At 42.7% G+C, this 72089-nt stretch overlaps 1 protein-coding gene across 1 annotated transcript; it reads right to left on the reverse strand.

Annotated features, from left to right (window-relative positions):
• Positions 1–11627: 11627 nt before the first annotated feature.
• LOC148041048 (peptidyl-prolyl cis-trans isomerase FKBP15-1-like) lies at positions 11628–33580 on the reverse strand. Its single transcript, XM_087676017.1, has 6 exons — positions 33440–33580; positions 33266–33324; positions 32973–33035; positions 31788–31878; positions 31610–31714; positions 11628–12236 (listed from the first exon to the last, which is right to left on the reverse strand). The coding sequence occupies exons 1-6, from the start codon at positions 33492–33494 to the stop codon at positions 12154–12156; spliced, it is 456 nt and encodes a 151-aa protein (XP_087532143.1). The 5' UTR covers positions 33495–33580; the 3' UTR covers positions 11628–12153.
• Between the last annotated feature and the right edge of the window lie 38509 nt (positions 33581–72089).

The following is a 72089-nucleotide window of genomic DNA, read 5'->3' on the forward strand; positions in this document are numbered from 1 at the left end:
ATATTATATATGAATAAAGAATGGGCGGTCACAGTATACATGGGTAGGCCCAGAGGCCTTTTACCCCAACAATGCCATCAACCAAGCCAAAAATATTGAATTGGAGACCTTAGAAGGGAAAGGAATTGGCCACTTTAATAGAAGTCAAATTAGCAAATACTACACCCTAGGACATAAAAAGCATGAACAACCTATAAAGGCAATAGAGGTTCTAGACAATATCAATACTCTATGGAACTGTCACACATGCACCCAACAAAACAAGGGTGATCCAAGGCAACAGAAGTGACTAACAATAGCATTGGCATAGATGAAAAGCAAATTGTTCCACTTGCCTATTTTAGAATTAGGTTGACAACTACTAAAGAAGCTAGTGTTTGGTGACCTCATGGATAGAAGCTTTGATCCTTTCCCTATTGATTCTAAAATCACTTCAGCTAACCATCACTTATACTGATTGACACAAGACTCCATCCCTATGGAGGCAAGGCCTACTCCATGCTAGGAAAATGCAAACTCATGGTGGTGATAGAGATAGAAGGTGTTCAGGTTGTCTTACATTTTTTCGATAAAAGAATATGTTGGGCATGAAATTCTACTCAGTTGTTTATTCAAACACCAAGCATGATGCGATGTTGATTGCATCAAAAAATATATTCATTAGGACTCATGGAATACAAAGTGATCTCCATCTTTATTGCATGGAAACTAGGTAAAGAATGAACGTAACATGATAAACTAATGCTACTATCTACAACACCTTTCCCTATCGATTCTTGGATCAATTAGGCCAACCATCACTTATACTAAGTGACACAAGTTTCCATCCCTACGAAGGGAAGGCCTACTCCATGATAGGAAAGTGCAAATTCATGGTGATGGTAGAGACAAAAGGTGTTCTAGGTATCTTCTATGTTTTGCTAAACAAAGAAGATGTTGGACATGAAATTCTATTGGTTGGTTGTTCAAATATCAAACATGATGCAATGTTGATTACATAAAAAACTATATTCACTTGGGACTCTTGGGAACCAAAGTGATCTCTGCCTTCAACATAGGGGAACTTGGCAAATTATAAATGCAACTCAATAAGCCAACTTTTCGATTTGTACTTAGCAAAAAGAAGAAAGCTCTACTACAACAATTATTAAAGGCTCAAGAAAAGAAGCTACAACCAGTGTGCAACAAGGAGCTCAACACATCACTTATAGCATAAACTAATCTCTAGTGGTGACAAAAGAAATAAATGGAGGATGCAACAAAGCTAACCAAAATGCACACAAAGATTAGAAAATACAACAAGGTTCATCAAGTGCTATACACAATGCTTAGGTGGCTGCCCAATCCTTACTTAGGGCACAAGGTTATTATGAATGAAATTGTCAAATCTAGATTCCCAAACACATCAATCATGTTGTAAGGCCTCCCTAGCATCAACTCATAAACCCCAATGTGGGAAGCCAATCAAACATGTAATTTGTGCCAAAAATTCTAGAAAATTGGCAAAGAAATCTCAATGTAGAAGAAAATCTAAGTGTTTAGACCAAATGAAACCCCAAAGTATGCCACAAAAATATCTCAACATTGGAAGTACGAGGGAAAATAGCTTTTGGCTATTCTGGAAGCATAACAACAACACCATACATGTGTTACCAAGCCTCTAAACATGCCCATGAATCCACCCCAAAAATAGCTAAAACTAACCCTATTGCATCAAAAATAGGAGAACCCCAATTATAACCAAAAAGTGCATTAGGAAAAGTTTGCAAAATCCAAATTGAACAATAGGAATGCCGCATGACACAACAATATCCAATGAGTGTGAAAATGACATGCCCACTTTCTAGTCTAAAGCTAGAAATAACCTGCATGTCCATTTATCAAGTGGTGATGGAATTGGCTAACTCACCTACCAATAGTTGAGTGCGTTACCTAAGTAATCTCACCTACCAATTGTTGATTGCTTTGCCTAGCTAGATACCACATTTGAGATGCTAACTACAGCTTTTCTCAAAAAAATACTAAGCATTAAGAATAGTCCTAAAGAACCAATTTGCACACAAAGTGGACATTGCTACCAATTGTAGTCAACATACTAAACAATAGTGCTCTATCAAAACTCTGTGACACAATCCTTCTCATTACAATAAAGAGCCTTGTGTATTGAAAATATAGGAAGAGAAGTATGACAAGGAAAGGAAGGCAATAATGGTGGCAAGTAATTGGCATGAAAAGGGGAAAATAAACAATGATGGGTTGCTATTCAATGCCATCTAAGATGAAGACTTAAAATTGTTGCTCAATTTTTCCATACCATGTTCACATACATTAGACCCAACTCATTAGCCAACAAATTCCAAAAGGGCCTCATGGAGGATATCATATCAAATAGCATAATAAAGCAAAATCTAAACAATTTTTGGCTCAAGAATGTAAGTTAGAATCCATCATAAGGGCTCAAAACATCCTTTGAAGGCCAATGAAAAGTTGTTGCATGGATCCTTATTGCACTTAACCACACTACAACTAGGTTATGGAGGAAAGAAATGAAACTTAGCCATAACTAAAAATACATGCAACTAAATTGAAACATAGAGATGTATTAAATGAAAAACATGTTTATGATTGGAGAAGATATTATGGATGAGCTCTTGTTGAGCTGGAAGTAGCAAGACTGATGCACTAGCTAGCTCTCATGATCTATTATATATGTGTTACAACTTTGGTACAAAGTAAGGATCTACAAGCTCTTTTATAGCCCATTACAAGTTGTAAGGCAAGTTACGTAGTGACATCGTAGATGGCTTTGTATATTATTCTCCCTTAGCTAAGAGTAGATTCTCGTGAGCCTATTGGAAGGGTTGCTTTCCAATAAATGTTTCTCACAAGCACCAAAGAAAAGGCAAATGTGATTCTAAATGGTGCCGGTCCAACTTGGATCATAATCACCACCTTGGGTGCATCAAGTGCTGAAATTTTCACTATTGGGAATCTAGCATGAATGTAACTTAATCTAGCTAAAGGAGGAACAACCTCAAGGGATACAACTACCCATGAAAATCATGAAACGAAGCAAGGCACCACAGAGAAACAAAAAAGATAGAGAGAATATGAAATAGATAGCACAATAGAAGTGGCAAAGGGGGGAGTAAGAAAGGGGAATAAGGAAAGGACACATCGTAGCAGGAAAGGTTCAATCTCAATCCTTAGATATTCTTAGAAGGAGATGCAGTGATAATAAGGTGATGCTCTCTTGAAGGAGTGGGAAGTTCTAATTGTAGCAATGTGAGAATTGTACCAGGAGGACATATGCAAGAGGTACAATGATATAATGGGAAGAGTGAAAGAAGAATTAGAGAAAAGATCAAAGACTCTAAGGGGAAGGAAAATATGAAAGAACCCTCATAAATGCAACATATGATGGCTGCCATCTAGATCTTGTAAGCAAAATTGTTAGAGCTTAATAAGATGAAACCCACGAAGGAGATCACATTTAGAGAAGAAAGGCAATGATGATCAAAGTCAACAATTGGGTCACACTAACACAAAAGTCTAGTGATTTTTGTAGGAGAAAGACAACCCCACTAAAGCAGTTGTGTATGGAGAGCTTCAAATGAACAACACACAAGGAATAAAGGACATGTAGAAACTTGAAGGTAAGTTTAATGAAACCATGGAAGATTATGAGGAATCCTTGCAGCTTACTAATTAGCAACAATGAGGCATAAAAGTCTAACTAAAAGACAAGGAAAAGGATATGGACAATAAGAATAAGAAGCTAGAAAAAGTGAGAGCTCAAATTCATGGCCTACAGGAAGCACCGGCATAAAGGACATGGAGAACGAGAACAAGGAGCTAGTAGCAATGAGAGCTCAAATTCATCACCTAAAAGAGGCACCAACTTAAAGAGAGGAAGCGAAAGTGCAATTAGTTGATTGTCAAGTACAAATGGAACAAGAAAGATAAAAGGTAACAATCCTAATGAGGGAGCTTGTAGACAATCCATAACCTTATACTTAGCAACAAGAAGCTACCTTTACTAGACTATAGGCTATGTATCGAGACCTATAATGGGCCTGACACTAGCTCTAAGGCTCTAGCGAGGCCTCTACTACACACCCAAACCACCTCTACTAGACTATAGGCTATGTATTGAGACCTACAATGGGCCTGACACTAGCTCTAAGGCTCTAGTAAGGCCTCTACTACACACCCAAACCACCCCACATGGCCTTGCAGCCAAGAGCATCTAAGGTGTATTTTGTCCCAACCTCTAATACACAACTTTGTGTTTGTATGGATTGTAATCCAACGGATAACCCTTCCCACACTCCTCAAAGGGAGTCCTTACACATATCGGTGTTATACACCATGTAAGCACAAACAAAGGAAGCGCCCCTCGATTGATTACCACGGCTCCACTACAGCTCTCAAACACCTCGGGGATTGGCCCCAAGATGCACCGTAAACACATAAAGCACATTCAATATATAATCCACTCTTTCAATCAATCGATCCATGAGATAATAAATAATCCCCATGAATACTCCCCAAGGAACAAACCACTAACCCTACAACTTAGGGTACCTCACACTCAACGTAGGTCATTGTTCATGAAAACAATTATTGTGCATCCAGATACCATGCTTTGTGTGCAATGCAATTGTGTATGATTTATAGTGCTCAAACAATTTCCTTATTGGCAACTAGCATTGTGAAGGTGCAAAAACAATTCTTTTCATGCCTTGCTTCTAACCTGAGATTGTTGCGTTGCTTAGGGCCAACACCGAGCATGCTCCTGCTACTACTAGACCCTCTTAATTTTAAACCACACGTATCCTATATGCCATGCATCAAAAATCAATGTATTATTAGCAGTAAATACCCCCTTCTCCCTATCGCTTAAGATTGTGCACTAAGTGATAGGTTTAGGGCGTATTTTTTAAATATTTTTCCTTCATAAAAGCAATAAAACCCCACTTTAACATAGAGATGGGGTTGAACTGAACCTCGTACCTCAACCTTACCATACATTCAAAATGACAATACTTTTCTCTATTTTTGGATGTAAAAATATTTTTTTTCTCATTTTTCCAATTTTTTACTATTTATTTATCGATAATTATTGATATTTTTATTTATCAATTTAGACTAATTGATCTTACCGAGAATAATTTTCCTATCACATTCCATCCCATATGAACACTATAGGCATAACAAAACCCCAAAAACACATCATTTTCCTTAAAACTGCAATGTTGCAGGTTTTACGTGTTTATAAAGAAATTATTAGATAATTGCTTTTCTTGATTTCTCTAATATTTTTTATAAATCAAAGAATTGACAACCAAATGCAATCATTTTCATAAGACAATAAAATCTATCGCTTGCTCATAAAACCGCGCCTTATGTTGTACAAATCTGGTAATTGGAGGCCTACTAACACTTTCGAACAACCGTTCATGATCGTTCCAACCTCGATCTACGATCCAGCATCATCACACGATCAAAATCTTTCATCTCAGTCTACCCCCTTCTCTCATAGAATCGAGCATGGGAACACACAACAAGAGGAGAGAGGAGAGAGGAGAGAGAAAGACTAAAAACTGATCTTTCCTTAGAATGCATCATTTTTTCTCATTCTTGCGATGATAGATGGTGAAGAAAATCGAGATCTCATGGCCCGGAGTATTCCTCCTAGTTCCCTCTCTCCAAAAAGCTACCAAATTGGGAAATGAGGGGGCGCTGATAAAAACAACGACCCCTTCCTCCCCCCTCACGATCAAAGTTTTCTATTTTTAGCCTTTAATTAGGCTATTAAGCCTTTAAACCAAAAAAAAACTAGTTCAAGTTTGGAGTTTTCACACTGTCGTCGAGAAGTGGATTTTTGCCAAAAACAAAGGCCCAAATGAACTCCGATTCGCAAACAGACTAGAGGGCCGGCTTCGCGGCATTGAAATCTATCAAGCTGGCCTCAATCACATAGCTGCTTTATAATGCAAAACCTCGCAAGAATTAAATGCGGGGTCAAACGGACCCCGATCAATAAACCAAGACTTACATTGTGTTCTCAGGCATCGAACTCTTTAGGAAAACTCCAGCTCCTCGATCCATAACCATTTCATTTTGCATGAAAAATTAGTCTTTTTTGCCTCTTGTGCCACCTTTTTGCTTCAAAAATGGGTCCCTAAATCCAACTCTCATTGGTGATCACGGAATAGGGTGACGCAGCCCATCGAATCCCACGAACTGATTTGCACAAACAACAACCATAAAAAGCATCAAGCTACCACAAAACAGAATACTCAATCAAAGCACAAGAACAGCTCTCACCCTATCCCTTGACATCAAAATCAAGGCATGAAAATCCTCAAGGGATAGGCCCAGCATAATCTAACAGAAATCTAGGCCAAGTCGCTAACCAATTGCTCCAACACAAACTAGCTAAAAGAACCGCCAAAGAAGTCATCATAGGTGGTGGTCTGAACTACCTACCTAACTTAGGACAATTGGACCAGAAACTCCTACCAAGAGAGGACTCTTATAGTCTGGTCATCGTATATTTTCTTTTAACATACTTTCCTTTCAAAGTTTCTATACTTGAGCTTGTAAAAATGAGGGAGCTTAGTGTAGTGAGCCAAGGAGAACAAGGCATCGGCCTTAGGTCCTAACTCAGTACCCAAGAACCTATCAAGCTCTCCCAAGGCGATACTTCAATTTGTTTCCTCCTCCGCTCACTTTTGTTTTTTCTCCAACCTTCCTTAGTATTTCTTTATTTTGGCTAGTTGCTACCCCTAGGAAGATAAGGCATCAGCCTCGGGTCTACTCATCCCCAAGAACCTACCAGGCCTTCGCAAGGCAATAATCAACTGCTCTTAGGATTTTTTCTTCCTTTTCTTTTATGTTTTAGGGGTTAGAACCCCTTTTTACACACCTCTGTATTTGTATATTGTAAGTATAATCATACTTGTCTCTTTTTTTTTCAGTAGGCTTCTCTAATTTCCTCACACTAGCATAGACTCTTAGAATAGCTGCCTAGCAGGCTAACAAAACAGGGTCACTAGGACTGCCTTCTAAAAACAGGTCTTACGATGCTTGTGTCTTGACAGGAGGTAGACAACTACTCGAACCTCCCCCAGATATACCTAACCTAACCCTAGGACTTCATACCTTGATTGCAAGTCGACAATAAAAGAACATTTCTCCCCCAAGTGCATAAACACATATAGCATTAAAAAAAAGTACTCATAAAGGAAGAAAATCACCTGGACTTGGCCATAAGAAGCTTCTGTGCAGCAAGAGGCTCCCTCCAGGTTCCGTAAAATTTGTATAGCACGGCACTAAAACAAAACCCATTAACCGCACCCGCACAAAATAGACACATGGCCCTCTTAGCCTGACAAAATGTGACATTTCACTATAGAATGACTGGCCCTTTTGGCCTAACAAAATAAATGATACTACGACAAAAGAAATGGCCCTCTTGGCCTAAAAACCACGAATCATTTTGCTCTAGCCAAATATGGTCTACTTGGCATGTAAATATGGTCTACTTGGCATGTAAATATGGTCTACTTGGCATGTAAATTGTGTCTTATCAAACTAACCAAGCTAAACCAAAGTGGCATAAGGTGTGACGGCTAGCCTCATACCACATATGCATGCCAGCTCACTATAATTCCATCATTGAGTTTTAATCATGGATTTTTTGTATATCCACAAGTCCAAGCCTTTCCACTGATATAATATCAAGATGGGCTATTCCTTTTTGTGTGTTATTAGCTCAACAAATGACCTTATTGGGCTCGAGTGTCTTATCATTGAAATAGACTGGTCATTCCAAATTTCCAAAGGCCTCTCCTATAGAGAGATCCATGGATTTTGACTCATTTGACCCTTCCCTATTTGGATTTTTGAATGCCTCATTACTACCCAAACTAGGTAGGGCTTCAATCCTAGGCCCATCCCATCGATGCATCCCAGAGTGGTGCATATTGTTAGATGTATCATTATGGCCTCTAGTCTCATCCACTTGGGAATTACCATGGTATATCCACCTAGAATTCTCGGCCTCGCATCTAGTACACCATCCACACTTTTAGAGATTTTGGGCCTCCAAACCCATCTCCTTTTAGTCATTGCATGGCTCGATTGGAGGCCACTACTCCTATTTTTATATTCTTTCATGATGACCGATCTATCTTGGCTCACTTACTGTCTATCACTTTCTTTGAATCGAATCCTTTTACTAGATTCAACTCTAGGTGGATCTTTACCATGATAAACTCTAGGTTCCCTGTCACCTTGGCTCTCAATAGTTGAGACAACCTCCACACGATAGCATATATCAGCTATGTTTTCGGGTGTCATCTCATTGCCATGATATTGTTTCAAACTTAAACCATTGAGGGGTTGCTTAACCATTATGCTTCCCCCATTAGGTCTACACTAATTTCCATCTAGTTCATGGCTTTGGGACATAGGATTGGCTACACTAGGCGGCCAGGGTTCCTAGACTTAATATCTTTATATAGTTAATGCCAGGCTTCCCAGTGTACTTGTCATTTGCACCTCTAAAATGACTAACATTCAACAAATGTTGCCAATCCTTATGGATTTCAAGGGTGCAGGGAAAACTCCAACAGCTCTCCCAACACTTCTGAACATATCACTCATAATCGTCGGCTAACATTCGCCTCCTTCAATGACTTAGGGTTTATCATCCTAACTTGGAATTGCGTATTGATTTTGAAGCCGCTAACAAAGAGTTCACCAAGCACATCTTATGGTAGTTGACAAACTTTCCTTGGCCAAAGCTTTGAAATGTCATCAAAGGCTCTCGTGTACTCTTTGACGACGGAGGTATATAACTCTTGCCAAATTTGTATAATCCCTTCATATGAGCAATAAAAACCCACTTTAACATAGAGATGGGAGAGAACTGAGGCTAAACCTCATGCCTCAACCTTACCATACATTCAAAAACTCAAATGTTATTTTTTTCTGTTTTTCAAATGCAAAAATCTTTTTTATTTATTTATTTTATTTTTTACTATTTATTTATTGATAATTACTGATACTTTTTATTTACTAATTTAGACTAATTGATATTACTAAGAATTTTTTTTCTATCACATTCCATCCCATATGAACACTATACACACAACAAAACCCCAAAAACACATGATTTCTCTTAAAACTGCAATGTTGCGAGTTTTGCATGTTTATAAAGAAATTATTAAATAGCAGATTTTTCCTGATTTCTCTAACATTGCTGATAAATCAAAGCATTGACAACCAAATGCAACCATTTTCATGCTAAAATATTTTTATTTTCAAATATTGGCCTTATACTAGAAATTTCGCAAACAAAATGTTTATTTTTCATGGAGACGAGAAAGAAAGGAAACCGATGGTTCATACAAACCACCATGGACACTGACAATGAGAATAAGAATGTTTTTTAATGGACCAATAATAACAATTTGGATTGGACCCACAATTTTTCTTTAGTCACATCTACAAGCAACCATATCTAGCCATAAGCATATAGTACCTTAAATATTTCATTTACATTTTATAGTCAGTTCAAGTCAAAATCATTACATGATCCTTAACTTAAATAATAGCACAACCTTATATATAAAAGGTGGATATATATAAGCTACTCTCTCCGCCTCTTATTCATCATATTCATCAAATATGAACACACTACTTCTATTGGAGAGAAAGATTACAACACTATGTTGGCTATCCTCAACTTGTACAATTGCAAAACTCTTAAGCCTTGGTATATAGGTTATGTTTCTCAAGTTTGTTCTCTTTGAGTCCTTTTGTATTCTTAATACTCATTTTTGTGCATTATGTTTACATCAAATCTATCAACAACTTCCCTTTTCTTCTATCGTTATACACCTTTTTAATAGATATGTCCTATGAAACCAACCTCCCTTGACAAGGGTGGAGATGATATATCCGATATGACATGGACATTCAATTAGCCATACCAACCTGATACAAAGAGTTGGACCATTAAGATCCAAAAAATTGACAATGGGATCATGTCTGAGGGTATCACCCCCTTACTTGACCTAATAGAAGAAGCATTAGGCATAGGATGAAAAAGAGAAAAATATAACAGCTAGAAACCAAGTGAAGCAAGCCAAAGTCACTCCACATTGCTTGTTAATTAGTGCCATTTTGGATATAAGGGCATGCACATCAATGCTTGGCTCTTCAACATCATGTTTGCATACATCAAGCTAAACGATTATGCTAATAAAATCACCACATGATTTATGGAAGATCTAATAAGACTAGTGGTAGTAATGTAAAACATAAATGACCTATGGAACAAACTTAATGCTAAATAAGAGCACAAAGAGTTCTTAACAAGGGCCATTATGAAACATAACACCTATAAAGAACAATAGCAAACTCAATGGTTAAGATATAAGCAATTCATCATGTCCAAGTAGAAGATATAATAGAGCATGCACAAAGAGTAACGAAGGTGACAATGGAGCTATACCAAATGACTTTGGTTATGGAACTGACCGGCACAACATTGCAAGATCAATGTTTAATGAATACGCAAGGAAAAAAGTACGTGTTTGATGATAACATTTCGAAAAGTCAAACATCTTCCACCTTTTAAAAAAAGTATTGCTTCATGTATTTTTCCACTATGTTCTTAGGCAATCAATATACCCTCTCTTTCCAATTTAATGTTATGATTAATCTTGCTTTTCAACCATGTTTATAATTTGAAATGATTCTGTCTTAAGCTTTTCAATTCTTCACAAATTGCACACTTCTGTCAATTGAAAAATATTGAATCTTTCGCCATTGTCATGTGAGCATAATGGCAACAGAACATTAACAAAAATCTCTTCAGCCTATGTCGTGTGAACTTAAGGCCAACGAAAAGGATACTTTTGGATCTTATCCACCCCAAAGGCACATCCCAACCATCAACTTCCACTGCCCCCATCTGAACCCAACCTAACCTTTTTTGTACAATTTTACTAGTAATGGACTATATTGAACCCTGTGGCATAACATTTATTATTATCCAATTCATTGGTTTCCTCAAGTTAGATACAAGTGCATATTCACATTCAAGTTGTGGATATGTGAGCATAGAAAAATGTCCTAGATAATATTTTTTATTTTTTGTATGTATAATATATCAATGCATTTATATCTACATCATATTCATTTGGACAAGCTCATACAATGTGAGTACATGCATGCATGCATAGCAATAAAAAACAATTTAAAGATATTTGTGCATACATACATAACTATGCCATCTTTTGTTAGAGAAGCTCAAAGGCATCTCTTACGTCTGATAGGATGGTGAAGGGATGTACATATTTGTATTAATACAGTCGATTCTGCATTGAAAAAAATAAAAATAAAAAAACATATACATGTAGACAGTCAACTAGAGGGAGAAGTATCATATTAAAGAAATCATAAAAAGAGGTGCATAACGCCATGATTACTTCATACAAATTGAGGTTTTGAAATTACTGCTTTTTTTCAAAATACCTTGCTTAGAGGGAAAACTGAGAAACCTTAAGAACAAATGCTATGGCCTAGGCCAAAATATTAAGACCTAGTTAAAGCAAAGAAGGTAAAAGAGAGAACTCTCGTTTTTTTGCTGGTGGTGGGTCTTTTCTTTTGTTTGTTGGTTTGGTTTTGTGCCATGTTTGAACCCTCGCATAAATTTATCCAAATTATCAGAGCATCTCTAAATACTTTTCACATTGACGTGTACAAACAAAATTCAGATAACTACAATGCCATATTGTATGCAATAGAATCTAAGATCTTTCCAATAATCTATTTGCTTTTTAGTTGATTCAATAAATGGCGTTGCAGTATCCCCCTTCTTAACTGCAGCTAAGTTTGCAACTCCAAGGAAGACGCTCGTGGGCCATGATGATCAGCATGGATGCAGGACAGTTTGAAGTGAAACTGTGAATGTTCTATGCTTACCCAGATATGCTAATAGCAGCATAAGATGATCAGACATCATAACATCAGGAAGGCCAGAACAAAACACCTGATTTGTCCCATAGCAGTGGTTCCATTTGACACACAGCCAACCATTTTCAGCAGAAGTGCTGTCTGAATCCCAGCTGTCTAGAGTTCAGTCTCCATGGTTTCACCAACTTGTTTTCCATTAACAGCAACCAATTCCGTATCAAAGATAAGAGTTGCACCACCTGCTTTTGAACATTTCACAAACACATCATGATTAAATGGCCTTGATAAAGAAACAAGCTACTTATAACGAGTACACAATGCACATATTGGCTCATATAACCATCTCTTAGGCGAAGGTCTGTAAGTAGCTCACACAGTTTCTAGATCACATTCAGTCAGTCTAAGGACAAGATTAACAAGATGCTCTGCCACCACTCAATTGACCTAAGCCTCAACCACTTTGTCATCCTCTTAAAGACATGCCTAATGTCATATGCACTCACACAATAAAAAACAAAATCATTTTATATTTTTCAATAGAAAATAAAATGCAAGAACCCCAAGATGAACAACTGGGGCAAAAGCAAAAAAGATAATGCCCTTAATTTGTGCACCCACCTATAATTATCAAACAAGTTATATCATATAACCCTTGGGGTGCTTGAGGGTACACTCTGCTGGCCCTTGTACGTAAAACAGAACACAGTACCTTAAGTGTGTTGATAATCTCTTCCGAAAATATTGAAGTACTGTGATGTGAAAATTCAATTTTGATTAAGTAAAATGCTGCAACCACAATAAATCCACACAAAACAAGCACAGAAGCTCCACAACAGCCAAGAGGCAGTAGATAGCAGAGTTCTGTTTGACAATGGCCTGAAGCACACCACACAGCATAAATCTTGATCCATAGATGAGCCACACTAGATTGAACAAGGATCTATAATCCTTACACAAAAAATGCAACCTGGGCACATAACAGAGCCACTGCAGCAGTAGTCATCCTGGAAAGAGGAACAGCCACATATACCGTAAACAGCACACAGGAACATAGATGCACTAGCCATGGCACTGGGAAATCGCGCCCACATGCTTGCAAGCCCAAGCACCAACAACTAGGCTATCATTCAGGGCTGTAGATGTCTTCTATATATATATAGCAGCATATGACCCTTGGAGATGGTGCCAAACTGCACTAATGAACATTTCAAATCCCACTAAAGGTCCATTCTGTACAAGAACTTTCCTGCTAGTCTGCTACATGATCAGATTTCACTTTGAACAGCATTGTCCTCTTAAAAGATCACATGCTAATCTTTCGCTTATCTAATTCATCTTAGCATAGTCAGTTGAGCATCGAAGAATAAAATAAAATAAAAGGGGAACTGAAACTTCTCAAACAAGTAGTGTGGCTATCCTCTGCTTGCATCTGTAGCCAAACAGGATAAGCTAACTCAAAATAATGATACTTTCACCTTACATGATCATCTAGGCTCTTTATGCAATCAGTGTGAAGATATGCTAGGGTTTGCACTGAGGAAACACCGCATGTATGACCAAGACTAAAAACACAAAGACTCAGAAATGACAAGGAAAACTCAAACCCTAAACGCAAAATGCAAAACGTGAAACTCGACACTCAGAACACAAAGAGAAGGACCTTTAAAAGTGCCCCCCAGTCATCCGGAACAAGAAAAAAAAAAAAAAAACGCTCCGTCGCCCATCACCGCTGACCTGCCATCGCGCTCCCGCAACCCCCGTCTCTCCCGTTGACTCGCCACAGCGCCCCCCGCAACCCAACCGCTTTGCCCGCCTGTCCCCTGTGCCTCTCCCCCCCGCCAGACTGTCACGCCATCGAGCTGCTTCCCACAGCACTGCCCCACGCCAGTCACCCTCCCCCCTCCGGTCCTGGCTCCGCCAGTAAAACCTCTTCACACCAAGCTCTCTCCGTCTGGTTCCGATCTGAAGCCCAAACCACCCCCCCCCCCCCCCAAATCCTGTACTCACCCCCAATCAAACACCCAACCTGACGTTCTCTGTTGTCCCCCCCATTCTGACCCCTCTGCACTTCCCAAATCTGACACCCAGCCCCCCCCACTCCCGCGCTGTCCCCCCGTCCCTTTCAACCGGCAGCTCCACGCCCCTTACCCGCGCGACTTCAGTCTGGAAACATCCTTTGTGGCACCCGGTGCCTCCATCACCATTAGAAAACAGAAAACCCCCCCCCCCCCCCCCGGTTGTTCCCTCCATTTGCAGCAACACTTCCTCCTCCTCCGGCAGTTCAAGAGTGTGATCAGCACGTTTCTCAGTAGAGACGCGCAATGGAAACCGCTTGTCAGACGCCGGCACATTCTGCAAGTGTCCCCCCAGTCAAACACCTTGCGCGTCGTCCTCTCCAAGGAACAGCTCTTAGCAGTCCATGCCACAAAGCTGGAGCTAAAAGAAACCGCAATCTTCGATCAGGTCATAGGACACTCCCCATCCAGGGCTCAGCTTCGGGATTGGCTTCACTCCACATTGCGCATTGGCACGGCGCAGATCGTGGAGGCGGTTCTCATGGGGCAAGGGATCTTCATGGTACGTCTCACCTCAGCAAATGCAGCCCGTGAGCTAGTAGCTAGTTCACCCTATGCTTCCACAAAGGGGGCCATCTACATGGTTTGCTGGTACAGTGGCTTCACAGTGGAGGCATTCGCGCTCCACAATAGGTTCCTCAGACATCCGGTCACCCTACTCTTCCCTAGACTAGTGGTAGAGTATCACCACCTAGTGGAGGACTTCGAACGGCTCTTCGGCACTATCCTTACCGCCTCCTTCGTGGATGCAGTGACAGCAACAGGAGTCCCGAAGGTATGGGTGGCAGTGAAAGAGACAAAGAATATACCACAATTTCTGGAGATTGAGGGAGGTGGACGCTCCTTAAGGCAGCAACTTATTGTGACCGGGCAGCCAGGGCAATGCCTGCGTTGTCATGAGTTTGGGCATCAAGCAACAGACTGTACGCGATTTGGAGCTAGCTGGCTTTGCCGACAAGCCCACAGGTGGATGCTAACGGCTTCACACGGGTGCAGAGATGACAGAGCAAGAGACGGCAAGGGGGGCCACAGCCACCCCCTCAAACACAGCCATGGCAGCAGGGGACAAAGGTTGAGCGTCCTTCTGTTAGAGATCAGATCAGATCAGGGCAGCAGGACAGGCCTGGTGCAGTCGGACTGCACAGTCAGCAGTCAGCAAGAAGTCGGCTGCATTTAATGCAGCCGACTGGACATTTCTGGCGCCCTCTTTTGCCCGGTTTTTCAGCTATTTATACCCGACACTTTCAGCAGTCTGGTACACTTCTCTGCTCGCAGATTACAGACCGGTGACACGCGCAGATTCCGTCTCTGTTCGCAGATTTCAGACAGCAGACAGTGCAGACTGCAGCGGACTTCGAGGTGGACAGCATGTTGCATCGTCGAGGTGGAGACACGCAGTCCAGCGCACTGCGCCCGTGTATATATCTGCATATCTTTGTATTCAGCATTCTTTATACAGCAGATCTTCATCGTCCACTGTCTCTCTCTCTCTCTTCTTTCTCTGTGTTCTCTCTCTCTCAGTCCTACGCTTCCGCACCACTGCACTCTAACATGGTATCAGAGCAGTGTTTGAGGGCTGACTGAGCGCAAAATCAACCTGAAGAGGAGTTTCCATCGCGACACAAATTTGCGTTTTTTGCGTTTAAGGGCAGACAGGAGGGCTGCGCCTTGGAACAAGGCTGAAACGAGTGTGGGCGCACAGGAAAGGAGTACAGGTGGTGGATTTGCTGCTGTTTACTGCTGTTTGACACGGAGGAAGTTTGAGTTTTCAGCCTACAAGTGCAGGTTTTGCTTTTTCATCGCCTCCGCCGGGTGAAGAAGGTCGCAGAAGAGCCTTAGCAGGCTGAGTTTTCCCAGTCAGAGGGGGCTGCTTTTGCGTTTGTGAAGGCATTGCAAGTGAAGATGTCTACAGAGATTAACTTGGAGTTCCAGTCGATTATGGACCGGAAGGTGCCTGTGTTACCGGCTCTTCCTGCTGATCAGAAGCTCGACGGCGACAACTACCGCATTTGGCGCGTCATGATGTTGGCCATCCTTGAGTCCTAAGATTTGGCGGAGCTGGTACAGGAGATTGACCGGCCCTCAATAAGAGATGAGTCCAAACTCTCTTCCGATACTCGTGCGGAGTTGGCCAAGGCCCAGTCTCATTGGGACAAACTAAATGCCAGGATTCGATCCTTTCTCTTTCTATCATGCACTACAGCCGTGATCGCTCACATCGAGCACTTGACGGTGGCTTGGGAGATATGGCTGGAGCTTGATCAGATGTACAATCGGATGACCCTAATGAAGCGGGTTTCTTTGGAGGTACAGATGCGGACCTTGTCCGTAAATAAGTCTTCTTCGCTACGGGAGCACATTAACAAGCTAAGGCAGCTACAGATGCAGGTTCAGAATGCGGGGAAGCCGATTTTCTCCGAGTTGCCGCCACGATTCGGTATATTTTACTCTGCCCTTATTGCTTCGGGGCGAGAGTCTACTCTTCGGTGGGAAGAGTTGGTTCCTATGGTCTTGGACCAAGAGGAACAGTTAAAGGGATAGAATGCTTCCAAGTCGGAGGCGCTGACAGGTCAAGCCTCTCAGAAGAAGGGGAAGGACCAAAAGAAGAAGAAGGGGGATAACAAGTCCAAAAAGGACAAGGAGAAGGGCAAGGACAAAGACTCCACATGCCATATTTGTGGAAAGACTGGCCATTGGAAGAAGGATTGCCCTGACAAAGACACGAAGGACACCAAGAAGAAGGACACCAAGGATTCTGGAGCGGTGGCTGCACCCTCATCAGCTGCATTTCTTCATCTAGCTGTCATTGAGGACGCTTCACCGAATGCTTCTGATGCTGCGATGACGGCTCCCCAGGCTCGAGAGTGGATTGTTGATAGTGGTGCCTCACGGCACATGACTCCTTCATCAGATGGTGTTGCCCAGTTGTGACCCTCGCGTGGGCAGATTCTCATTGGAGACAGCTCTTTAGTATCTATTGCAGGTCGGGGTAAGATGCAGCTTATTCCCGATGGACGAGGTGGTACCCATACCTCAGAGGTTTTGCATGTACTAAGATTAGGGTATCATCTCCTTTCAGTTCATAAGATTTGCTCCCTTGGTCTTCTGGTGGAGTTTGATAGTACTACGGTGCGAGTCCTTGATCGTGGATCGAGAAAGGTTCTCTCATCCGGATATGAGGAGAACGGCATTTACAAACTGAAGTCTTCCACCGCCCTCTCTACTCTTCTTCTTAGCTCTCAATCACAGTCAGAGTTATGGCATGCTCGGTTTGGTCACCTGAACTATGACTATCTTTGGAGGGCGTCACATGGACAGCTTGTTCGAGGGTTGCCGGATATAGTGGTGAGCCAACAGCCATGTGTCTCCTGCATACGGGGGAAGCAGCATAGGGATGCCATTCCCCACACAGCTTCGCGGCGGTCTACTTCACCGATGGAGCTAGTATCTACGGATCTATGTGGCCCTATGAGGAATGAGTCCTTGCGTGGGAGCTCGTACTTCATGCTGATCGTGGATGACTACAGCAAGATGACATGGGCCTACTTTTTGGCACTAAAGTCAAAAGCTTTCTCGCACTTCAAGGATTGGCTTCTCTTTGAGGAGAACCGATTGGGCCGGAAGTTGAAGACCTTGCGATCCGACAAGGGAGGTGAATTTGTTTCTAATGAGTTTGCTCGGTTTTGTGCAGATAGAGGAATTCACCAGGAGTTTGCCAATACCAACACTCCTCAAGAAAATGGCATTCTTGAACGGAAGAACCGCAGTGTGATCGAGATGGCGCGCACCATGATGGAGCACCGACAGACCCCTCAGGTTCTGTGGGCCGAGGCTGTGGCTACTGCAGTCCACATCCTTAATCAATCCCCTACTTCGGCCGTGGAAGGGATGACCCCATTTGAGGATTATTTTGGGACCAAGCCAGATGTTTCTTACTTTCGGGTCTTTGGGTGTGATGCCTATGTTCACATTCCCAAGGCTCACCGTGATAAATTTGAAGCAGCTTCCCGAAAACAGGTATTTGTTGGCTACAGCTCCCAGTCCCAAGGCTACTGACTATATGATCCCGTCAAGCGGGATGTGTACACTAGCCGTGATGTGCGGTTTGTGGAGGTTCCGGCTACTTCAACGGGTGAGGAGCATCCCGTTCTTGGAGATCCAGGGGAGAGTTGGGCTCCTTCTACAGTTCCACTGGAGCCCGTGCCTTTTGATTATGATTCTGTTTCTGACACAGAGTCTACTGTTCCACCGGACACCTCTGAGGAGTTACCACCGGTGGATATTCCAGAGTCTTCTGTTGATGGAGAAAGACGAGGGGAGGTTCGGCCTCCTCCTCGCTGGGCCCGTGACACACTCCGTGATTCAAGGATCGAGGGGGTTCCTGAGGAGTGGGGACCGCAGGATGGTCCGCGGCGGTCACGGAGGCACCAAGCACATTCTACGGAGCTTGTTTGCTCCAACTATTGTTTGATGACCCGTGTTATGCAGGATCGAGAGCCCACCTCCGTGAAGGAGGCTTTACAGTCCGCACCATGGAAGAAGGCTATGGAAGCCGAGTTGGAGGCTATTGAGAGGAATGGCACTTGGTCACTCGTGCCTCGCCCCCGAAGAAGAAGGTGATTGGAGTCAAGTGGGTCTTCAAGACCAAATACCTTAGCGACGGTTCTTTGGATAAGCACAAGGCCCGCCTTGTTGCCAAAGGTTTTGCACAGGGCCCAAGGATTGACTGTCATGACACTTTTGCCCCCACAGCTCGTATGGCGACCATTAGAGTTGTTCTTGCTTTGGCTGGCCATAGGAGATGGCCTGTTTATCAGCTGGATGTGAAGTCGGCCTTCCTTAATGGTGACTTGAAGGAGGAGATCTATGTTGAGCAGCCTCCTGGCTTTGGATCTTCAGATGGGAAAGTCTACAGGTTGAAGAAGGCCTTGTATGGCCTCAAGTAGACTCCGCGTGCGTGGAACGAGAAGATTGATTCATTCCTCCAATCTCAGTTGGGCTATCGGCGGTCCAAGGCCGATCCGCAACTATATGTATACACTTTCGAGGATGGTTGTGTGCTGTTTGTCTTATATGTTGATGATTTGATTGTCACAGGTGATGATGCACAGCAGGTCCAGGAGACGAAGTCAGCTTTACATGGGACGTTCGAGATGACGGACTTGGGTCTACTCCATTTCTTTTTGGGCCATGAGATTTATCAGTCTCAGAGGGGGATCTTTATCTCTCAACAGAGATATGTACAGGAGCTCTTGGTGTCTTTTGAGATGGAGGATTGTCGGGCCCTCTCTACTCCTATGGATCCAAACTGGAAGGCCACTTCCCATTCAGCTTCTCCTTTGGTGGATGCGTCCCGCTATCGACAGTTGATTGGGTCTTTGATTTGGCTTCTCAACACCAGGGTTGATCTATGTTTTGCTGTTGGGCTCTTGGCAGGGTTCATGAGTGAACCTACGACGGTGCATTGGCAGGCTGCTCAGAGGATACTTCGGTATTTGAGGGGGACGTCTGATTTAGGGATTCATTACCCCGCAGGGACAGATGGGTCAGATCTTGTACTTGCAGGTTGGAGCGACTCGGATTAGGCCGGTGATGTGGACCACAGGCGGTCTACTACAGGTTACTGTTTTACCTTGGGTGCAGGTGTTATTTCATGGAGTAGCAAGAGGCAGCCCACGGTAGCCCTTTCGTCTACTGAGGCGGAGTATCGGGCCGCGTCTTCCACCACATGCGAGGCTGTGTGGCTTCGGAGATTATTGGAGGAGCTTGGGTGCCCCCAGACTCGTCCTACTTTGCTGTGATGTGACAATGAGAGTTGCATTGCCTTGGCAAGGAACCCTGTTTTTCATCCCCGGACGAAGCACATAGAGATCCAGTACCACTTCATCCGAGAAAAGCTTCTGGATGAGACCATCACTGTGGAGTACTGCATGACGGAGGACAATCTTGCGGATTTGTTTACGAAGGCGCTTCCACAGGCTCTACTTCAGCGACATTCCAGATCCCTCAAGCTTCTGCCCTGCCTAGGCTCTGAGAGGGGGTGTTAGAGATCAGATCAGATCAGATCAGGGCAGCAGGACAGGCCTGGTCCAGTCGGACTGCACAGTCGGACTACCACGCGGCAGTCCGACCTGCAGCAGGCAGTAATGCAGCCGACTGGGCATTTCTGGCGCCCTCTTTTGCCCGGTTTTTCAGCTATTTATACCCGACACTTTTAGCAGTCTGGTACACTTCTCTGCTCACAGATTACAGACCGGTGACACGCGCAGATTCCGTCTCTGTTCGCAGATTTCAGACAGCAGACAGTGCAGACTGCAGCGGACTTCGAGGTGGACAGCATGTTGCATCGTCGAGGTGGAGACACGCAGTCCAGCGCACTGCGCCCGTGTATATATCTGCATATCTTTGTATTCAGCATTCTTTATACAGCAGATCTTCATCGTCCACTGTCTCTTTCTCTCTCTTCTTTCTCTGTGTTCTCTCTCTCTCTCAGTCCTACGCTTCCGCACCGCTGCACTCTGACACCTTCCCCCCCCCCCCTCCTCGCCCCACCCGGAAGGACCACAGTTCTACACATCTACCCCCCATAGAGGCGTCACAAGCCACCTCCCCAAGGGCCCACATCCCCCCCCCCCCTCTCCCCATGGTCCCCCCCCCGACCCAATCCACATCCCCCCCTTCCAGAGCTACTGCCCCCCCCACACCCACTGGGTGCCCTCGACCACCCCACCACCCCTCGATTCCCCCCCTCCCCACCATCACCCTCGCCGACCATCCCCCCCTGATCCCCACCCAGTACAGGTGACCCCCCATAGGAGGGGAGGAGCCCCATACGCTGACATCCTCCACTCACTGATAATCGAGCACCCCTTCCTCCCCCCACATAGCCATCACCTCATCCGTCCATGCCGCCCGTTACACTTTCCTGAGACAGGTCCAGCTACTACCACAGGAGTTTTTTCGCAGTGGGCGTTGGTCTTACCTAAGAGTTACAGAGCGCGAGGAGTTCCCACTACCCCTAGAGGTGGGAATCTTAGTGGTGCGCAAGTCAAGGAGCGGCAAGGTCCATTTACTGGCACCACACCGGATAGACCAAACTATGCCTTCTTCCTTCAAACCTCTCACATAGGAGACTGGGCGACGACACAGATAGAGGAGGAGGTGAAGAGCCAGGTGGCAGACCAATCTCCTAGTGGATGGGAGAAGGTGGATTGGTACTTTTCTCCCAACAGTTGCCAGGTTGCATGATGGACATTAACTGGTGGGCTGGGGCCAAGGTCCCACATCTGAGCATTATCTTTAGAGCCCCTCCACAGTGGAGAGCTCCGATGGATGTGATCGAGTGGTCCTTGGCTCAAGTAGCTCGCTTCTACCAGTGTATAGGGTCTCACCCCTCAGCCTGACTGATAGATGCCCCGATGGTACCACCAGGCACATCCATCACCCCCATGGTCCACCGGAGGGCTACCATGGGGGAATGGAGTTCACCATCCAGGCCCGCAGCGAAGCGTATCCGCATGCCTCATAGCTCCTCTTCTTCATCAGCAGCTTCCACACCGAACAGATATTTGTGCGTATCCGCATGCCTCATAGCTCCTCTTCTTCATCAGCAGCTTCCACACCGAACAGATATTTGTTCGGTCAATTACAAGTTTCCCCATGAGTCTACATCTTGTATCCTGGAATGTGAATAGCCTCTACTATAGTGGAGCACGTGGTCCCAAGAAGTTGATTGTCTGATAGGAGCTGCAGCCTGCCCTTGCTGAACGGATCGACATCTTACTTCTACAGGAGCACAAGCTCAATCCCACCCAGGCCTAGCGGGTAGGGAAGGTACTCCCGAGCAGTTCACACACTTACTGGGAGCACGCCATCGGTGCCCACAGCACGAGTGGAGGCGTATACACCTCGATTGGCTTGAGCCTCACCGCTTGTGTACGAGACCACGGGACGATCGTGGCATGAAGGGTTCTATGGATCAAATTCGATATTGGGGACTCGTGCCTTGGAGTCCTCAATATCTATGCCTCTACTGAGGTTAGGGCACGCAACAGGTTCTGGGTGGAGATCGCAGCACGACTCCCAGAGGTGGACTCCTGGATTGTTGGAGGAGACTTCAACTACCTGGAGACCTTAGAGGACCAGCAGGGCAGAGGCAAAAACTAGCAAGGCATGGCGAGGGAGGAGCAAAAGGCATGGGAGGACTTCTTACTGGCAGTAGGAGCACATGATGCTTGGAGAGACCCAGCTTTCCACAGGAGCGAGAGGTCACTGGACAGGTTCTATGCGGGAGTGGGGATCCTCTCGCAGAGGCCAAGTAGGGTAGTTAGCAGGCACCACTTTGAACCCGATCACTGCCCGGTTCTCTTGTCACTCGACCCCCCAGCATCTGCCCTAGACACACAATCCTGTCACATCCCTGACTCGATCTATAGGAGGGAGGAGATAAAGAGACAGATTGAGCAGATCTAGACTAGGGAGTGGGACAGGACGGACTGGATCGCAGAGAAGGTTGCAAAGGTCCTAGCCAAGTCGAGCAATATTTGCCAAAAGACAGCCTTACACGCCAGGCAACAGAGCTGGGAGGAGAAGAGAGCACTCTGGCAAGACCTAGCAGCCATGCAGAGATTACTACAGGAGGCACCAGGGGATCCCATCCTACACGCACATGAGGTACATGCACGAGCAGCCATCGTCGGCCTAGAGGACAGGCACTTGGATTTTTCATTCCGTACCTCAGCAGCCTTCTAGGCATGGAAGGGAGATACGATGTGAAGGGAGTTTTTCCAGGTGCACCAGCCCTACATCTCAGGAGAGCAGATATGCAGTCTTCAAGATCAGTATGGAAGGACTCGTTCTAGCCCAGACGAGGTAATGGAGATCGCCACCGACTACTACAGATGCCTTTTCCAGCAGGAGACAGCCTCAGCTAGAGGTCATCAATGCAGACAGCAAGTCTAGGATCACATCCCGTCCCCCGTCACAAAGGAGATGGGACACTTCCTCCTAGCCCCCCTTCACAGACAAGGAACTAGAGGAATCCTTCCATACACAGGACAGGTAAAAATGCCAGAGAGAATGGTCTCTCTAAGGCCTTATTCACTATCTACTAGGAGGTGGTGAAGGAACCCTTACTACTGACTTTCCAGGAGATTTTCACTTCTGGAAGGATGCCAGGGAGTCTTTCGGCAAGTCTTATCAGTCTTCTCCCCAAAGGAGGAGACCGGTTGGAGCTATCCCAATGGAGACCGATCACCTTGTTGTCAGTGGCCTATAAGGCACTGGCAAAGATGATTGGTAGGCGACTCCACCCTGTGCTTCCAAACATCATTCATGATACACAGACTGGCTTTATCTAGGATATGAGCATCCTAGACAATGTCTTCACCTTCTTTGAGACGACGGAGTGGGCCCAACAGAGTGATCAGGGATTGGCTATACTACTACTACATTCGAGAAAGCCTATGATAGAGTGGACTAGGACTTCTTAGAGGGCACTATGGTAAGGATCGGCTTCCCCCAGGCATGGATCCGTGGGGTCTCCACAGTGTACAGATCGGCCACCAGCAAGGTTCTCATAGGCGGTAGGCGAGAGGAGTTTCAGCTGGAGAGATCCGTCCGGCAAAGCTGCCCCCTAGCCCCGTACCTATTCTTACTCTTTGCAGAGGCAATGTCCCACTTCTTCAAGTCACGTGTGAGCGAGCTACACAGCCTCCGACTCCCAGTGAGAGGAGACAAAGCTGTTAGACTTAGAGTATGCAGATGATACATCACTTTACGTAGAGGACGATGATGCCGGAGAGAGAGAGACTGGCCCTCAAGGTGTTCTGTACTGCAACAGGAGCGAAAATCGACTGGCGAAAGTCGGTTGGTTTCCTTACAGACCCGGACTCTAGCACGAAGTGGGGCATCCACTTCAAATTTAGATGGGTATTGAGCAGAGAGCACGCCGTCCGTTATGTCACCAGGTGGTGATACTTTTTACATTTGCTTTTTTTATTTCCTTATATAAATATTTTATTTTTCTTTTCTTTTGTTGATGATCCTTCTTACCCCCAGAGTTCTCTTGGAATAAGCCGGGATCTTTACATGGCCAGAAGAGGTAGCCACTGGGACAAATTGGACTAATGGTTTGTCTGAGCCTTGGGACCAGTTCCATATTGAATGGGCACTGAAGAATAGAATGCCAGTGATTTGGGACTGTGTCCTTAGCCACTGGAGATGGCGCAGGACAATGAGCCTGGCCAAGACAAAAGATGCACATGTGAGAGTGCTCACGGAATAAAAGTCACCGCAAATGAGTCACTTTACACTTTTTGATATGGTCACAATGATAAAAGTTGCTCAAAACAACTTGAGGAATGCAGGGATCACCATTCCTAAAATTTAGAGAGTTACTATTTTTGGACCCCAGAATCTGTTCGCGTCATTATCTTCGTTTTTGCACAAGATTAATTCTCTGGTCTGTGCCGACATCAAAATTTGCACAAATCATGGAGAATTTTAGACCAAAAGGTTTAAATCGGAAAATTGTTGCATGCATGCCATGTGCCACAAATTCCCAAAAGAGAGAGAGCATTAAAAAAAACGTACTAGATAAGGGGCAAATGGGAGAATGAAGTTTTGAGGAGCTGAGGGCAGATTGCTGCAAGAAAATCAGCCATGGAGAGTACTTCTACGTCTCTGACTCAAGTACGGAGGTAGAGCTTGCTCCCTCTGATCAATTCTCTCTCTATTCTCAAAGGAAATGCTTCGCATGATGGGCTGATTCCATCAAAGGTACAATTCTGTGTTCTCTCTGAAATTCTGCACATGAATCATTGAGTATTGGTCACAGAAAATGCAGGACATGTTGGATAGTAAGAACAGTGAATTCAGGACATGTTGAACAGTAATAACAATGTGCTGGACAGTAAGAATAGTGAATTCAGGACATGCTGGATAGTAAGAATAGTGAACTCTGGACATGCTAAACAGTAAGAATAGTGAATTCAAAGATCTACAGATTGTAATTCTACACGAATCGTTGAGTTTCGGTCACGTGCTGAACAGTAAGAACAGTGAATTCCGCACATGCTGGACAGTAAGAACAATGTGCTAGACAGTAAAAACAGTGAATTCAGGACATGCTGGATAGTAAGAACATTGAATTCAGAGAACTGCAGACTGCAATTCTGGACAGGAATCATTGAGTTTTGGTCACAAAAAATGCTTTCCTAAAAGGGATGTTGATCTGGACATGCTGTACTGTTCTTATGCAGCTGGGATTTACTCAGAATAGATGAAATCCAACTATTTGCAAGTTATGTATTTTGGAACATTATCATTTTTTTGTAATTTTCCATCCTTTAATTGATAAAGAAATACCGAGAGGGGCGCCAGTCTTTGGGGCCAATCTAGTGTTGAGCAAGGGGGTGAGGTCTCTGCTTATGTGTGTGTGTGTTAAGACCAAGTGTTAATTGAAGGAACTACCACTTTATGTGAGTCATAGACCGGTTTCACGTTACCTAGGGTTCCGGGTGCGACTCGACATCAGCCCCGCCTAGTAGTTTCTTCCAGTCCTTGATTCTATTCGGAGGAAGCTGACCTACTGGAGTGCCGCTCACATTTCCCTAACAGGCCAAGCCTTGGTGGTTAACTAGGTCCTCCTAGCGACAACTTGGTACATCGCCTCGTGTTGGTGCTTCTCCACATCTTCTGTAGCTCAGCTTTGCCGCCTAGTGCGGCACTTCCTCTGGGCCGTGTCAGACGGCTCCAAGGATTCCCGAGACAAGGTGGCGTAGGCGACCATCATTCGACATCGGTCAAAGGGAGAGCTTGGGCTCATCAACCCAGAGTATCAAACTATGGCCCTCTTGGGCAAGTTAGTAGTTCGTGGCCTCACACCAGGAGGGCAAACCTAGAAGATCCTATTTCAGGAGGGTCTCCAGGAGTGCAAACCGAGGCTTTGGTAGTAACTGGAGGCCGTCCTTGAGATGGATTTTCACGACAACCCAAATCAAACCCCCCCCCCAGATCCCCCTTCCTACACAGTCTGCTTCGTGTGTGGCAGGGTCTCCGTAAGGCCCTAATTCAGAGCCCCCCAAGTTGCCAAGAGAAGATAGACCGCCAACCGGTGATTTGAAACCTCCAGCTCAGAGATCAGGAAGGGTTACAGATTGGCGAGCACCCCCCCATCCCATGGGCTGGTTGGGAGGCAAGCCCAGCTCGTACCATCAGGACATGGCGAGAGGTGTACAAGAGGGTGGACGAGGAGGTGTTGCAATGGGCATCAAGTTGCCAGAGAGGAGTTGAGTTGAGGAGAAGGAAGATTGACGCAGCAATACCTCAGGAGTGGCTTGCCCCCCCGAGACAAGAGCCGATAGAGCCCGGGGAGGTATGGGCACCAAGTTTTCACCAGAAGGTATCCCCCTATAGATGGCAGGCAAAGTGGGAGGCACCCCACATGGGACTTTCCTCACCGTGCAGGAGGGGGGACGTCTGGCCCTTGACAAAGGGCAACAGGATGAGGAGATAGTTGTCCTTTCAGGGAGGAGAATTCGGGTGGTTGGCCTTCAAGGAAAGACATGGCGGCTGGACCCTTATGTCTTCTGGGAGGAGCTCAAGGAGTGGCGCCTCTAGATTTGGGAGGGCAGGCCACTTGACGAGCTGAAGTGGGATCCAGGAGAGTCGCTATGGCCGGCCACTGCAGTCGCCAAGAAGCCACCAAGGTTCTTGGAGTACACAGCCAGGATTGGCAGACACGTACTAATACAGGAGAACATGGATTGGGCACCATTGCACAGCAGGCATTGGGAGGAGCACAGCATCACGGAAGCTTTCCGACGAACCTTCTGGCACCGCCTATGGGATAGCTGGAGGCCAAGGAGGGTATCGTACTTCTTATGTTTGGTGGCACGTGGAGGCCTGGCGGTGGGGAGCTGGTTAGCCTAGATCCAAGAGGGAGGTTGTAAACGTTGCACATAGCAACCTCTGGAGTCCCCAAACCATTGCCTTTGGTCATGTGAGGCGGCGCAGCTCGCGTGGAGAAGAGCATGCCGCATCCTCCGCCGTATAGCACCCAGCCTTGGATATATTTCATGGGGAGCTTTCTACTGGCAGGCAATAAGCCAAGGCCGTCACCTTCATCGGTTTGGAGGCTCTACCCATCTGCCAGGTACTGGAGCCCACAATAGACCACTCTTAAGGTATGAAAGATCATAGGCAGTCTTATACTAAATGGCATATCTGGAAGGCACGGTGTCATGAGGTTTTTGGCGGGGAGAGACTCTCAACACAGGCGACCTTAGCAGAGCTCTGGGACCTCCATCATCCACTCCCTCCGCGACCAATGGGACCAGGTGTAAGGCGAGTCTCGAGCTCAACAGGAGCTCCATTTCCATTTCATGCACACGTGGGGCGGCCAGGACCTGTTTTTTGTGATGCAGGCAAGCAGCCCCAGATGGCGATATACCCCCTCCCCCTTCCATGGCTTCTTGCCCCCATCCCCCCTAGACTGCCCTAAGAGGCTTGTATATTTGATATATCTGTGACTCAGTATATCAACTCTAGTCAGTCTGTCGAGCATGGGCACTTCCTTGTATTTTGGGTTTTTTCTGAAGTAATATAATTAGCCACACTTTATTTGCAAAAAAAAAAAAGAGAATGAACTTTGAAGTAAATGATTGGTGTAAATGAATGTAAGAGTGTACACAATGCCCAAGGGCAAAGCAATGGAGTGTCGGAGAGTGACGTCCACTAGAGACAAATCCCAAGTGTTGTGGTCACCAATCGGAGCGCGGCAGACAAGTAAAACACCAAATGCTGATTAGTAGAGGATCAGGTGACTAAGGCGACAACAAGGATGATACCTAGGGCAATAGGCGGCAACAAGAAGCTGCAAATGCAATTGTAGGAAGGCCTCCAATGGGTAGAAGATGGTCACTAGCAAGTAGGACATGGTTGCCCACTGCCACCTAGGAGAAAAGGCCAAACGCAGGCTGCACACTGACACCTGATGAAGAGGAAGGGCTGCTACCTGTCGCCTAGCTAATGGAGAGTCAAACGCAAGCAGTAGGAGGCAATCTGTGGGCTGGCGATGGCAAATGAATCAAATGCAGCAAAGGAGTGAGAACCTGCAGAAAAGGGATAAGGTTGAATGGTGGGCAGCCTGTCTATTTATAGATGTTGAAGGGTGCCCCAAAAAATTAGGGTTTTGGGGGACCACTGAAATAAAAGTGACAAAAACCCTACACTCTCATATGAATTAACAGGCATAGTGCATACATCAGAGTGTACTAAATCAAGAGCATTGGACTTCTTAACGACACCAGAGTAATACGGAGACTTCACATGTTTTCCATACATGCAATCATTACAAAATTCGAGACCAGAGTCTTTCACATCAAATCTCCCTAAAGAGGAGAGAACCTAAAGGCCTTTTTTGGCTCATATGGCCAAGTCTTTTGTGCCAAAGTTCCATCTATGAATAAGCTTCAGCCACAGCCAAGAGCTTTCTAAGTAATGCTTTACAATGCAAATAATACAAAGTTCCCCTTTTGCTACCTTTAACAATCAACATAGAGCCCTTGTGGACCTTCCAAGATCCACCACCAAAGGTAGTAAAATGCCCTCTTACATCAAGCCGCCCAACTGACAGTAGAATTTTATTTATGCTAGATACATATCTGACATCCTATAAAATCAGCTCTTGGCGGTTTTCAAGGACCAAGTAAATGGTACCTACACCCTCTATCTCACATGCATAGTTGTTGCCCAGGTTAACCTTGCCTAGGCGATCTACAATGCATTCAAAAAATGACTGCAAAGAGGGAGTAACATGAAAAGAGGCACCGTTGTCCACTATCCGTGATTGGGATAGCCCATCATGAGCTAAAAGGAAGGCATCAATCACCTCCTTTTTGGTGATGTGCATATTAGCTACTACTGCCATAATATCTACATCATTGCATGAGACTGCAACAAGTATCTTTCCACTATCAAGAAGCTCTTCAATGACCACACTAGATGCAACATTTGCCTTTGCAACTTCTTTTGAGAAAGAGTTGTCATCCTTCTTTTTCTTTCCCTGCTGTTTCTTTCTTTCTTGCTCTTTCTTATAGTATCGACAATCGGGCTTTTTATACCCTTTACACCAATAGCAAGTAACATCCTGTTGTTTGCCCTTGCTTTTACTCCTACCTTTGCCTTTATTCATTGCATTACCCCTCTTCTCTGACCTACTTCTAAGATGATAGACTGAACTACTGCTTTCTTCACTGGACTTTTTTTTTATCTCCTCGTTGAGGATAAAGCCCCTAACACCATCAAAGGTTAAAGCAATGTTATTACTAAGTGAAACAACCAAAGCCTCCCAACTATCACGTAAAATCATCAACAAGAAATAGCCTTTAGTTTATCACTGAAGGACTGCAAAATAGAGTCCTGCAATTGACTCAACATCCCTATGAAAGTACTCAAATGCTCAACTCCTCATGAGAGGGGAGAGTCAAAGTAGTGCACCTTAACTAAGTGCTAGTTATTTCTGTAGATGATTTGATACTAATTGGCAATAAGGGAATGAGTAAAGCAAAAACAATACTTCAAAGGGGATTTGGAACTTGAACCCTCAACTTAGGTACATGCACTTGTGAAGTGGACTTACTCCCATTACCAATCAAGCCCCTAGTTTTGGCCAATCCCTCGATACATAGAACACCCCTATCCACGACTTGATCAATCAAGTGATCCAATTAATCAACCAAGAGATTGTGGGAACCATATCAAGTGCAATGAAGAGAGCTAAAACTTTGGGAGGAGCCTTGGATGACTTCCAAGCCACCATCAATAGCTTCAAGTAGGCTACAGACTTGGATGTATCGGCCATGACTCCTAGAATGACATCGACACGGACTCAGTTGACTACAATATCGATGGTTAAATGATAGAGTAAATCTCAATAGATCCCAAACCCATAGACGTAAGGTTTGCTTATTGATGCAAGCATAGTCGAAGTTAAATTAAAGCTAGAATGGCTTGAGCACTTAGAAGTATTAGATAATGAATAAATGGGGATACAAAAGGATCAAAAGACTTAAAGTTTTTGCTTAGCATAGACGTAGTGAGGACATCTAATAACATTGGCTCATTCAAAGGCAATATGCCTTGGATATATTAGCTAGGGTTGGGATGAAGGAAATGCAAACTACGGATTACCCCTTGGATCAAAATCTAAAGCTTATGCTTGATGCTAGACCTAAGATGGAAAATGTCACTAGTACAAGCAAATGGTTGGAAGCTTGATCTAAGTAACCCTTACAAGGCCTGATTTGTGTCATGTCGTGACTCTTACAAGTCAATATATTCAAAACCTGCAGAAACCTCAATTCAATACAACGAGAAGTATTATGACATACATCAATGCTACAATGGGGTACAGCCTCTTGTATGAGTATGGAGAAAAAGCCATAGAGCTGGTTTGGTATACAAATATAGATCAGGTTTGAAGTGCATATGATAGATCTACTAATGGATATGCTTTCAGCCTTGTTAGTGTGGTGGTGAGTTGGAGTAGCAAAAAGCAATCTGCAGTAGCATAATCCAGCAAGAGTATAGAGCAGCAGCATTTTGTACATGTAGGATTGCTTGGCTTCAAAAGCTTTTACAAGATTCGGGATTGGATATGGATAAGTCATCCAGTCTTTACTATCATTAACATGAGTGGTTGCAGCTTGCCAATAATCCAATGCACCAGGAACAGACAAAGCACATTGAGGTGCAGCACAATTTCATCAGATAGATGGTGTTGGCAGGAAAGATAGATCTTATTCATGTGAAAACTGAAGACCAAGGAGTGGATCTCTTTACCGTGTCATTATGTAGATGTATACTCATACACTTCAAAGAGTCTATTAGAGGTATTATATCTGATTTGAGCTTGAAAGAGACTGTTGAGATTAGTCGACCCCAGTCTAGCTTACCTTATATGTGTAGGTGAATAAATCGAGTCAATTAACTCGACCCCCTTTACTAATCTTGTATGGTTTACATTTATTCCTAGTTACATGGAAGATAATGGAATGAAGATTTCCCCGGGTAAAACTGCATCTGCACTTAGGGCCATAGCTCCACCCAAGAACTGGATTACACAGGAATCTTCTGCATAGTCTGGATTCTCCAACACTCAGACAAACTTAAACATTTGATCACTCCCTAACCCTGGACACATCATCTTCAACAATCTACCCTAAATCCAATCCGTAACTACGAATAATGGATCTTCAAATCTGAGACTGCAAAGCTTGACGTTCTGAGTAGTAGAACTGTGTGCTAAATTCCAAAAGCTGTGACTCCAAAGGGCCACTTGCCAGACAGTCACCCATTGAAACTGAAGTAAAACGGTCTCAAAGATCCACTAATCTGCTATTGGCTCATCATAGTCAAAGAAGTCATAGTCGTAGTGACCAAGAAGCCTGCTAGCTGGACCATAACCATCACAAAGTTCTGCATGCTCATTAGTGCAGGTAGGTATTGACCATTTACCAACTCATCTAACTTGCCTGGAATTTTTGGAGGGGACCCTTGCGCACCATAACCCAGCTTTGAAGGAATCTTCAATCTCCTTTTCTCACCCACACACATTCCAAGAAGGCCCTGGTCCCAACCTGCAGAGGCAAATAAATAATTTTAAAACAATCCTTGGCAACATTGAAAGGGAAGAGAGCCTCTATGCCAAACCTTTTATAACATGACCAGCTCCCAGTTCAAACTCAATAGGTTCTCCCCTAGGATGACTTGAATCGAATTCTGTCCCATCTATAAGGGTTCCCTGCACGTTTCAACAACCATGAAGTTCACTGATAAAAATCTGTGCAGAACAATAACTACAAACTTGTACTTTTTGTTGCTGCCACACAATTTGCTAATGTACTACATGCCATTTCATATATCTTGCATCCCACCCCTTTGGTTGTGCACATCTACAGGGAGGACTCCTACAACTGTTTTGACTTACATCTTGTGCTAATGCTGACCTTGCTGTGTAAAAACTACCACCCTGTTCATTCTCTCTCCCCATAGGAAGGTGCCAGGAACTGCAGGAAGACTATAGGCATAAAACTCGATCATGTAATGGAATAAAAAGGCTCCAGCAATGTGCTTTTCTGTTCACTATTTTTGTGCATACCTTTCTACTCTGTATAGATTTGAAGGATGATCACACATCACTAGCAAAAACACATGCATACATTGATCCAACGAAGAATGTCTTGTCAATTTGATTTTGCCTGGGATTTCAGGATACACCAAAGCTATGCCCACTTAAGCAATAACTCGCAGGATCCATAACTTGCTGCAATAACCTTGCAATTATCGGGGAGAAGTTTCTATACATGGTGTACACCTCTTAGCAATGTCAATGTTTATGTGCATCTATAAATATGAGGCCTTGATAACAATCTTACAGAACCACACATACAGAGTGGTAACCTGAAGAATTACACATTGAGCCGAAACCAGTAATATCATGGGTCATATGGAAAGGCAATCCACAGAAAAGTGACAGTCATATCCCCAATAAAGATAACAGACGATAATACCCCACTGTAACATTTATATAAGTAATGACTAAAACAAAGTAATGGCACAATCAGGTCTACATAAATGGAGGCCTCCCTGGTCTTACCCAGTAATGTACTTCCTGTATCACCTTTGTAAGAATTACACCCCAGCAAAGCTACATAATGGAGGCCTACCTTGTTTCACCAAATAATGTACACGTATCACCCTTGTGATAATTACAGCCATATCCCAAATAAACGTAACAGAGGAAAAAACATCACTGTAATGCTTATGTGAAATAATGGTCAAAACCATGAACTAACGCAATCATGCCTATCTAGATAGAGGTCTGCCTTGTCTTACCCGATAATGTACTTTCACCGTATCGCCCTTGTGAGCTTGTAAATCGCATGTTTTTGGCTTGAACTGTGGAGAAAAAATTAAACTGAGGCATTAAAGAAACCCCTTGAGGTCCTGTTAAATGGCTGAAAAGCATTGTAAAGAACGAATCCAACCAGCAGACATAGTTCATGCATTAGTTATCCATATGTAAACAAACAAATTCTGATGGATGAACCATAAAGTCCAGGCTTATTAAGCCATCACGATGAACTACCTTCCATCACTACATCCGCCTTTGGCAGCATCGAAATTACCTTGACTCCTATTTGGAGTTCTGTCACTTCTGCGTCGTCCTTCTTCTTTGCATTTGCGCCTGCAAGTTGGATCAGACAAAAGACTTAGTCTGTTCTCATCAGGTTAAGAATGTGCCTGCAGGAAATCGCAATGGTGCTCATGAATGAATGAATGGCAGGACTCTAAAAGCAAACCTTGGTACAGAAGCCCGATTAGAAGCACGGCAATGGCGATACGCGCACCTGCCATGGTCAAGCGCCTATGAGTCACCTTTCCATGAGAATAATTAAGAGTGGTCTGTAGTGTAAATTTCGACCCTGCACAGGAATTAATTTTTGGCGTTAAACATTTAATTTATTACTTAATTCAGTAATTCTTAGACCATTTTGCAGGATTCTCTCACGAAACCACGGTGCAAGGGTTTGGCCTGGTCAAAGCGGTCACACAACTTCTTGTGCATAACTGACTCACAAAATAAAACAAAAACTCTTTGTGGGATAGGTTGCAGAGACTATTTGCGAGATAGATTGCGAGCCAACTGTGTGAATGGAAACTCTACATCCCTTATCACATGTTAGTCACCCATGTAAGGAAAGAGGAGACACAAAGATTGTCCTATTGGTTGGACTCCAAAGGCAATAAGGTCTTATGGGACATGCATGGATGTTGAGTTTTACTCAAGTTGACTCTAAAAAAAATTTTAAATGTATTTGCCGCAAAAATGCATAAGCTTAACGAAGCCAAGAAAACTTCTCTACTATCCACTCAATGAAGGATCCATCAAGCTAGTGTGGCCCTACCAATGGAAGCAATATGTGCTCATCATCCTAACTTTGCTATTGTCAACCTTCTCATGTTATTCATCGAAAGACTATACCGACTAAAGAGGAGTTCCTTAGATGGCTTGATGCATCTTTCTAAGCGCACTATTCTGTAGTGCATTGCAAGTTCTTTGAGAGAGGATTCTTTCAAGTTTTGGTTGGATCAAAAGCCAAAAGGGATTGGGTGCTCTCATGCTTGGTTGGTTACAAGGAAAACTTGGTACACACGGTCCCATGATTGGCAAGTTTCTTTCCTTTGGAGGTTCTCTTGTCCAAATGCCTAGTTTAGTCTCATTCCTAGGTTGCATTCGATCTTTGATGCTCGCATTAGGGAGATCGCTAGCTCACTCAACAAAATTATATATGCTCCTCCACTCCATGTCAACCCAAAGGGGGACTGAAAGGCCCTAGGATAGGGTAGTGGAACCCCAAAAGTCCTCCATCTTTAGGACCCAAGATAAATGGAACTTCTTCATGAGGTCAAATTCCCACCATTCCTTTAATGCACATAACCTATGTCATCAAGTGGGTCAATTTGCTAGAGAATGCCTTGAGAAAGAAAAAGAAAAAATAGACTATTGTGGAAAGCCTAATGATCTCAGGTGATGAGTAGAAAAACAAGACAAAGGTCAATGATGAAGGTAAGTCAAAGCTCCTTACTATTAAGGAACCTCAACCAATTGCCCCTAAGTACTCACTAGCAAAAAATGGAAATGCACATTTTGCTCCAAGGCCTACAAACAAAGAGAACTAGTTACCAAACAAATGGGTCACTAAGGGGAGGAAAGACAAATCACAAATAAGGAAAAGAATAGAGCAAAGGTCTCCATCGAGAAGTTGGCAAGGAGTTCAGTGAGGTTCACAAACTTGTTTAACCACTAGCAGCTTTAGGATCAAACTCTTAATCTTGCCATGAAAAGTATCAACTACTATTCTTGGAATGTCAAAGGCCTTTGCTCTATGGAGAGGAAAGATATGGTTAGAGCTCTATGCAAGTTGTTCAGACCAAACATTCTCTATTTGCAAGAGGTCGAATGGAATTGATCCTTTACCTAAATTGACCCTTCCTAGATATGATTGATTCACTAACGCCCCAATTAGATGTAGTGGTGATACACTCCTTTTCTTTAAATAGTTTCACATACCTAAATTGTTGATCACGAGGGTGCAAGTGATTTCCTTGGGATCAATGTTTTGTACAAAGGTCTAGTTGTGGCTATGGTGAGTATTTACACCCCTAATCATAGTAGGGAAAAAGAGAAGCTATATATACATCTTTCATCAAAAGTGATGGACATGGAAAAAGCGTCATTTATTGGTAATTGGAACATGGTTATTAATGAAGAAGACTAGTCACATGGAGGGGAAATTCTCTTTGCATTGGAACTAAGTGGAAGAAAGAACAAGAAACTATCATGGAAGTCATTGTTGAATTAGGTATGAAACACAAGTATGCTAAAGCATTGCTTTCGTCTTTTCTAACTTCTTGTTAAGCATTGTAGGCAAAGATGTAGTGTGTAGCAATTATTATTATGACCACCTTTGCTATACTTGGAAGCAATGATTATTATGATTGAGCTTTACTATACTTGGAAGCTATGCAAATTACAATCCCACCATACAGATCTTTGTTGGATAGACATTTTCACTAAAGGTCTAGGTGAACTTCACCAAGTGGTGAAACACAGAAAAAAGAACAAATCACCATGTGAGGATGGTTTGCTATTGGAGTTTTTCCAAGAGCTATGGGAGGTATGTGGAAGTGATCTTACTAAAATGAATAATGTGGTGTGCAAGAAAGGAGAAATATCTAAGAAGGTGAGTGCTAGGGTGACCAAATTAATCCATAAATTGCTAATAAAAGTTAATTGTAAAGACTAGAGACCTATTACTCTACAAAATGTGGCCTATAAAGTCCTTGCAAAGGTGTTGGCAAGCAAGATTAAATTTCTCCTAAGGTTGAAGTTGTTCAAGCAAAGTAATATTGCTTTATGCATGATTGCAGGATTTTAGATGAGGCATGTGATTAGGTCCTTGATCATGTTTAGTTGGATTTCATACTTGCTAGGGTTGGCTTTGGCCCTATATTTCACAAAGTTGTGGGTGCTCTATTCTCCCATGCTTCAACTTGCATTTGTATTAATGGTCATTATCAATAATAAGTTATGCTTAAGTGCTTAATGTTGAGATGTCAAGCTCTACATGAGCTGGCATCCACTATATGCCTTGGTGATATAGCAAGACTTTACTCATTGACATGTTAGGTGACTAATATGGAGGATATGCCCATGATTCTATAGCTAGACTACACCCACATAGTCCACTCTTGGTTATGGCACATTCATTGTGCCACCTCATCTATCCTTAGCGAATTTATACTTAGTGACTACATATACTTATGTTCTAGTACTTTGATTATTTTTTATCATATTATAGACTAAGTTCTTTTGTGTGGAAGAAAAAGAAGATTTCAACTCTACTTATTTGTATGCTCAACTCTTCATTATGTGTGCACTCTTGGTAGCTTCGTCTCTCTCTCCTCTTGTTTATTTATGTGGTATTGGAGCAATTCCATGGCCATATAAAACTCAATCTAAGGTTGAGCTGAAGGTGATGAAGCATGAAAGCAAGTAAGCAAGCAACAAGCAAGAAGCTATTCCATCTTGTTCGATTTACCTTAGAATATAGCTATAAGAGGCTCCTGAGGTTGGCAAGGTTACAATCTCTAATTGCAGTGAAACTTGGTGATCATAAAGAGTAGTGTGTATAATGTAAGGAGACCCTTTAGGGCTTATCCATAGGGTTTTTTGCCATTTGAGGTTGTCTTGCCCTGCAAGTCGGTGGAGATGAATGTATTACATATTCCATTATGTTTGTTGTTTAAAGGTATAGAGATTACAAATTTTGGATATGTAAGGTGTCGTGTTTGCTAGGTTACAAACATAGAGAGCATCAATATGCAAATTATAGATTATAGTTATTGTTGTGCAATTGGTAAAAAAGATTGCATGTTTTGGTTGTAATACACCTAGTACTAGCTTGGTTGTAGATTGGAGACTTTGTAAGGTTGCTTGTCTTGTCAAAATGTCTCACAATTTGAACCAAGTTATCAATTAGAAGCTTGATAAGAAAAATTATCCAACTTAGAAGTTCATGATGAAATTTTTATTAACAGGGAGCAAAGGTGTTTGAAACTACATTGAAGGAGACACGGTAGCGAACACGAAGTCCATCAATGAAATGCTACTGTCAAATAGATAAAGCTTAAGAAGCATTGGGAGTAGAGAGAGTAATGTATTGGCTATTTGTGAGTGTCATAATAGTATGATGGGAAGTAGTGATAGTAATGTATTGGCTATTTGTGAGTGTCGTACTAGTACGATGGGCTATTTGTAGGAGTTTGAAATCCTTGCTATTGCATGGAAGGACCTAGCAAGGTTATTTGAGATAAACACAAAGACTAGAAATCTGCAACTCAAGTTCAGAGCTAAATTAAGTTAAAAGAGGGACCATTAATGACTATGCATTGAATATCAAGGGTATTATGGAAGCTCATAGATCTATCCCTATAGCAATTAATGATGATGATGATGATGATGATGTTGTGTAAGCATGTTTAGATAGACTTGGAAATGAATATAAGAGCTTCAGGCCATCAACGAATATCAAGGATGATATCCCTAACTTGCAAATTTGGTTTCTATGTCGATACTTAAGGAGAAAAACCTTGGCTTGGATTCCTCTTATTCTCAAAGTACGAGCAAGTGTGAATAGATATTCTACTCTACTAACACAGATATAGGTCATAGCTAAGGCCATGATAGTAGTCGTTGTCAAAGTTATGATGCACAACAAAATAGGGAGAGGATAGTCCCCATGAAGAGGGTAAGTTAGTAGGTTTTAATTGATTATAGGAGAATTTTGGCGATAATAGAGAATGCTAACATTGTGGTAAGAAATGTCATATTTCTAGTAACTATTTCAAAAAAAAGGCCAATATTAGAAACAAGAAAAAGCAACAACGCAATTATGAAAGTGTATAACTTTTTGTCATACATCATTTTATGAATACTGTGACTGCCAATGGTTCATCAAGAATGCTATATGATATATAAACTAAAGTATCTCTAACCACACAACTTCTCATGTAGAGTGGTTTAGAGAGATGTATAATCCAAAGTCTCTAAGCTGTGTGGAGATAGGGGATGATACAACCCATCCCAATACTCACATTGGAAATGTTGAGTATGAAGCATAGTAAAACAAAGTTCTTGGTTGATATTTTATATGTACTAAACAAAATTAAGAACTTGATTTTTGTTGGTCTGATAGTAGAACAGGGATTGTAGATTTGGTTCACATATGATGGTTATTATATAGAGGACCCTAGAAATGGTTGCAAGTTGATTGCAAGAGATGAGTGTCCCAATAGATTGTTTACTCTTGATGTAGGTTTGCCTGAAATGGATGCTACTATGTTTGCACAAGGTTCAGGTATTTGTGGATGACATTGAAATTTGGCATAAGCATATTGGTTTTGCGAATGTGTAGCATTTGAAAAAAATGCAATCAAAAAAGATTGTGGATGGCTTACCAAAGTTCAAAGTTGATGGATACATGAAGCACGATTGCAAGCAACACATGCATTTCCACATAACAAGCATATATATAAGAAGCCACTTGAGCTTATACATTCTAATGTGTGGGGTCCTACAACGACTGCAACTATAAATGGTTGCAAGTATTATATCTTCCTCATTGATGATCATACTTGAGAAGTATGGATTTATTTTATGCATGAGAAAAGTGAGGTCAATTTTAAGGCTTTGGTGGAAAAGAAGATAGGTTTACATATTAAATGCTAAGGTTAAATGGAAAGGGAGAGTACTTCTCCAATGAGTCTTCTGATTTCTTGTAGAAAAATGGTATTCACATAGACAATTTATGTAAAAGTACACTCCACATCATAAATGGAGTTATTGAATGAAAAAAAATAGCTATATTGTAGAGATGGCTCAAGCATTAATGTTTCAAAGAGACTCACTTCATTACAATTGGGCAGAAGTAGTTGCTACTTCTATATACATTGGAAATAAAGGTGCTTAAAGCTATTGTACATGGTATGACACCTGAGGAGAAGTATACATGTAAAAGACAAATTTGTCCCATATGAAAGTATTTGGATGTATTATGTGTGCATTCCTAATGAGTTGTGTAGTAAATTGGATCCCAAAGTAGAATAATGTGTATTTGTGGGATATTCTCATGAGTAAAAGGGATACATATACTACAACCCTATTATACACGAGTTGAGATACCAAGGATATGTCTTTGATGAAATAAGTAGCAAGTGTAGCAATGTGTAAAATACATTTAGGGCTGATGTGCATGAGAGTGTTCTTGTATAGAAAATAGGTCAATGGACACATTGAGTGGGCAATAGAAGTCTCCTAGTCATGGGTCTATTGATAAACCTTGGAATCGTATATTATGGTAATAGGTCACATCGCCAAGTACATCACAAGTGTCAAGGAAAGTGAAGGAGAAGGTTGGGGACTCACCTATTATGACTTATTGTTAACTATAAATAGAAAAGAGAGAAAAGAGGCCCATAAAAATTTGAATGGTTTTGTAACAATATATGCTATTATTTTGTTAAGAGTCTAGCTCCTACCAAGGAGCAATTAGTAGAAATTGTATGAACTAACACTTGCTCATGGGAAGTAAATAAGACCATTCGGTATCATTTCTCTTCTCCTCATCCAAGCATGACTGGATGGCACTTGCTAAAGTTGGGTTTGGGATATTAGTTAGGGTAGTCACAAGGGTTGGAAAAACCTTATTCACAGACTTTAGCAAGATGTCAATGGCATCTTCATCATGGATAGGTGCTTGAACGGAGGCAAGCTGTGCCATAAGCCCCGTCATATGTGAAGTGAACTTGCTTAGATCTTCTCCCTGTTTGTATTCCAAGCTAAAAAACTCAATCTTGAGAAATATATTGGAGTTCTTCCCTGTAGTATCGTAAAGCCTTTTGAGCTCGTCCCATTTTTCTTTTGTAGTTGAGAGCTGGTCAATGTGATGAATTAAGGATTCATCTAAATGAAGCATGATGATGGCCTGAGCCCGTTCATCATCTTCTACATCAAGGGGATTAGATGGGTCAATTACTTTGGTTCCTTTTATGAAGGGCCAATATCCTCTTTCCATCATTTTGTATTTGATCAAAACTTGCCAAGGATGGAAATATTTTCCATTAAATTTCCAAATTTGAGAACGGACATCAGCATATGTTGTGGCCATTGGGAAGGTCTTACCACTTGTTAGGACAATGGTAGTGTCTAGTCCCTTACAACCTTGCCACTGAATGCGGAAGCAAATCAAACAATTGATATCAAAGTTGTAATGAGGAAAAAGCCTAAAAATCATACATATGTAATATTTCAAAATATGACTTGGGTGGTCCTTTCTTATGTGCAATCTTCTTCCGAGGTTTAATGGTCTTTTTAGGCTTCAATGATGTGAACCTAGACTAGACTTCGGGCTCTTCCTTGTGGTATGGCTTAGTGATGAACCTTGTGTTGGACAAGGATGGTCTATGATTTCAATGCTTTGTTGCTGATGATTCCGAGGAGAGTACAATGACACTCATCCCTCTGATTTCATTGACTAGTGTACCTGAAAAAAAGTCACACAAGATATGCAATACAAGTTTAGGGTACAATGGTCTTTGTGTTTATAATTGTACACATAGCCTTACAACATGAAGTAAAGTACTCAATTTTTTTAATTTTCTGATGAAAAACATTTAGATTTTTAAGTACCAGCAGCAATAATGATTGAGCAATGCGGCTTAGTGCTTACAAGCACTCATATGTAACTCATGTTGCTAAAGATGGTAGATATCGGTCTTGACGAGCTTGATGATGACCTTCCAAGTACAATAACCTCTGAGATAAGGTTCTCAGATTAGTAACTAACTCAGGAAGAGTTGACTCAGTGATTAAAATCATTGTTAATGACCAAACATTGAAAATTTTGAAAGTTGAAGAAGCTTGAAGCTTCCTTGCTATGCCTGCTAGAAAACTGACAATTAGGGTTTGGTTGATTTCAGCCAATACATGAAGAATTGTAAACCCTCTTAGAGGGAGATAGCTCACTGGCGGGGCTTTAAAAGCTCTATGGTGGCCCCATTGATTGCGCCCTCATCAGCACACACAACAGCTCGTAATGTCACACCTGTAGATCTGCGCGTGTTTCTACATTTTTGACAATCCTGCCCACCACATCGCATAATGTCGCCCTCTGATGTGCCGTGCCAGGTCGCCTAGTGTTGGGAAAGAAGTTCTCAATTGGGGTCAAGAGCTGGAATGCTCTCCTTTGGCTTCCCCAGGTCCTCCAAGGTCAGGGGGTCAAGGTTTGGCTATGGAGGTAAGAGGTAAAAGATGAAGATGATGGAAAATCACGTGCCCTTAGTGAAGCTGAGGGTATAGGAAGCTGAAAGGATCAGAGGAGGCTCTGATACCATGTTGCAAATTTGGTGCGCAGATCGGTCGCAGTATGCTCACGTAGTGAATCCCGGAAGGCCCCCAAGAACAATGAACTCTACCTTTTTGCACAAATTACAATGTTAAAAGCATGAACGAAAAAAGCAAGAGACCAATTGGCTTCAATCTCCCCCCATGCCTTGTGTGAGCGCTTCACAAAGCATGTATTTTATGTATATTTCCATCTTCATGCTCAATAATAGCCCAATTTACAAAAATATGACAAGCTTTTAGCTTTTGAGTTTTGCTTTTACAAAAATAGGAGATAAAGCTAATGGACGGTGCCCAAAGACTCTGGCACGCCCAACACAATGTCCAAATAAAAATAACATATCCGTGCGCATAGGCGCATACAAAATAATAATAAATAATCGATGCCTCAATAGACATGACAAAATTTAGGCGTGGCGCCTATCAAAATATAATCCATAGGTCGAATACTCTCTAAACTTCAATGCTTTCCTCCGCCACTGCTGCTATCTTTACACATCAACTGAAGCATTCACAATCATTAGTAAAATAATACAATTAAACCGACAAAAGTGAATACCTAGCAGTCTTCAGCTACATAAATAAATCAACTGGTTAGAAATAAATCCTAACCTTAATTTATTACGAGTGCGCACTCTAAACTCATAAATGTTTATTAATTTAATATGCATTTTGCGGAATCACCCGCTATGGAATCACCCATGTACACACTAAATTAATGAAACGCCCGAAAAGGACAGGCGTCCCCATCAACTTCTCGCACAAAGAATCCTCTTTGTGTATGAGCCCCGGTCATCAAAGTTTACGGAATCCACCGTAAAACCTCACGGAATCCACCGTGAAATATGCCTCCTAGCATCATACCCCCGGGGTGGGATAGCAATTGACCTCAATTGCTATTAGCTCAATGTGGAGCTAACAGAGTGGGGAAAGCATTTAAGTCTCTAGCGTGCATCCATTGTGCTTCCTCTACAGGATGGTTCTTAAATTTTACTAGATATCTAGAATACCTTCGGCCAGTTCTAGTGGTCATAAAGTCAGTGTCTATGATAGCTTCTGGTTCAAGTATTTCAGTCTCTTCCTCTAATAAAGGTGGGTTTTCATAAACAGGGTGGACAGGTAATTGACCTCTAAATGGTCTCAATAAACTAATGTGAAATGTATTGTGAATTTTCTAATGAGATGGTAATTCTAACTTGAATGCATTATCATTAATTTTATGAATGATTCTAAATGGTCCATAGAATCTAGGAGCTAATTTGACAACTGGATGTCTATCTACACTTTGCAGTCTACGTTTTTCTATTCTCAGCCAAACATAATCATCAACTTTGAAATTCATAGCTTGTCTTTTCCTGTTGGCTTGTTTGGTATATGATTGCTGGGCTTTAGCAATCATATCTTTAACTTCATCAAATATACTATTATGCATACTAGCAATATCATCAGCACTCTGAATTCTATTAGACAAAGATGCAATAGGTGTAGATAATCTATATCCATAAATGACTTCAAACGGTGCTTTCTTTGTAGATGTGTGCGGTGTATTGTTATATGCAAACTGTAATAAATGCAAATGAGTGTCCCATGTCTGAGGTTTAGAGATAATATATGCACGTAAAAGATCTAGAATGGTGCTGTTTGTGGCTTCTGTTTGTCCATTAGTTTCTGGATGAAATGCAGATGAGAAATCAATCTTTGTGCCTAGATTAGCAAACAAAGTAATCCAAAAATTGTTACAAAATCTAGAATCACGATTTGAAATGATAACTTTTGGCAATCCATGGTTAGTAAAAACAGTTTTCAAAAACAATTGTGATGCTTGTGATGCTGTTAAAGTTTTCTTACATGGAATGAAATATGCTTGTTTACTAAATCTATCTACAACTGTCCAAATCATATCATGGTTAGATTTAGTATTTGGTAAACCAGTAATGAAATCCATAGAAACTTGTTCCCAAGGTTTAGATGGAATAGACAAAGGCATAAGTAATCCATACTATTTACCATGATGTCTCAACTCTTTGACAAATAAAACATTCAGAAACAAAGGTAGATACATCTGCATCCATATGCGGCCAATAAAAATCTTCAATTAACATACGTAAAGTAGATATGATACCTCTATGACCTTGATATGGGGGACAATGAATTTCATTCAAAACAAAAGATCAGAATGGAATGGTAACACACAATCTCTTTTCATAAAACATAAATCCATCATTATGTGAGAATGAATCAACAAGAATGAAATTATTTTGAACTAATTTATTCCAATCAGAATGAAAAGTAATATCCTGGTGATATGTATCTTTCATAGCAATCAAAGAATCAAAAGATATGAGAGAAATATTATGAATGGCATGTCTTCTACTCAATGCATCAGCTACTACATTTTCTTTTCCAGGTTGGTATTGAATGATAGGATGAAAACTTTGAATAAAGGAAGCCCATTTGATATGACGGTCAGAGATTTGGGGTTGGCTAAGTAAATGTCTAATACTTTGCTGATCGGTCTTTATCATAAATTCTGAACCCATTAAGTAGTGTTTCCATTGTCTTAATGCTTGTACAACTGCTAATAGTTCTTTATCATATGTGGAATATTTCAGCTCAGAGGGTTTCAGCTTACAACTAGAATATGCTATAGGATGATTGTCTTGCATAAGTACGGTTCCTATTTCTGATCCACTAGCATCGATCACTACTAGAAAGAATGGTCTATTAAAGTCAAGCAACTGTAGAACAGGGGCATTGGTTAATGCATGTTTCAATAAGTCAAAGGATTTTTGTTGATTTTCGGTCCATTGATAAACAATTCCTTTCTTCAGAAGTTTGGTTAATGGTAAAGCAAGTAATGAAAAATTACGTACAAACTTCCTATAGAAACTAGCAAGACCAAGGAATGAGCGTAACTCATGCACGTTTTTAGGAACAGGCCAATTCAATATTGCATCAATTTTCTTAGGATCAACTTTAATTCCATCAGATGATACAATATGACCTAAATACTCAATTTTTGTCTTAAAGAGTTCACTCTTTTCAAGATTTGCATACAATTGATTTTCTTTCAATAAATGAAAAACCAATGACAAATGCTCATAATGTTCTTTCTCATTTTGACTAAACACCAAAATATCATCAAAGAAAACAATTACACAGTACTGATATTTCAAAAAGATACGGTCCATCATTCTACTAAAGGTAGCATGTGCATTAGTCAATCCGAATGGCATGACCAAAAATTTGTAATGACCAAACTGTGTTTTGAATGCAGTCTTGAATATGTCAGATTTATCTAGCCTCACCTGATGATAACCAGACTTAAGGTCAATTTTACTAAATATAGAAGATCCTTGCAGTTTGTCCATAAGGTCATCAACTCTAGGAATATGATACTTATTCTTTACAGTGATCTTATTTAAAGCTCGGTAGTCAATACACATACGATAGGTTTTATTCTTTTTCTTGACTAACAATACAGGTGCACCGAATGGAGAACTGCTAGGTCGAATTAAACCTCTATTTAGTAATTCCTCAACTTGACTCTGGATTTCTTTTTGCTCTATCTGGTTGTGCCTATATGGTGCTTTGCAAGGTGGTTGTGTGCCAGGGATCAAATCTATCTTATGGTCTTCTGGACATGAAGGAGGTAAACCTGGTGGTAGGTCTTCTGCAAAACAGTCCTTAAAATATGCAAGAAATTCCTTATGCCTAGGGTGCATATGATTTTCCTTTACTTGCAATTCATTCACCCAAATGAGATAGGATTTACTACTCTTGCGTAATGCACGTTTAGCTTGAGTATGCGAAAGCAGTGGAAAAACATTAGATGCATGCATACCATATAATGTAATAGATTTTCCTTGAAAATTAATATTCATTGTGTGTGTGGAATAGTCTATATATGGATTATGTTGGTGTCGCCAAGGCATACCTAGAATTATGTCACTCGACTGTAATGGAACAACTAAGAAATTTCTTCTTTCAGTGTATGAACCAATTTGAATCTCTAAATCTTGCACTTCTTGTGTACCATTATACCTAGTGCCTAAAAATGCAGCTTTTATGCGATAATGCGTAGGTATAGTCTGTAATTTCAATTCCTTTACCAATTTTGCTGAAATAAAATCATGAGTACTATCGTCATCATGCAAAATAGTCTTTTCCTTTTCATGCACCAAACATTTCATAGTCAATAATGAATGTGGAGTAGGTATACCTGGTAAAGTATTGGAAGTAGTAGTGGTGTCGTCCTCATCTTCAGTGAAATCAGGCATATCCTCATGTTCGTCTTCGTCCATGGCTCCAAGACAGTTGATATGAGCTGGTGGCTTCTTTGAATGACAATTTGCTGCGAGATGTCCAGGCTGGTGGCATTTATAGCATACTATTGGCTTGGCTTTGGTTACATTATTTGCAATGGCAGGAAGTCTAGGTACATTTGGATTTGCTTGTGGAATAGGCTTAGGATTTGGGTTGACATTGGATGGTAATGCAGGTGGTTTAGCCCAATTCTTGTGGAAAGATGATGAAGAGAAACGACCTGGATTAAATCTTCTAAAATTGGAATTGAATTGTTTAGATCCATAATTACCATTGGCTTGGAATTGCTGTGGTCATCTGTCTCTACCTCATAGCTTATCTTCAGTGTCGTGAGCTAGTGAAATGGCGTCTTCAAGGGTAGCAGGCTTGAACATGTTCACTTCAGCGTAGTAATGTCCAAGAAGTCCAGACATATACTTCCGCTTATGTGTCGTCTCTGGTACGTCTTCAAGTATGCGTAGCTGGAGGAGTGCATTCCAAAAACGCTCTGTATACTGAGGTATAGGCTCACGATCCCGTTGTTGAAGTAGATCCCATTGCTTGATAGCCTTCTCATGAAATTGCAGCGGAAGGAAATTCTGCATGAACTTCTTCTTGAAATCTTCCCAAGTAGTAGGACATTCTATGCTCTTGCGTACTACAGTCCACCAAAGCGATGCTCTGTCTACCAAATGATTAGTAACACACTTGATTTTATCTTTTTCTGGATAAGTTTCCTCATGGAAATAGTCATCAAATTGACTAATGAATGCTAGAACAGTCTTTCCTTCTCGTATGCCATTAAAAGTATGAAATTTGAAACTTCGTTTACTTATCTTTGATTCCTTGCGAATGGTTTGAGCTTCAAGAGTGGCGTCGATGGTACGTCGAATCAAATCTTCAGCTTGAGGTTCTTCTTTGTCGGTAGACGCTCTTTGTAATTTTGCCAATTGCGCTTGCAATGCTTGCCTAGCCCTTCGTTCTTCTTCCAATTGCATCATGATTAAGTCCAGCTTTTGCTCCATCGTAGGCTCAGGTAGGTCGTCTTCAGCCATAAGATCATCCATATGTGGTTCCGTCATCCTGTAAAACTCAAAAGACCTTTCTCACTCAAAATCAGGTTAGCGGGATGAGCGTAGCACAAAGAATCCACCGTAAAACCTCACGGAATCCACCGTGGCACGGAATCCACCGTGAAATATGCCTCCTGGCATCAAAATTAGAGTTGAAGGCTTGAGAGAGTGTGCACAAGAGGGAGAGAGAGAGCTCAAGTACAAGACAAGATCTTGTTTAGTTAGTTGCTCAAAGTACAACTAGTACACTCTCCTCTACTTGAGTGTGTACTTTAGGCTGTTTATATAGCCACTGGAGGAGTTAGGGTTAGGGTTTCCCCTGTCCTCTAGCCCTTTTACACCTAGCTACCCTTATCCTCTCTAATGTAGGGAGAGTTTCTATGCTTATCTTTCAACATTGATGTGCATGAGAACTTTATATACTTACTTTCTTGCTTCCCATTATGTGAGAGAGAGCGAGGGAGAGAGTGTGAGAGTAAGAGTGAGGAACTGAGTGAGTAAAGATCTTCCATCTTCTCTTCAAGCTCTCTCTTGCCATATCTATGCTTTCTCTCATACATGTGGAGGCCATAGAGGGTTAAGAATCAAAGGGCAATAACTTGCATTAGGGAGTTTGCCATGTGCTTCAATTATGCTTGATGGAATGGCTAGCAATCTCATTACAAATGAATTGTCATACTTGAGATCACATGAGTAGATAGGTGAGAGCTAGCCTAAGTACTTCATTGGTCAAACCTCTTGAAATAATAGGAATGTGTTCATTGGCCACAACCTTGAGCTCATGTAGCCCAACATTTTCGTTGTTGAGGCAATGAGCTCAAGCTCAACCACCAAGACCCACGGACCACTTATTCTTTCAAGCATTTTAAGTCAAGCACTAATTTTACCTCTCACATAGCTGACACACTATCTCTCTCTACGAGTGTAGTGAGCTTACCTCCATGCTTGATTGTGTTGCCTCCTCTCATGAGCACTCCGGTAGCTCCACGTTCCAAGTGCAAGCATCAAGCAAGCTCAATCCTCAAGCTCCACGCTCCAAGCTCCATTTTCGCGAGCAAGAGAAGAGAAGAGAAGAGAAGAGAGAGGAGAAGATGGAGAGCTTCTCCACCATGGTCCCTCACCCTCACACACTCAATCCCTCACACTCTCACACTCCCTCTCTCAAGCACAAGCTCAAGCAAGCAAGAAGAAGAAGAAGAAGAGCTACTTTTGGCCACACACAAGAATGAGCTCCTCATTCACTTTTCAACTTTATATAATAAACCCTAAATCCCTTTTGGGTGGTCATCCCCTTTTTAGTCCCATTCCTCCAACCTTTCTCCTCCTCTTCCCTCTTGGCATGGCCTCAACCCATGTCCCTAACTATTTACAATTTGCATGGTAAGCTGAGAGTATTGTCCTACACTTGAGGACCCAAACTGTGTGTTGAGATCCAAAGGCTATAAAAATAGATATTACAAAGATGATTGTGCTACTAGCCTTGATGCTAGAGGAACAATTGTTGAGATGAAGAGATACACTTGAGATTTTGCAAACCTCTCTATAACATGTGAGACTTTAGACCAATTAAGGTAGCAAATGGAGTGAGCTGTGCATGGACAAGGGATAGAGCATTTGGCGAATTGAATCTTGGTTGATAAAGAAACAGTTGTCGTTGTTGAGAGCATGGCTTCTAATCAGATATAGAGTTTGGCCAAGAAAGAGAGAGTAGCCAATGACTATGCTTTGGGCCATGCTCAATGGCAATGTGTGCTTTCTACAGGTATAATTTTCTCTTCCAGCAATGGGGCTTCCTTCATGGCTCTTTGTTCTCGGTATTTCTATCACTTTCTCCATAATGGTTCTTTGTGGAGTTGGTGGTCTTGTGGTGACTTGGACATTGAACACTTTCATACAGAGACCTGTGTCATCCTGCATTCACTTGGCAACTCATGAGAGTACATGCAAGTCATATGGTTCAACCATAATGAGCAGGTGCAGCTCAAAAAGACACCCCTTATCTGAATCCCATAGTGTTGACTTCGATGCATATCATCTACACTTAATTATCATTGCTTGTCGTGTGCTGGCTTTGCTTCTTTTGGCATTATTTATACATAGTCACAAAACACATTGTTTATTTATATACATGTTTATGAATCCATGTCACTTCGTGAGGATAAAAACCAATTGTAGAACTCAGGATTGTATTGGTGTGTGGCATACATACCTAGCAATTGTGGTAGCCTACTCAATAACAACAAATATTTTGCAACATCGAGTAGCATGGTGCCTTGTCTGAGTCCATTGTCAACATGTAACTCCTCCTCAGTGAGAATTTTATCAATCAGAGAGTTCTCTTAGCTAGTTTCACCTAAGTCCATACCCCGAACGATAGTCAATACTCGAAAGGAGGTTGGTGCCACATAGGTTGGGTCTCTTTGAGACTACCATTTGGCTAGTCACTCCTTTGAGACTATCATAATCAGGGCTCCAAGTTCAACCATTGTAGTGCAGTTTTCAAAGCAACGTTTTTCAAATTGACTTCGACACTCTATTTTTTGCTTTAGTTACTTTATCTCTAATAGATTTGGTTGGCAAAGCGCTTCGTTGAATGTGACAGCTAAGCATAGTTTGTCGGCCTCCTCGTTAGAGATGAGTTGCATGTGTTCATATAGGAGCTTGTCATAATACTCGTCAAGATATTCTTACCCTTCCTAGGATAGCGGATATGACAAATATTCCTCAAGCTGCTCCCTAAGGAATGTGCCCATGTGCGCAAGGATGTAGGCACACGCGAATAATTTGAGTTTAGCATCCAACTCAATCAAGCACTCTGTGATACTTCTATGTTCAATGAGGGCTTGCTCGGTTGCCATCTCATGCAAGGTTCCAAGAGTTTTCCCAGGCTTTAGCATAGGTGGGGGCTCATGCCTAGATGAGCAAGATTTGTCAATGCTAGGATTGCTCATGTCATCGGGGTTTTCATGTTTCTCCTGAGGCTTTGCTGCTATTATATCATGGTTCTCCTCAGATGTGACTGGTATAGTTTCGTCAACGTGTTGTGACAATGTTGTATCCACTCTTGATTGGTCAATGTAAGTTCTGTTGTTGGTGGATTGAACGTTGCAAGCAATCATTGATGGTAATGGTTGCTTTGATTTATTTGAATACATAGATGTGTTTGAGGTTTCACCACCATTAGGAGAGATGGCAATGGGTTCATTCATGGGTGGACTCGATGCTTTATTCCTCAGCTCTTTAGCGCTCTTGGTCTCAATCTTCTTGGCATCTATAGCCACTTGCAACACTGCCGTTGTTTTGTTGTTTTCTCCTCTTTTCTTGGGTAATGGAGGTGTATCCTTTAAAGGCTCAGAACCCTGAACTAGGTCAGTTGTTTTGATGTACTTGGTTGGAAGCCTCAGCCTTCTCTTTCTCTGGTGTGTCCTCATGGGACATAGATGCGGCCTGTTAAACGACCTTGCAAGGTTGTGAGGGTACAACTGCCTCTCTTTTTGGAGAGTCTAGCTCTTTAGCTAATTCCCCTCCATTTATCCCCTCCTCCGATTGAATTGGCAATTTCTCCTAGTCAAGTCTTTGCTCTAGACTCTTGTCCTTACCCATTGGAACATGCCTCCATTGCTTCTTATTAGAGCGGGTGTTGTATTTAGAGTTGCTTTTCTCTTGCTTTAAAGGTTTGAGTGACTCTAGTATAGAATCAAGAGACGGTTGAGGGTTCCTATCATATAGGCTTGAATGAAACCAGCTGAAGAAGTTAGGGTTGTATTGATGGGAAGCATAGAGATCTAGGATTGCAGGGTCTTGAGTGAGGCAGAAGACGTATGCATTAACATCAAGTACCATGCTCCTTACTCCTATCATGTTAGCTACATGTAGATCTTCTTCTAGAAGCAATTTTATTGTACAAGGGATGTTTTTGGATAGTGGTGGCAGAACGTTGGACCTCATGGACCGTTGCCAACACTCTTAATGAGGTCAGGAAGACGTACGTGGGATCATGTATTGATGTCCAAAGGGGGGCTTTCCTTTGCTCAATGAGTGTCATTAATCGGTGACCAATTTTGACTGCTAAACTTTGATTGGAGTACCATTTCTGCACAAAGTTACCTTGTCCTTTCCCTTTTTGTTTGATTGCTTCGAGCTTTTCCTTATTTGTCTCACATTGAGCAGTATAGAGTGAGGGTATCAAGTGCAATTCCCTAGCTATGGCTTTTGGGATGTCCTTTATGACTTCTTCAGCAATAGCTACATAGTGGGAGCAAACATGTTGTTGCTTGTCCCAAGTCAAGGGTTCATCTATGAGCTTTGTGTGCTCTGGTCTTGGCCTTCCGATGTCCACATGGATGTACACACGTATGATAGCTGTTAGCTTATGATCAAGCTTTGTCATGCACTTCATCTCTGGTTCATTGGTTAGATGCACTATCTCTTTGGCCAAATCTTTGAGAGATTTCTCCTCAATACTAGGTTTTAGGTTATTTAGAAGTATTGGAGGTGTCAAGGATGTTGATTGTGACATCTCTTCCACAAGTGAATTGCTAAGGACACGTTTCGCAAGGGGCATCATCACAGCCAAAGCCTGTGACTACTGTGACTCCTGATTGGAAGTAGTAGTGGCTAGTTCAATGGACTTGCTACTATTGGTAGACTACGGTGTCAAGTTCTTAGGCAGATCAAAAGTTGTCATGTCTTTTGTTGCCCTTTGCACATTCACTTGTGCAGATCGAGTCACAGTGGATTGCACAGGCATATCCTTAGGTTGAGAATTAGGGGTGGTGTCATATCCCGCGTCTTGGACATTTGGAAGCTCAGATGGAGATAGAGATTGGGATTGAGTAGCTGCACCTAACAATTGTTGTTATGCTTTCTATGTCTATTTATGGAAAGAGGGTGTAGGAGATTTGGGACTCCTAGGTGGACTTGGCACTGAGCCGGAAGATTTGTTCGTGGGGGTTGTTAGACGATGCCATTTGCTTTGTTGAGCAATCAACCTTATCATGAGCAATGTTACACCTATAGTGCTCATTATCCTCTTGGGAAGTCAAAGGCTCCTTGGGCACTAGTGGTCTTTGTGTATGCTTGACAGCTACATCTAATATCTGCTTGTTAAGCATGCTAGGCTAAGGATCTACCTTTCGAATAGTCATGTCTGGTTTCTTGATTTCAATTGTGAGGGGCTTAGTCACTCCAATATTGTTGACTCGAGACTTGGATTTTTGTTTAGATTTCCTCATGCGCTTCTTTTCTTTTGATATGATCGGTGGTTTAGCAAGGGGTTTTGGTACCCAAATCCATCAGTTACTTGTGTAATACCCTTGAGCACATAGCAACTCTTTGGATATCCATTGCGGCATTGTGCTGGCTCTCCATCAATACCTTCATGTATAAGGCTTGGGCTTCTTTTGTGGTCTTCTACGATATTTGTAAGTCCAAAGCCTATCCTTGGCATTATCTCCTAACCTTCTTGTTTCAAGCATGGCCTTGCTCACTAGTTCTCTCTGTTCAATATGCGCTTGTATCAACTCTTTCAACAAGTCCTTGCTCTCGTTTACTGGGCTTGTCTAGTATGTCAAAATATTCCTTGTCTTTCCCTCGAGGTTTTATAAGGTCACCCTTACTAAAGGTTGTGATTATCCTCACACTTGGTACTGTCAAGTGTATCCTCTATGCTACATAATCGACCTCACACTTCGTCACCCTTTTGAAGGGTCTTCCTAGGGGGTTTCCTTTCCACACTTTGTGCTATTTGGAGGAACATGGAATAGGATAGGCAAGCTTTCCATTTTAATAGTTACAAGGATTCTAAACTTCCCTATAAGTGCTTGTGGGTGTCCTCTGTAAGGATTAAGAGTTACATTAGTTGGTGTGAGCTCTGGTTGACCTAGTCGAGTCCATGCTTCATAGGTCAAGTTATTAAAATCTACTCCTTCATCAATGAGAGCATCAATAACGTGCTCTCTTTTTACGATGAGTTTGAACCTAAGATAAGCAAGCGGTACTATGTCTTCATCTTCCGAGACTTGGCTTTTAAGTTTAAGCCTTCTGATACATGCTTTTGAGTCCCCAACTGCACAACCAAATGTGGATTCAGCTTGATGTTGTTGCATTCCACTTTGACTAGATGCAGTCCAAATGTAACATATACATGTCTTTGTGGTGTGGCCTTTTTGGCCTTGTTGGCTAGATTGTCCTATTGAGGTCCTAGGATCTCTAATTGTCCTTGTTCGGGTATGGGCTTTTGGTTGTTGTTTTGCAAGTGAGAATTTATGCTTGTGTAGAGCCATTACTACACTAGGATCTAGTTTGGAGGACCTATCACGGCCCACATTTTCTCTCCAGTCTACTTGGGGGAGGTGCGGAGGGGGTAGAGCCCCCTCTGTGATTGGGGTTCGGGGGGGGGGGGGAGTCCCCCTGGGTCTATAGGGCCATTACGCTAAATACCATGCACGATTTAAAGGACCGTTCATAGCCAAGTTTTGAACTACTTGCTCTAGATTTTAGCCTAGTGATAGATTTACGGTGTACTTTCAGCTCTATACTGTCTCTGGGTCGGTTTCAAGGGTTAGACGTGTCAAATTTGTATTCTATTCACATGTTCGATTTTGACAATTTTTTGTTTGATTCTCAGAGGTTCGATTCTTAGAAGTTCGATTATCGAAATTGGACGTTTGATTTTGGGTTGGTCCAATCAACCGATCGGACAGTTCGAGTCCGAGTGGTTTGAGTCTGGTGGTTTGATTTTTGTGCATTCGATTTTCGTGCATCCGATTTGAAAGGTGTCCGATCCTAAATGGTCTAATTTTTGTGTCCGATTATGGGATGTCCGATTTTCAAAAATTGGACAGGGTATGTCTAATTGAACATGATGGATTGGTCCGAGTCCAAAAATCAGATCATTTGATTTTGGGAATCGAACCGCCTGAGTTCGATTTTGTGAATCAGATTGTCCGAGTCCAAACGTCTGAGTTCGATTCTGGGAATCAAACTCTGGTAACAGTGTTTGATTCCTGTAGGTGAGTTTCCAGGGATGACGAAAATTAACTCGATTCTGATGATTTTTGTTGTGAGGGGTCACACAAACTTCTAGAATGTAAGAATAGGCCCTAATGAAAGATTGTATATACTTGAAATAACAAATATGACAGCAGAGATCCTAATGCTTGTTTTCCTTTTTTTTCTTTGTTTTTTCTTATCCTTATGCATTCAAATCACAAAGCAAACACCTACACTACTCCAACCTACTTTTCCAAATCCAAAAAGCCAAAAAGTTACTTGCTAAGGCGATCAAATACCTCTTCAAACTCCCTCACTTCTTACCTATCTAGCTCTCAAGGAAAACCCTACTTCAATGCTCGATTTGGAGCGTGGAAGCACTTAAGGCTTGAATCTATTGGTCATGGCAATGGAACCAAAATGTTGAGGCGAGCTCAAGCTCAACTGTCAAGACCCATGGACTGCTTATTCTTTCAAGAGTTTCAAGTCAAGCACTAATGGCTACCTCTCACATAGTCGATGCATTATCTCTCTCTACGAGTGTAGTGAGCTTATCTCCATGCCCGATCGAGTTTCCTCCTCTCCTGAGCACTCGAGTAGCTCCACGATCCAAGTGCAAGCTTCAAGCAAGCTTGATCCTCAAGCTCCACACTCCAAGCTCCATTGTTGCAAGCAAGAGAAGAGAAGAGAAGAATACAGGAGAAGACAGAGAGCTTCTCCACCACAGTCCCTCACCCTCACACACTCAGTCCTTCACACTCTCACACTTCCTCTCTCAAGCACAAACTCAAGCAAGCAAGCAAGAAGAAGAAGAAGAATAAGAAGAAGAAGAAGAAGAGGAGAGCTACTTTTTGCCACGCACAATAATGAGCTCCTCATTCACTTTTCAACTTTATATAAAAAACCCTAAATTCCTTTTGGGCGGCCATCCCCTTTTTGGTTCGGGCTTGGCCCATTCCTCCAACCCTTCTCCTTCTCTTCCCTATTGGCATAGCCTCAGCCCATGCCTGTAAAGGGAGCTCTTGCTCGACCACCAAGACTCACGGACCACTTATTCCTTCACGCATTTCAAGCGAGCACTAATGGCTATCTCTCACATAGCTGACGCGCCAACTCTCTCTATGAGTGTAATGAGCTTACCTTGATGCCCAATTGAGTTGCTTCCTCTCGCAAGCACTTCGATAGCTCCATGATTCGTGATGCAAGCTCAAGCATCCTCAAGCCTCTTCTCCAAGCTTCATCCTCCATAACCACGCGCGAGACAAGAGAAGAGAAGAAAAGAGAAGAAGAAGAGAGGAGATGGTGGAGGGCTTCACCTCCAAGATTCGTCACCCTCACACACTCACTTCCTCACTCACTCACACTCCCTCCCTCAAGCACTCACAAGCAAGCAATCAAGAGAAGAGAAGGAGAGAAGAAGAAGAGTCCACTTTGCCACACACCAAAGAATGAGCTCTTCATTTACTTTTCAACTTTATATACAAAACCCTAAATCCCTTTTGGGCGACCATCCCCTTATCCCCTTTTTTACATGACCAGATGTTGTGGCAATGTCATTTTTTCATTTCCTCCTATGTGCCTTCTGTTTATCTTCTTTCTTACCTATGCTCATCTACCTTTTACAATTTGCACAGGAGGGAGTTTGGCGCTCTTTTACAATAGTTTTAGGGGCGCCTTGCATTTAAAAATATGCTTTTGACTTTGGCTTGATTTTAGAGGCCACCCTTGTGCTTTTAGTCATTTTCCATCTTGCCTCTTCCATTGCGTCTGATTTCTTTCTGGGTTATCTCTTTTTGGTGACCCAACTTATACTTTTCCACTTTTTCTGCTTTCTTCTTGTGCTGAGGTTAACATCACCCCCTCCTAGTTTGGTGCCAGTCCTAGGGGATTTATGTGTAGGGGTTAGAAGGTGGGATCTATGTAGCCGGGTGGCTTTTTTGAGTTTGTATACAAGCCCTTGCAGGGGTTGGGGTTGGGTGGACCAGCCTTTGAAATTTAAAATGGTATGGGGGCTAGTCCCTTTGCGATATTGTCTGTGGGTGGATCAATCCTTTGAATTTTAATATCATGCTAGATGGATCGATCTTTTTGCCCTCCGTGGCGGTTTTTTTCTCATGCATTGTTCCAAATGAGCTTCTTCATTCACTTTTTGATTGGGGCTACCTTGGTCTACCTCCGCCTTGTTTTGTTTGCTTGGTGACTTTGTCACATGAGATGACCCCTCTCTTAGATAGGGGCTAGTTCTAGGGCACTTATAGTTTTGAGTTGATGAAGGTGCGATGAATACAAAGGGCGAACATGTGAGTCAAAGATGATGGGGTATTGGGGGAATCAATCTTGGGAAGAAAGGGATCACCCAGTTAAGGTGATGGAGGCTAGGGGTGCATTGCATGGATGATGGGGCCTCTGATGTGGTACACTACCTGGGGGTGTGTCTGCTTTGACATGTGGTGTATTGTGTTGGTGCTAGTGAGACTCGAAGTTGGGTTGGTGGTGTTGCCCCACACTTGAGGACCTAGTTTGTGCATAAGGGAGGTGCGGTGCGTGTAGCTTAGGGTGACAAGGTGTTACTTCCCTAGGAATGTCCTGCCCTTGATGTGCCCTAAGCATGAGGTGGGGAATCAAAATGAGGCTAGGGGGTTAGGGACGGAGCTAGTCGACCAAAGCTACCAGATGTACCTAGCTTAAGAACCCCTAGGTGCAGTGACTATGGCCGATGTGGGGTAAACTGCTGTTCATTTTGATTTCTTCACTTTTTTTTTTGATTACATAGGCACAGGACAAGAGCTAAGCTTCATCATCCGAATGGGGTGGAGAAGGGGGCCTAAGAGGCTTATTTAGGAATTGCCGACTCTGGATGATTGCAACATGTAAAGCAGCTATCATTTATATCTTCTAGAAGGGATAGACAAAACGAGGGGAGAAAAGCGGCGTGCATTATTAATGGAGCCATGGCGCAGGTCTATTGCATTGGGATCAAAGAAAAGGGGTGGAAGATTGTGTTCTTGTGGGGTGGGATTTTGGCTAAGTAGTATCCTAAGTAACCTAACGTAATTACAAGTAGTAATGAATGCAGGTCGGGGGACAAGAAGAATTCATCTACAAAATGTACTATAGAGTCACCTAGATTTTCTGGGGTGATAAGGGCCTCCTCCACTGCGGTACAATTCACGCTGCAGATCACTGGAAAGTCGTACACTGACCGTGGACACTTGAGTCGAAATCCACTCCCATTCTTTGGGGGTATGGCATGAATATCGGGTTATTGTGTTTGAATGGGAGGGTGTTGTAGAAAGCCACCCAAGTGTACATATTTATGTCACAAGGGTGCCTTCTCCATGTAGGCTGGCACTCATAGCCCGGGATTGATCTCGGGACCTCAAAAACCTTGTCCTGCCAAAATTTTGCATCCTTCCTGCCCCAGAGGGTGGGGTTTTGTTCTCTCTCCGCCACCCATTTGTCTCCTAGCCTACTTCCAATGGCAATCACCTCTTTCGGGGAAGTGGGAAATAAGATCAAAAGGTTGCCATGCATTCTCTTGTTGCTTCCAGACGATGAGATCTGCATGGAAGCTTGCCAGAAGTTCATCTGAGGTTGGTGGAATTGGTCTAGCATTCAATCTTCTCCTAGCTTCCTCCACCATTTGTTTCCTCTTTTCTCTCAATAGTGATCTTCTCTCCCGGAGGTGTCCATTGGTTGTTGCTAGTCTTCTGGGGGTGGAGAAGGAGGTGGTAGGACTAATTCCTCTCCATGAGGTCCCATCTCAAAGTTTAGTCTAGCCTCTTCCTCTTGCTGGGCTTCCTACTGCACCCCCTCGGCAAACCCTTATGCATCCACCTCTTGTGGGGTCAAGCATGCTTGCAATAGATACTTTCTTTGTTCTTTGGAGCTTAGGCGGACTTCAACTGGTTGCATCGGCATATGCAGGCCTTCCTTCAAGGCCATGTGTGTAATCCCCAGCTTCTTCTTGATTGTTTCAATAGCCTCCCTTTCCTTTGTCTGAGTGACATCAAGTAGCGTATTGAGGAAGGCACGTTGCTGGGCCTCGAAACTCATGTGGATTGCCACTGCTCTACTTTCAGCCAATGCTTTGTCGTTTTCCACCTGAGCTAGACGGTGCACCAAGGTCTTAACTCTTCTTTCATTCCACTTGAGCTAGATGGTGCACCAAGGTCTTAACTCTTCTTTCGTTCTGATTGGCCCATTCTTACGCTCTCTTTTTCATGTCTTCGACGCTTTCCCCTTGCCTCTAAGCTAGCACTATCAGCCTTCGTTCTTGATCTTCCATTTCTCCTCTCAAATTCTGTTGCTCTTCCTATGCCAAGGCTGCCTCTTGTGACAAATTTTCCACCTCTTTTTTGTACTTGCGCTGTCTTTCCTCCCTCAATGCCTCCAGTTCTTCTATGGCTTTAGTGATTTTTTCCATTTCAGCTTGTAAATCTTCATAAAGCCCCACGATCTCTTTGTTGTGTCTTGGCATGCGCCGTATGGCTTTGGTTTATTCTTCCAGTCTTGCCTACCATTCTGCTTCCACTTCGTCCTTAGCATGGAGCTATTCTTTGAGCTCATTGATCTTCCTTTGGGCCATGGCTATTTGGTGTGTTTTCTCCAACTGGAATGCAGCCATGGGCTCCTTTTCAGCTTCAAGCTCTACTACTCCTATTTCCTTTTCTTCCCTTTTCCAATTGTGCTAGCAACTGTTTTACATATTCATCATACTCCTTAGCTAGCAACTCTTCGTGGGTACAGAGGTGGTAGAGACTTCCACCTTTTGCCTCTTCGAATCTTGCCTAGACTTGGCATCCTTGGTCCCTATCATCACCGGGGTACCCTCTCCAGTCCCTTGGGTCATCTCCTTATTTACAAGGTACTACTGCACCCAGGCTAAGACATTGCTGGAGTCTACTTTTGGCACGGAGCCTTGGGTGGTTGTGACTGTGGGTGTGGTTGGCACTAGGAGGGTAGGAATGGGCACAATTGGTTCCTTGCCCTTGCCTTCTTTTGGAGGAGGCGGCGTGATTTTTGACACATGGGTGCTCGAGCTTGGCCCTTCCTCTCTTGGCGGGCTCATGGTATCCAACTCATCTCTCCTACTATGCTGCTCTATTGATCGGTGCATAGCTAGAGACATATCCTCATCCTCCTTTCTTTTTAGCTTTGCCTCTTCTTTGGCTACCTTCCTTTTTCTCTCCTCCTCAGACCTTCTCAATTCTTCTCTCCACCTTTTTGCCTCTTCTTTAGTTTTTTTCTTTCTTTCTTCTTCGGACTTTTTAGACTCCTTGCGAGCCCTTTGCAAATCTCCTTTTTCTTTTTTCCTCCTTTTCTCTTCCGTCATTCCCTATGAAGCTTTCCTCCTTTGCTCCTTGTGCCTCTGTCCGGCTAGTCTACATCGCTCCTTCCCCTTCATCCTTAGTCTCCGTCTCTTCACTTGTTTGTGTCTACTACTCTTGTTGAGGAGGTGATCTTAGTGGTGTCTCTCCAACTCCTTCTTCTCCTCCTTCTCTCTGCCCTTGCCCCAAGGCTTCTTTGATAATGGTTGTAAGGACCCCATCGAATCCGATGCTTGAGGCCTTAGAAGATGAGGGTTTCCTTTTGGCCTTGGCAGCTAGGGACTCTCCTCCTACTGGCCCTCCTCCTATTGCCAAGGCCTTGACCAAGGTCTCGATGGTATTTCTCACGAAACCATTGAGATTCATCTCATCCAGTGATCATGCTGTGATGCTCTCTAGCAAAGGGACATTAATGTGATTCATGATGGTGTTGTATGTATGACTAGAGAACAACACATGCACCATTTGTGCTTGGAGTTGAATCTCAAGGTGTTGGGGATATCTGCCAAGCTGATGCCATTGTTGGTATGAAAATTTACCTTGTTTACTCCTAGCATGGCATACACATCTCTCTTTGGCTTCTGTTTGACCTTATTGGCCAATCCCAGGGTCCTTTCTACCAGGTCAATTTGTACTTGGCAAGTCTCTTCCCCTTCTTGTACGGTGGTGGTGCCACAGTTCCTGTTAAAAGTTCTTAGAAATTCTGCATAGTGAGTGTAATCGACTCCTCGGGTCACTGCTTCCATGTATTTCTTCAATTGGCATTGGTCTGTGATTTGCCTCACGGCACGTTCCTTGATGGCCACATCTTCTAGGTTAAAGACATGCCAAAACTTACGTGTTTCCACTGAAAGGCTGTATTTTGCATGCTCTTCTTCTAAAAAAGGCAATTTGCTAGCCTTTTCTTAGCCTACCATGATGGGTGCCTATCATGAAGCCATATTTACCATTAGTGATTTTTAGAATAATTACAAGCAAAAGGAAACGACTACATATTTGCTGAACTGAAATGCTTGAGTGTAGAAGTAGACTTTTTCCTTCAAGTAGTCTATTGATTTCAAACTTTATTGACATTTCCCTTAATCACGAGTTGTTTCATCCTTTCATTTTTGTTTTTAGGCATTGATTGAGGTTTCTAATGTGTGCTTTTCCTTTATTGTTTTCCTTATGTGTTTGGTGTGATTCACCTTACCCCCTCCCCCCCTTTGAAATGAGAAGAATCCTTCCTAGGATTAAAGGAGAGGGGGATGAAGGGCCTTCAGCACATAATCTTAGTGTTTTACTTTCTCATGAGCCAAGTATAGAAATTCGAAATATATTCTAAATTAGCATCTTGACATGCTTGTCAAACTAGCTTTTGTATCTTGCCTTCTTGCATATTAGCGCATGGGTGGCTAGAAGTTGAGTCTTCGATAGGCGTTCCAACTCGACTAAGCGCTCCATCCATGCCTCCTTTTCATCCCATCTCTCTTAAAGAGTGATTCGATGGGGCAGCTGAATCGTGGGATCACTTGCTCCCATAAGAACTTAGTAGTGTCATAGCGTAATTCTTTCTCATAGTTCATGCTTCCGCCCACTTCGTGAGATAGTTTGTGGCCATGATGGTGTACTTAGCCTGTGAATACTATGCTGCAAGACTTATTGGTCCAATGAAGTCAATTTCCCATTTCTCAAATGGTCGTCTTGTGATGATTGGGGTCAGCTCCATTTGATCTTTGTGAATTGGGACCTTGGTCCGTTGGCACTCGTCACAGTGCTTTACGAATTGTGTTGTATCTCGGAAGAGAGTAGATCACCATAGCTAAGACTGCAATACCATACGGGCTGTCATGTCTCCATTGAAGTGTCCTCCTGCGATTTTTTCATGTGCTTCAGTAAGCACATCATGCATTTCATGTTTGCACACACATCGGTGCAACAATCTGTCTTGCCCTAGCCAGTAAAGTTGGCTTGCTATTAGCTGATAGGGTTGGATTTTAGGATGAGTCGCCTAAGTCAGGCTATTTCTATTGGTCGTTCAGGAAGTTTGTGCTCAAGCACTTGGACTATATAATCTACCCAATATGGTGCCAAATCAACTTTAAATAGATCTCCTTTGTTGGATAGGTTAAAGAAATGGGCATCAGGTAGTTTGTCCATAATGCCTTGTCCAATAGCTTTTCCTATGGGAATATGAGACATATGGTCAACCATGTAATGCTATTTCCCCTTGCGTACAACCATGGAGAAGTCAAATTCGGTCGACAAAGAAGGTAAAGGGTGTAGCCAAAAGATAGTGCCAAAACTTCTTCACAGCAAATACCATGGCTAACCCCTCTCTCTCTATTGTCAAATAATTCATTTCCATATTTGTGAGTTATCTGCTAGCAAAAATCACAGGATAGTCTAGGCTTTGTTCACCAGGTTGGCACAACACCGCTCTTACAATGAATTTAAAAGCGTCAATGTGAATATGAAAGGTGATTGTCCAATCTGGGGCCCCTATAATGGGTGCAGTGGTTAGAGCATTTTTTAGTTGCTCGTATGCATGTTGGCATTTTCTTGATCCATTCGAATACGATTAGCAACTTGTATAGAGGACTAGCAATCAACGCATAGTTCAATACAAACTGCCGATAATACCTGTATGGCCCAGTAAGCATTGAACTCCTTTGTAATTAGTTGGTGGTGGGAGATTGACGATGACCCTGAATTTTGAGAAGTCGATGGCAATGCCATTCTTTGACACCACATGCCCTAGGATGCAACCATGTTTCGCCCAAAACAACTGACACTTTACTAGGTTCAACGAGAGATGATATAATTGACACCATTCAAAGACAGCTCGAAGTTTATCTACGTGCTCCTTCCAAGTGGAGTGAGCACACAGATCGTCAACAAAAATCTCTAACTCCTTCCTAAGCATGCCTTAAATATAGCACACATGAGCCTCTTGAAGGTAGCTAGTGCGTTAGTCAACCTGAAGGGGATGACTATGTAGGCAAAGATTCCCCACTTAGTAGCAAAGGTGGTCTTATGCCTATCGCCAGGGTGCACTTGCACTTGGTTGTACCCCGAGTAGCCATCCAGGAAGCTATAGGCCTCTTTACCAACTACTCTTTTGAGCATGTGCTCAGTATATGGCAATGGATAATTATCTCTTTTCATAGCAACGTTTACCTTCTTGTAGTTAATGCGCACTCTAATCTTCCCGTTCTTCTTTAGTACAATGACTATGGGTGAGACCCAGTTTGTGTGCTCAATCTCATAGATGAATCCTGCTCTCATTAGCTTATTAATTTTCTCATTGACAATGTGGGCATGCTTTGGATTCATGGGGTATGGTCATGTCGTTGCTTGACCAGCATTGCATTGGTTGTCATGGGTATATTGTGAGTAACTACACTTGGATCTACCCCTTGGAGTTCCTCCAGGGACCAAGCAAAGACGTGTATATACTAGTGCAAGAGAGCAATGAGACTTTCTTCCTCTACCTTGGTTAGGTCATCGACTATAAAGACAGGTTGGGGTGTCTCCCCCTCCCTGGCTTAATTGACCTACTTGACCTTGGCAAGTCATTCTATTGGTTCACTTGCTTGCCCCTGGTGTTTGGCTACCAGCAAGATCACTTCCCTATCGCCCTTCTTAAACTTGGTGAATCTCCTTGGCAGGTCTTGCAATGTTCTTTGCTCCTCTGTCTGCACGTCCTTATGCTACTTCCTTATTCCCTCCTTTAATCTATGGTTCCTAAGGTGGACGGATAAGTCCCCTTGGTGTGTCTAGTCTTGGAAGGTTGAGGTATCTCGGGATCACTATTTGAGCTTACTTTTGATTCGGAATCAAACTCTCCATCTTCGCTAGAAGAGAGAGTCTCTCCCTGTGGTCGTAGCTCCAATGGTGAATTCGTCCTAAGTAATGGCGAGGCACTTGGTTGGGCCAGGCCTGCTTGTTCAAAGTCTATTGCACCTATGTGCTCTAACCAAGTGCAATTGCAATCCATGTGCATGACTCCTTTTTCAATTCTAAAGGCATTTCCCTTGCACAGTTTGGAGTTTGCTCATATTTTCTCGATTATGCATCCCTCAATGCCATATTCTATCATATCAATCTCCCCTTCACTCTTGTCACTGAAGGAGCAGCAATCCTTGTACTCATTGTCAGAATCACTCTCATCTAACTACCCATCATCTTCTAAGTCCTGATACTTAGGCTTCTTCTCATTGGTGACTAAGCCCCAATTGTACATCAAGTTTAAGCCGTGCACTTTGGTCCATCGCTACTTAGGTTTCTTCAAGAGATCTTCGAGTGGTTTAAGATTTGCTGATGAGTTACTAGCTAACTTGTTGGTCAGGTGCTCTCAGATCAGATGGAGCTCTAGCTTATTGTTCGATGCTTGGAATGTGATAGGATTGGGTTTTCTATGTGAGCTCCTAGCCATCATATAGACTAGCACAGAGGATGCGTTATTGGCCTTGCCAATTGCCTTGATGGCTTGTTCGTATTCCTCATTTTTTGAGAACGGCAAGTCAATTCTAGTAAGGACATGCAAGCATCCAGTCCTGCTCGTCCTCAGGACAAGGGATATACTTAGTCAATGGCCCATAAGATTTTCTATTCAGGCCGTCACCCATCAGCATAGTGGAGATGGCATCTAGGTCGATTGGCATGGCCTTCCACTTGTTCATCTCTATTCTTACAACTTTTGTTCAATTGCCTAGGAAGATTAGACCGTTGCCTTAGTCCTTTATGACTCTTGCATTGTGCATCTAGGGTCGGCCTAGCAGGATATCATAGTTCACTCCCTTCATGACTATAAAATCAACTGAGAATTGGACTCCTGCTATTTTTACTGAGAATTGGACTCCTGCTATTTTTAATGAGAATTGGACTCCTGCTATTTTTACTGAGGATATCATAGTCCACTCCCTTCATGACTATAAAATCAACTGGGCATGCAACCCTCATTACCACCATAGGAAGCCTTGACCAACATCTCTGATGGTGTAGACAGGGTAGCATCCCTTTCTATACACCTTTCCCCCTTTCCGGTCTATCCTTCCGAGGATGAGCCCTGCCCCACTCCATGACAACCAGTCCACGCAACTTAGCATGAGCCAAGATCTGCTAATGGCTAGAGGCCAAATGAACATCATCATGGGGGCCATCCCTCTACAACACTGCATGCCTCACCTCTCCCCTTCTCGTCATGTGCACTTGATAACCCACTGTATAATCCCTTCCATGCGAACTATTTTATCTTGCCTCAAGGCCTAATCCTTGGTTTGTATATTGCAAGTCCCCTATAGTAGCCGACATGGAGCACCCAATGCAGCTGGCTTGTAAGGACATTATACGCTGTTGAAGGGAGCATGTAGCACAAGCTCCTCTGCCGGAATGCTACGTACCTACCCTTAAAAGGTATGCAAAGAAACAAGGCCCCAAGCAACACCGCCCCGAACGTAGGCCAAAAAATCCCCAGGCCAGGGGAATAGAAGCCCAAGGGAGCACCCAAGGCGTGGTAACACCGGTCGTGCGGGCCCCCAACAGATGCTTGGGAACCAGGTGCTCGAAAGAGGAGAGGGCAGCTCGAGACAAGCAAGAATTTGATGCGTTGTTCAAAAGTATTTAGGAAATAGTTGCAGCCAGGGACTACACCATTTAGGTCTCGGGCGACATCTTCCTTGCCCAACCTCATAGGAGCCCCTCACTAGCAAAGCCTCAGTTGCCCGACCACCCGGACTTGCCCCGCCTCGTACAAATAGAGTAACCCCATGTTATGTAAAAGGCTTATCAAATGCTACCTGGCCATGACTTTTTGTCTCTAAAAGGGTTACGTACTAACATGTTCTCCAATTGTACAAACTTTTCATATCTGCATTTACTATGTTTCACGTCTTTAGCACAAAAGAAAAAGATAATCAAGCGCATGTGATAAGTATCTAAGTTAACACCATGGAATTCAGATAAGTGATGTCTCCTTGTGTTGCACTGGTTTATTATAGTTGTGGCATGAGCCGTGCATGTACTCTCATGAAGTGACAAGTGGATGTAGGATGACATAGGTCTTTGTGTGAAAGTGTTCAATGCCCAAGTCACCGCAAGACCATCGACCCCACAAAGAGCTGCGACAAAGCCACGCTGCCGAAAGCAAAAATCACCCATGCGAGTGCCCACGTCGCACACTCTACGCCAGGCAATCACGGCAATTGTTACCCCAATTGTACCAACATCGCACGTTCCAAAGAGGGTTGCAATATATCAAGTGTATCTCCCCTCTCAACGACTGCTTCTCTAACAACAAGGCTAGGGCGCAATCATCACTGTAATATCCATTTCCTGAGCCTTTGAAGCTTGACATTTCCCAACCCATTGAAAGGCTGACAGCCTCAACATATTGCAATGGTTGTACTCAGGCAAGTCCAAAAAAAAAAGAGAAAAAAGAAAGAAAGAAAGAAAAAAAAGTACAAGAAAAAGAAAACAGAAAAGGAAAAGAAAGAAGAAGAAAAAGATACGAAGCACCCACGATCACAGCACATCACCTAGGGATCCTCAAATTAGGTATGACCAATGATCTTGGTCGGTTGGCTCCGTCCCTAGTCCCCTAGCCCTTTAGCATCAGCCACAATTGTTCAGGGCACATCAAGGGCAGGACATACCTAGGGAGCTTGTCTCGATTAGACCTGTTACCCTGACCCAGTCACACGATTCCCTCTTGCACTTTGCCTTAATACCATTGCAATCAATTGTGGTAAGCACCGCACGAATGGCCATGAAAAGTACACTGTCCTCATCACGTAGGTCCAATAGCTACCAGCTACCGACAGTGCAGTGTCCCTGTGTTCAATTATGTTACGTCGTGCAGTCACAACGCAAAGGATGTCTCCTACACCTTCACGTGTACTTCTTCTCAACATGGACAACTTTGCTTCATCCACACATTGTTACAAGAAACCAGCCGTGGTCTTCTAACTACGTAATATCTAAGTATGCACAAGCACTCACATAATATTTGCACCGAAATATATACACAGCTTGGGTCCTTAAGTGCAGGATAATACTCTCAGTTTGCTTAGAGTTTGATCTGTCTCCCAAATTAATTGAACTATGTCTTGTGCACGATAAAGAAGACTAGCACTACCCCTTGGGAAAGACCACCTATGAGAGATTTTCAATTGCAGGCATTGAAGACTCCAATGAAAGTGTCATTCGCTCTTCATCGACACCCAACTCTGAACTCTTATCCTTTATCATCCTGTAAGCCCGCCAAGAATCGGCATGTGCAGAATCCCCAACAAACCAACACTTGTGCTGGCCATCAGTGCAATTCCCAAAAAAGAACATCCCTACCACCAACTCCAACAACCCTACCACTAGCCACCTAGGCCACCAACGTGCCCCAACGACCTTCCTCCACACCACCACCAACACTCCTCCACGGCAGCCATCGATATCCCTTTCACCCACGTCTTCAGTGCATGCCAAAGCCTGCTACCTACGACGGTGAGTGCCATGGGACTGGCACTCGTCTAGGAGGGGGTAATGTTAACCCTCAAACGAACAAAGGTGGAAAATCCGGAAAAGCTGAAACAGAAGACAAGGCCAAGGGAAAAGTGAAACGGAAGACGAAGGTGCGCTAAGAAAAATCTAGAAACACAAGAAGTGCAGAAACGTCCTAAATGAGGAAAAAAGGCACACAAGGAAAAGCGCAAGTGAATACTTTTGTAAAAGAGTGCAAGCACATCATGATTTAATTTAAGGAGCACCGGGCTCTCACCCATGCAATTTGTAAATGTAGACGGGCGGTAGAAAGGAAGCTAGGAAGATAGAAGGACAATGGGGAAAAGGGCCTAGGCCACGACTGGCCATGTAAAAAAGGGGATAAGGGAATGATCGCCCAAAAGGGATTTAGGGATTTAGGGATTTAGGAATGTAGATTGCAGTATTAACATCTGCAGCCCAAAAATGATTAGGCAATTCCTTGCCCTTTAACATGCATCTTGCCATCTCCACAATGGTGTGATTCTTGCGTTCCACAACATCATTTTGCTGAGGCTTTGTAAATTGACACGATACCTTTGCTCCTGCAAAAGTCTTCAAACTCCTTTGAGTTGAACTCACCACCACCATATGTTCTAAATTTCTTCACACTTTTCCCAGTTTCTTTCTCAATAATTTTTAGCCATTCTTTAAACTTATTGAGCCTTATCATGAAGGAAATACACCCACATCTTCCTATTGTAGTTGTCGACACTCAACATAAAATAAGAAGATCCCCCCAAGGCCTGTGTAGGCATCTTACCGCACAAGTTAGCATGCACCAAACGAGCCTATGCTCTATTATTGCTTTCCTGTGGAAATGCCTTTCTCTGTTGCTTACCCATCATACAAGCTTCACATGGTTCCTTCAATTCAGTCATTGCAGGTAGGTGAGTAACCATACCTTGCTCGTGCATCTCCTTTAACACTGCAAATCTGATGTGTCCAAACCTTTCATGCCAAAGCTTACTTGTGCCCACTTTAGTAGTGGCTATAAGAGCACTTAGCTCATACAGGTTGTTTCTTCTTTCTCCTTTGCCAACAACTTTGCCAGTAGTGTCGATAATTTTTGCACCTATCTTCTTGAATCTCACTTCATGACCAAGATTAGTTATGGCAACACAATTGATAATAGATATCTCCTATTTTCGGGAACATACAACACATTTGAAAGCTTTTTGACTTCACCATTTGCAGCAACAAAAGAAATAGTATCTATGCCTGTAGGAGGGCATTTTGCATAATTTCCAACCATCACAGTGATGGATTCTTGTAGAGGCTACATAGAACTATATAGACCTTTTGTTGGGAATAAAGGGTCCTCGTGCATTTTATATGTGCTCGGGTGTGAACACACCCTTAGCACACTTGTACTTTCATATATATATATAAACCTAAAGACGTACACTCATCATTGTACCCACAAGTTGTGCTCACTTTCCTCTCTACTCTGCTCGCTCTCTCTCTCTCTCTCTCTCTCTCTCTCTCTCTGTGTCTTTGTGCAGTTGCTGCTATGTATAAGCACTATGTGTTTCGATATTCGCACCACAAGTCACAACAAACCGGTATCAAAGCAGGCAAGGAGTGCACGATGTCAAAAGTGAGCTGGGCTATAGAAGGCGAGTAGGCTGTGAGGTCGTGGGCGACAGTTACTATAGGCGCAACATGGCAGCTGACATGCAAGCTCTTGACAGGTAGCAGATTGATAGTCGGCGGGAGGGTTGACTGTCAGACGAAGGCAGACGGGCAGAAACAACATTACGCAAAGTCAGACAAGTTGACGACATGCAACCAAGGGGACCAACGGGGATGCGGCAAGTCGACAGGAGCCATATGATGGGTTGGAGACCAGCACAACCTAGGCCGATAGGTCAACGCATCCACCTCCCTGTCACATTTTTTCAAAAGTCAGTTTTAAAAAAATGTATTTTATCCCCTTTTTCTTTTGACGGGGTTTCACACATGGAAGCACAGAATGCAGATTTGTGCAATCTTGGCTCGAAAAATTGGGGTTTTTCCCAGATTTGGTGATTGTGATGTAGAACAAGACTATTTGTCTCAGAAATTTTAGAAACTTGTGATATTTTACCTTCAACATTTGGGGCCTTTCATGTACATGCAAAAATTGGGTTGAAATTTACCCAATTTCTCGACATTGATGCACATTGGGCCTTGTGCAATTTGGGGCTTTTTCTATTTGGGCAAAATTTGTGCGCCATTTGGTCATTTTATGTACATGTGGGTTTAATTCCATGCAATTTGGACATCTAGCACTTGGGAAATTTGGGGGTTTTGTTGAAATTGCTCTATTTTGGCAAAATTGGTCTATTCTATGCATGTCAGAGATAGTGCAAACGTATGGTTGATGCTTTGAGCACAAAATTTTTGGGAATTTTGACTATGCATGTCGAATTTTGTGGTCGTGGGTGCATGTACAACAGAAATTATAGCTAAAATTTGGGACTTCTCATGCAATGTGATGTATTTGCCCCTGAAATAGCTGTAATTAGTTTGTGGAGTGCTATAACACAAGGTTTAGTGCTTTTGAAAATTTATCTACAGATCTGAAATTTCTACTTCTACGTGGTTATTTATTGCTAGTTGGTACTTGTTTGTACCTTGGTCGCTTGTGTGCAGTTTGGACCTGCATTTGTTGAATTTTTTGGTCACATTTGGACTGAAAATCATGGCTGACAGTAGCCACAACAGTAATCTCATGCACATTAAGAAGCTTGAAGGAGCACATAACTTTGTAGTACAAAAGAGTGCCATAATATCTTGTTGTAGAAGAAGCATGCAAAGCCGATTAAGACCAAAGGGGCAAAACCTGCATATATGGAATAGGAAGATTGGGATGAGTTAAACGTGCTTGCACGCTAAACCATCGAGCTATCGATTTCCGATGCCTTGCTATTTAACATTGAAGGTTTGGATTCTATATATGCTATTTGGACTTGACTGGAAGAATTGTATGCAAAGTGTATTGGCTGAAAAAGCTTATGGATTTGCGTATAAAATAGGGTACCACAATGTCTACTCACTTGAGTGAGTTTAACTCCGTTTTTAGCCATTTGGATGCCTTGAAGTTCTTGATGTTGATGAGGAATTTAAGGCTACGTTCTTGCTTTGCACTTTGCCAGAGAGTTGGGATACATTTAGCACTGCTATGAGCAATTCTAATGCGATCCTTTTGTATGCTGATGTAGAGAGTGCTCTACTCATGGAAGAAATGAATTGGCAAAACAATGCATCCAGTAAGTCTTCTAGTGCTTTGCATACTACGGACAGATCACAGCAGAAAGGCAAATCTAATAGCAAGGGACGCAGTAAATCACGTGGCAAGGATGTTGAATGCCATCATTGTGGCAAGAAGGGTCACTTTAAACGTGATTGCTACAAATGGAAGAAAGAGAAAGGAAAGGGCAAGAAGACAGATGATAGCAAGGAAGAGAAGAAAGAGAGTCAGCCTAAGAAGAGCAGTGTTAAAATTGAAGAGGTGAATGTATTCACTCATGACAGTGATAGTGGGGATGACGTACTCTTGGTCTCTTCCACTTTAGTACACATGCTTTACTTGCAAATACGGATGATGACATGCATACTTGGATTCTAGATTCAGGTGCTTCCTATCATGTCACCTCTCATTGTGAGTGGTTCTCTGACTATACAGGGGGTCGACATGGTGTTGTCCATATTGGGGACAACTATGCATGTGACATTGCAAATATTAGTAGTGTGTAGTTGCAATTTCAACATGGTTTTGTCTTCACACTTCAGCATGTATGACATGTACCTTAGCTCAAGAAGAGCTTGATTAGTGCAGGGTAGCTAGATGACTATGGATTACATACCATCTTTGGAGATGGGCAATGGAAGATCTTTAAGGGATCTAGAGCGATTGCCAGAGGTTATAAAAGTGATACCTTGTATCCCCTCCATGTATCTAGTGTGAGTGATCATGTTGTTGTCATGACCGAGCAGCCAAGTGTTTCTTTGTGGCATGGCCAGTTGGGACACATGAGTCAAACTAGAATGAAAGCACTTTCTCATTTAGGTTACTTGCCTTGTCTTCATTATGTTGATTTTGAGCATTGTGATCATTATGTTTATGGTAAACATGCACAAATGTCTCATAAGAAGTCTCTTTCACTGAAATCTTCTCTTGTAGAGTTAGTACATTCTGATGTATGTTAGATGCTAGGGTTATCTTTAGGGGGAAAGAAATATTTTATCACCTTTGTCGGTGATTCTACACGGAAGGTATGGGTTTACCCTATTTGTACCAACAACAAAGTCTTGCCAAGTTTAAAAAATTCTTGGCATTGGTTGAAAATCAGACTGATAAGATACTAAAGTGTCTTCGCTCTTACAATGGTGGGGAATATGTGTCCAAGGCCTTTTAGGCATTTTGTGACTGAAAGGTGAGAAGGATCGAAGCCATACTTGAGAGCTATGGCAGGAGAGCAAGAGCAAGAAAGAGAGAGACAAGAAATGGGAACTCCAACAGTCACAATGTGTGTCCGGGCCTTCCTTTATTCAAACTGTCACTAAAAGAATAAAGAATAAAGTGACGGTGATGGGCGCCTGCCACCTGCACTGTGCAGTGGTGGTGACTGTCAGTGTAGTAATACACGGGTGGCTAGGTAGAGGTGCCTTTACCCCCAACCGTGGCAGCAAAGGGATAAAGAGGGAGCTCACTGACCCTCATAATCTACCCAAAATGGAGTTGCAGAGCATATGAATCGGACCATATAGGATAAGGTCCATACGATGCTATCTCATGTTGCATTACCTTATGGTTTTTGGACAAAGGCTATTATGATAGCAATACACTTGATTAATCAGTCACCAAATAGGTCTTATGGGGGGGGAGGGGGAGTTTCCTAAGAAGCGTGGCCCGGGCAAGCCACCTTCATATGCACACTTAAAAGTGTTTAGCTACGAAGCATTTGTGCACATTCGTAAAGAAAAACACAACAAACTTGAGCCAAAGTCCTGTAAATGCATTTTCCTAGGATATGGTGACGAGGGTGAAATGGTTTATAGATAATGGGATCTCGAGAAAAGGAAAGTAGTACACAACAATGATGTTATCTTTCAGGAATATCGCATGCATAAATAGCCCAAAAAGACTGAGAAGGTCCATACGGTTGTATTCCGAGAAGAAATACATTTTGGATAATAGCAAAGTGTGCCCGCTATACAACATCAAATACCTGCTATAAATGAACCTACAAATGCAAAAAATAATGCTGGAAATGATTAGCCA

Source organism: Lygodium microphyllum, chromosome 1, assembly GCF_053477565.2.
Source record: "Lygodium microphyllum isolate KBCC chromosome 1, Lygodium_microphyllum_v1.1.10, whole genome shotgun sequence".
Classification (NCBI taxonomy): domain Eukaryota; kingdom Viridiplantae; phylum Streptophyta; class Polypodiopsida; order Schizaeales; family Lygodiaceae; genus Lygodium; species Lygodium microphyllum.

Excerpts from the sequence above, each read along its gene's own strand:
- LOC148041048 (XM_087676017.1), bottom strand. The coding sequence starts at position 33,494 with ATGGCAGGTGCGCGTATCGCCATTGCCGTGCTTCTAATCGGGCTTCTG. Across the intron at positions 33,325-33,439 it reads AATCGGGCTTCTGTACCAAG|GCGCAAATGCAAAGAAGAAG; the intron begins GTTTGCTTTTAG and ends TCCAACTTGCAG. Across the intron at positions 31,715-31,787 it reads AGCTGGTCATGTTATAAAAG|GTTGGGACCAGGGCCTTCTT; the intron begins GTTTGGCATAGA and ends TTGCCTCTGCAG.